Here is a 65,170-nt window from a genome sequence, read left to right as displayed (position 1 = left end):
TATTCTTAAATGTAATTAAACTGTATTCTTCGCAACAGTTGGAGCCCACTAATGCTTCCAGGCGTACTCCGCAGCAAAGTTTCGAACGTTTCGCGTGCAAATGCCTGACAACAAAACCTGCCATGTAAGCTATTACACGAGTTGAAAATTCGGTAGTTGTCAAAAAGTTTGGAACGTAACTATGAATATCTATAACATCGCAAGCTGTGGTCCAATTACTATCTACAGTATTACACAGTCGGTAAACTGCCGATGACGAATTGAGAACCGCTAGTGAAGAAACAACTCTAGATGAAACGTGAAGAATTGAAATGTGTTCAATTGGAATACAATTGCCGGTCTCATTTCCCCTTAATTCATTGTGCAGCAATAATTTTTTAAAAGCAGTTGAAAATTGTCGTCCTGTTGGATTATTGTTATGTCCACTGTGTGAACGAATATAACTAAAAAAAGTTTCCAGGTGGTCTTGACTAAATTTATATGTTGGAATATACTTCAAGAGCGAGTTGCTGCCTTCGCAAAGTTTTTCGTACGCCCTTTTCAAGCTTTTGATGCAAACTAGAAAGCCAATAAACCCAGTTTTTTTACCGGTACCAATCAAAACGCGACCATCGAATAATTAAAGATTTTTTATGTATATTGACAACTCATCGAGTTTTCTAAAAATTTCATTTTTATTAACAGGATTCAATGGTTTATTGTAATTTATGGTGTTCATATCCTTGCTGAAGTCATAGCCTTTCACATTTCTTGAGTTGAAAATATCGAAAAGGTCATTCACTTTCTGAATAAATTCAATTGTTGCTCCGCAATTTGAAAAATCTCGAATTTTCAGGTCGTCTTTATAAACTCTTAAAGCATCAGCAACAGATGGGCTAAACAATTGGGCAGCTAGTTTAACTTTCATTTTTTGTTTCATATAATTAATGTATGCAGAACGCAACTTGTTGCCCAAATGCATACCTTCGGAGTTTTGGATTTCGTGAAGCAAATCAAGAAATTTCCATTCTATCAATCCGCCGTTTCCATCCCTGAAAACTTTACCACTGCCTAGAGATTCCAAATTAATTTTAGCATATGGCATGGATCTAAAAAAACGTTAACTTCTTCTTGCGTTACAGGATGCTCGAACCACCACTCATAATCATCTACATTGGCTTTTTGATTTCTTTTCTTCGTTTTCGTCTGTGCTTCACTAATGTTAAGTATCTGATCTCTTTATCACTATTTACATCATCCTCATTGATCTTGTTAATGATCTTCAATGATTTTACCGCAGCTATATTTGCTGCTGCTTCATCGCAATTAAGAGAAACTACCTTTACGTCACAATCATGCAGAGCTACTAAACACTGATTAATTAAACCTGCAATGTGAGTAGCCGACAAACCATCAATTAAAAAATAAGCAACTGGAATTTTCCAAGACTGATTTATACAATTTACCATGAAAACCAGGGTTTCGGTGGCTAGAGTAGGAGCATCATTGTCATCAAGTGGCACAGACTCCCCTAAATTCACAAGACCCTTCCCATCTTTTTCCAAATGTTTCATAATATGCATTCCATCAAACATAAGAGAAACGAGCAATGGATAATCACAGTCTTCAGCTCTTTTTTTTATAATGTCCGATGCTTCCGAACAAATTCCAGGTTCCCCCCTCACCACCCGATACCACTTGGAAATAGTTTTAGGATGAGGAAGAGCAGAATTAAACTTACGTCGAACATATGCATACGCAGCAGGTGAGTAATAATGCAATGTTAAAGCAAAGGCACGTAATTCAGGACTATAGGTCTTTGGAACACCGTCGTGATTGAGGTTACCTACTTGTCGCTTTAATAAGTCTTTGTTGACTTTTCCGAGTGCTTCCATTTTCTTGAGCTGAGTTTCCGAAAGAAATTTCTCCTTTTTTAATTTCTCTATTACTCGTTCCATAGAAGCAATTTTTAACTCAGCTCGACGCCACTTGCGAGATACACGGTTTTTTTCTTGCTTCTCTTTTCGCAATTGGTTCTCAAAATTCTCTCGAATCCGCGTTTTTGTCGGGGAATGAAATATTCGTTCTGGAGAAACAGACGTTGCTCGATCCACGAACTTTTTTTCTTGCAAATCTGTACAGAAGATTTTATACAATGATTTCAATCTTACAATAAATTTCCGAAATTTTATCCATCATTAAATTGATCATAAACTCACCTCTGTTTGGAGAAACAGGTGCAAACTGTACAGGTTCCACAAGAACAAATTTCTTTTTTGAAGCTGCAAGATAATCTCTGTTTTAGAACAAGTAACATTCTACTACCTATGTACTGTGACGTTGCATTTTGCATGGCCGTCACAGGGTCATTCAACTTCGCGAAAATACGGCCGGATCGGCGGGATACTCTCGGAAAACAGTGACAGATTTAGGTAGTTTGTAATATAGCATTAATTTTTGTATTTTTCTCCCATTCCAACCCTCCCCATGTTCTGGAGCCCGACTACCGAGGGAATACCAGAGCCCGATGGATGCTACTGTGGAAGGCTCACGGACCCAACTGCATCGGACTAAGTAAACGTAGCCCCAAAAGACGCGCAGCTCTGGTTGCCGCAAGAAACGGACGAAGATCAGCGTCTACCATCTCGTATCGCCATGATGTCTTCCCGGGGAGCACAGTGGACGACTTTTCCGCTGCTGCATATTCCCCCAACTATCGTATCGTACCAACTCCGTGGATGCCGGATGGCAGCGTATAAGGCTGTGGGATGAACTCCACAGCAGAGCCTCCTACCATCCCGACTTCTCGGCCAGGCGCCGAACCACCCCAACAACAACCACCCTCCGGACACCGTGTTGACTCCGCGGTTAGAGTCTATTCCGGAAGTGACACCTAGTGAATAACGAGGGAAGCATCAGGGTACAGCAGGGTCCGTGCAGTCTGAAGCAGTAGCCATCCAGTTCATCCTGCGCAGTCAGCGCAGCTGAGGTGTCGCTGAAGTGATCCAAGCGACCAATCAAACATCGGAAGCTACCCCCTCCAGATATCGATATTCGGCAGGACGGATCGAAGGATCCTTCTCTTCTATGTCTGACCGTCGACCCGGCTACACGGATTCATCGATTATCGTACCGCTTCCCTAAAGCCCCCCTACAGTTTTCTTAAAGTCATTTAGTGCTTTTTTCCCCCTTTCTTTTCTGATCTATCGTTCTTCTTTTTCTTCTATCGCTGAGGTAAGCTTTACTTTCTTACTGTAAAGCCACGAATTAATCCTAAAATGTAACGTATTGGGTCAGGCCTGGTCATTTTTGGGTGTTACCACGCGGTTGTTGGCCCAGAAAGCCCTACCGTCGCATAATTCAGTATTTTGAGTCTCCTTTGCGTACGACCAGGTCGCGACGATTTTTGATTATTTGGATAATTTGGAATGTGTTAATTCGTGACTGGCTGACGCCTTTTCTTTTCCGCTCTTAGGAGCTATGATCTGAGATAATATTTGGCTTAGAAGCTTTTGCTATTTTGATTATTGTGTATTTTGCTATTTGGTATTTTGCTATTGGGTATTCTGCTATTTTGTATTTTGCTGCTTTATATTGCGTATTCCTGGCTATATTCGCTATGTGATATAGTTGCGAGGTAATTTTGAGTATTTGCCATGTGATCGATCGCGACGCATGAATTTAGAGTTACTGTCACGTTTCCGAGAGTATTGCAGGCGTAGAAGTAGCCGTGGAGAATTAGGGTAATTTTTTGAGTATTGTAATTTGTATTGGGAATTTGTAATTTGAGTAATTAATAGTTGATCTCTACGTTAAATTGTAGTTAGCGTATTTGTGCGCAGCAAGGCAGCACCTGCGGTGTTGACCTTGCTAAATCTTTGATCTCGTACTATTATATTTTCTTGCCCTCTTTTTCTATCGTATCGCCCCGAATCCCTCTGAGTCGTGCCGTAGCATAGAGTTTGCATTGTATTGAGTCTTTTGGGCCAGAGAGCCATATTTTGTGAATTTTGTATTTGGAAGCTCTGACACCTAATTGCATTAAAGCATAATATTGTTAAAACTGAACTGACTGTTGTTTGTTGAGTCGTACATTTTGTGTTACAACATGGCGCCCGAATGATTATAAAAATAAAAGAACAATTGAATAGGCAACCCTGCCCCTCTACCACAACATCTGTCGCGGAGGTGAGTTAGCCGAGCGCATCCGTCGTGAGACTCTATTGCACTTTTGAGTATTTTGGTTAATTTTGTAATTTGTTTGATTTATTGACGCAAAGTGCGTCAGGCGCCCAACGGTCTAATTTTGAGATTTGCGTGGAAAATTTAGAGTTTTGATTTTTGGGATTTTGAGATCGGAAGTGCATAGAGAAGAGCGCCGTAGGGTGCGTAGTGGACCGTTCTTTGTAAGTCCCTAAAGTTAGCACCCCCACAATGAAAAAATGTATTTTTCGTTTCACAGGAATTCGCTGCTCTTTAATTGCTAATTTGTTGCTCTATTCGCGATTTAATTGCTCCCACCCCTTAGCCGGAAACAGTGGGGGTGCCAAATGAACTTTAACCTAGCACCCCCACAGCGTAAAAAGAAGACCGGAAGTAAAAACTAGAAATCTACGACGTCAAATTTAATTGCTATTTAATTGCTCTCGAAACGTTCTATCCCCGATTTCTTTAGCCACCCCCCGAGTAGAGAAAACAACCCCCCGGACTTCAGATAACACTCAGCGAGGAAAACTCGAAATCTGAGACGTCAAATTTAATTGCTATTCAATTGCTCTCGAAACGTTCCATCCCCGATTTTTTTGAGTCACCCCCCGAATCGAGAAAACAACCCTCTCCACTTCGGATGAAACTAAGCGCGGAAAAGTCAAAATCCAAGACGTCAAATTTAATTGCTATTTAATTTCTCCTGAAATGTTATATCCCTAATTTTTTTCGTGTCACCCTCCGAGTGGAGAAGCCAACCCCCTACGAACCAGCGCATGAAAGAAGCAGGGAAAGCACCGAGGTTTTTTCTTTTCATTCCGAGGTGGATGATGTCAGTGTCATTCAAAGACTCTTGGGATCTTTTATTTGCGATATTTTTCATCTAAACGCTTAATCAAACAATGTCAAATATTTTCGTAATAATTTCAAAAGTTATAATGTTTTAATTCGAGTATTTCGATAATCATAATAATCATAGTATTCAGAAATAATAATAGTAAAAACAATAATAATCATCATTATTATAATAATAAAACTTGAAAATCCAATAACCATAATAATAATAGTAATAATAATACAGGACATTGCATTATATAATAAAATGAAGTTCCAATTTTCACAGTTAGGGGGCATAAATAATCATGTGAACGTAGGCTATTTCAGTTTTGAGCACTGTCTGTTCTTTTTCTTTCGTGTCATCATATTGAATCCACGTGTCTCCAGGTCTCCGGCAAATTGCCGTGTAATGGCCGAGTCCATCAATTGAAGACCTTGTGTTCGCTTTCGGAGCAGGTGGTTTAACACGTTAACTGCCGTGTCACCCGTATTCGGGTGACAGCAAAAGTTCTCATCAGGCCACGTCACCCGTATTCGGGTGACAGCAAAAGTTCTCATCAGGCCACGTCACCCGTATTCGGGTGACTCCTTCCAAAGGATTTCCGAACATATTTAGATAAATATATGACAGGAGATAATAATACTGTTGAATTTTTTTAAAAATCGTTTATTAACAAAATTATTTACAGTGCAAAATATTGAAGCATTCACTGCAAAGTTGCGGTTGACCAGGGCAGCTTGGACAAAAAGTAGTGGGTTTTCTGAGATTTGCTCGTGCCTTTGATCGTTCCAGTTCTTCTCTTTTATTTGCGTAACACCGCTTGCATGCGCGTCTAAGGCTTTTCCCCAAATTATTTCTCGAACGGCGATGCAATGCGTATTTCGTCGAACAGAAGGCAGTGTTAAATCTTCACTCAGTCCTAGTAACTTTGCAGCAATCAGTTCTCTGAATCGTCTAATATTTACAGTTTTCTTTGTCGCAATTTTGTAAACGACCAAAGCGTTTACAATTGACGTCCCCAGTAGAAGTTCAACACCAAGCTTCCTATACCACTTGATTCCTTTCCTCATCGTCGAAGCATAGAAAACCATTTGGTCTGAATAATCTATACCACATTTACCCTTATTATATTCGAGGACGGCCAGAGGTTTGAGTCTTGCGGATGGCTGCTGGCTTGAAGAAGCAGCATGAATGTTTTTCGTGCTTTGTGTCATGATAGGAGCGTGTTTCGTAGATAATATTCTCACGTCACGTGTGTCTCTCCATTTGAGTACCACAATCCCGTTATCATCCTCTTTAGCTACCATTTCTCCCCTTCTTAGTTTGCAATTAAGAACATCTTTTGGTATAGATTTCTTGTTATGTCTAAGTGTTCCAACTACATGAGTCTTGCGTCTTAGGCATGATATAGCTAACTCATAGCTTGTATAAAAATTGTCAATATACAATGTTCTTCCTTGATCGAAAAGTTTCTCTGCCAGTTGTAGACACACATTGTGTGCCAATCCTGTTTCTCTAATACCTTCCGCTGATTTACCAGAATACATTTTCATTGCCCATGTGTATCCTTCGCTTGAACATAATTTGAATAACTTGATTCCGTACTTGTGCGCTTTATTTGGAATGTATTGCTTGAAAATGAGTCTTCCACGCCATGGAATTAACGTTTCATCGATAACAATGTCTTCTCCAGGCGTGTAAGTTTCCTGATACTTTCCTACCAATTTGTTAAAAAATGGAAGTATTTTACCAAGCCGATCATCACGGGCAATGGACATATTATCGACAAAATGAAAATTGCACAATAATAGTTCAAATCTGTTTCGTGAAATAATTTGACGCGGTAGCCGGAAATTGTACAATTCGTTTTTGGCCCAATAATTGGCTATTGGGCTCACTTTTACAAGTCCCATCCACAACAATAATCCCAAAAATTGTTTTATTTCTTCAGGATTTGTTGGTTTCCATTTATGCATTCGTGAACCTGGAGTCAGCCTCGATTCATTTAGTTTTTGTTGTGCATATCTATTAGTTTCTAATACCAGCAAGTTTATGATTTCGTCATCGACGAACAACGTAAACACATCATACGGATTTATATCGTCAGGTAATTGCTTATTCAGACCGCCTGTTTCTTGAAAAGAAATTGATTTTTGCCGACCACTAAATTCACTCCATTCACTTTGTTGAACTGGAGCTTCCTCAGTATCATCAACGTTGCTTTCTTCTTCCACGACCAAATCTCGTAACATCTTGTCAATAGTATCTTCATAATATTCATTATCACTAAGATTGCATTTATCCGTATCCGTATCAGAATCTGATGATATGATACGATTTACTTTTCTTCTTTTTGGCAATCTGATCACTTCCTCATCGCTGCTATCCGAATTTGAGCAACTAGCGTGACTAGTCTTCCTTTCACTGCGATATGAATCACTGCACACTGACTTTTTCATCTTTCTCTTCACTATTGAAAAATTATGGGCAGAGATATTAGTTGTACTACTCAGTACACGGCAAAGATTACAACTGCTCGTGCAGAGTAATAACGTGATAAATGAGGATCGTAATAGATATCGGGCTGAGAGTACCGAAAGAAATGTAAACAGACATGCGGTAGCAGAGCACGCATCTTACAGTGGCGCCGGTGGCCTGACGGAGATTTTGTTGTAAACACGCGTGGCAGTCAACGTGTTAAAGCTCACGACGCCAATCAGGTGGTAATTTTCTGTTCCTGGGACTTCTATCTCAGTCGAAATGGTACATAATGTAATCTCTGTTCGGTCGGGATCGCCGAGGATAGGGAAAATATCAAACGCTATAAAGTGACCTGCAGAATCCGATAGTATCTTGATTAGGTCAAAATAAGCATTCAAAATTTTCAGTTCAATCAGTAAGTTAGTCGTGGATAATAAGGTGTCCGTTAAAAAACCCAATCATGAATCATGAGGCTGAATCTAGCCGCCGGAGCTAGCGGCCGCAAGCCCGATAGTGAGCGATTACCAATATTTAATAATTTTCCAAAGATCGTCCCCCGGGATTTTAATTTCTTTTCTCAGTTCGAATGCCAGTCGTGAGTATTAGGGTGGTCCTTATATGGGGTGCTTTTTTGAATTTTTACGCTCCCAAGGGTTCAAACGGATCCTTTTCAAGAAAAAAAATTCGTCCTGAAGTTTTAATGCTCTATCTCAATTTTAACATCCCGCGCACGACCGCCAAAATATTTTTTTTCGTGCTTTTCAATTTCCATTTTTTTTTCTTGAAAAGGATCCGTTTGAACCCTTGGGAGCGTAAAAATTGAAAAACACCCTATATAAGAACCACCCTAGTGAGTATGCATACGTAATTTCAACTTGACATTCGTTTGCAATAACTTCGCGCGCTCCGAGCGGCCGCTATAGCTCCAGCCGCTAGATTCAGCCTCATTCATGAATCGGGCTAGTCGCATCCCCTAACAATGATCGGAGAAAAGAAATCCAAAAAAATTTTAAGCGCAATTTGATCCTTCTATCTGAATTAGAAGGCATGCCTTAGCGTCCAAATAATTTCCCATCTGAATAACATTGAATCTTTTCATTGTTTCAATTCTAATTTTTTACGTAGCCAACAGAAGGTAGTAAAAATCATTCGATAGTTGAAATCTCCGTCGTATAAGTGGAAGTACGTAGAAAAAAATCCTGGTCGTTGCCAATCGTTTTGTATGTACTCTTTATTGACAGGATAGTTGACTGGTACCCTTACTACGGGCGCAGTGTGAAAGCATCAGAAGCAGGGCAGGGGACTTGAAGGGGGTCGGAAGAACGCCGAAACTTGTCAAAATCTACGCGGGAATTTTGATTAGGTGCACAGTTCAAGACCCGGGTCCAATTGAATATGTGCTTCTTTAGCATTCCGTCAATTTTGGCATAGTTCGACCGAAAAGTAACTTTGAAAAAGTAGTTTTCAAAACAAATCGTGTATTTCATGTATATATATACATTTGAACTGCCTGCGCAGACTTCGACCGAAAAAACTGCAAATGGCGCTGATCAATTGGTTTCTCTCAGCAGCCCCAGTCCACTAACCATTTATGCACGCCATCCGTAAAGTGCGTGTGTAAAGTTAAATTTTCGATGCGTGGAGTGTACTTTTCTTAATGCCGTGTGTAAAGTAAATAGCTAAAATTTTACTTTGGCCTTGAATAACGTTCGACCGAGTTGATTTACCAAAAAAATGAATTCGGACCTTTTTTGGAGAGCGCTCTGCAAAAAAATACCAAGAACTTTACCGTACGACGTATTGTTCGTTCGTTACAAAAATCAGAAGAAATAAAAATAATGTTGCCTGTGTTATTCTTATGGGAAATTGAAAAGTGCGATGCGCACTATATCATCATTAATATTAAAAGCTTATATTCCAACAGGCCTGTTTGAGTATCTAAACAAAACTTTTAAACTTAGTACCAAGATGAAACAAAAATTCTCTTGTTTTTTGAATCACCCTAATATATCGCGTGTCTAATGGTATAAGGTCGTATCCGCCAAAAAGGCGATTTTGGTGATAAAAGGTCGTATATTTTTTTTTTCTTTTTGCGGCGTTCACTGTATGTTTGATTATGCCATTACAGTCTGCTCGTTGAATTATTCACAACAGTATTAACAGTTTGGCGATCGGTAGGAGCGGATGTTGGTTTCTTTCTTGAAACTAGATATTATGTTTTGCGAATTTTTATTTTGTATCAAACTTTCGTTGATTACAATGGTTTGAGGTACCTATTGAATGAAAATATTAATACGGTTAAGGAAAATGTGAGTTACCTATTCCAGTAATAGTCGTTGACTCTAAACCCATGCAGCCTTGTATACCGCAAGCCTGAGGTTCCTGAATGATCAGCTTTTCCGCAATGATTTTATGAAAATTCCGGTCTGTCAATGAAGAGGGCAGCGCTTGGAAAATGGGCAAAGATTTAGGTCTTGGTGGACACCCCTTATCACAAACAGAATCTCTGACAAAGCAGGTGTTGCTCGAAAAAGATCTCTCGCTAAATCAGCTATGGTCACGTCGCACTCAACGAGACTGGAGTTGTTGGGTCGTCGAACAGCTGAGAAAATTTCTCGTAGAATCTCAGTTCTTTGACGATAAGAACCATTTGTCAATCCCTGAGATGAAATATCGAAGGCTAATTGAAAAAACTTGCTATCTCTGTAATCAACAAGTACATTTTCTTTCAGTAATCGACGATCTTTCACAGCAGCAAGAAAAATTTGCAGCAAGCTGTCAAACGCGCAAGTGTTTCTCAGTGAAATTCTCTCTTTACCGAATTTCACTGATTGCAGTGTAAGAGTGTTACCATTCTTCATTATCGGCATTTTTTTCAATTTTTCATTGAGAATAAATTCGTTGGCCGTGTAGCTCTGCTGTAGGTATCGACCTTTTTTCTTTTCCACCGGTGCTACTAACCCACGCCAATTTTCAACTTCCCTGCTCGCGAGGATAACTGGCACATGGTTAATATTTTTACAACCCGAACAAATTCTGCGCTGGCCATAACCTTCAGATTCACCTTCCATCGGTGTAGAACATAGATCCAAAGCATGAACGTATCGAGAACATATCGCGCACACGTGTGCTCCAGATGGGTGATCACCATTGTTGCAGGCTGGAAATGATGATAGTACATTTAGTGGTGCTTGGGATTCGGCTTGCACAGTTGGTATTTCTTCGGCTCCAGTTCCATCAACTCGTGAGGATGGTGTCATGACTACCTCGGACTGCGCGTCAGCAATTTTCGTTCTGCCATTAATAAAATCAGCGTGCCTTTTGATAAAATCGTCCGCCCGTATTGGTAAACTGACATTTTTCAATACCCGATTTTTTAGGTTATTGAAATCTCCTTCTACTGGGGCACTAGACGCAGAAATGCGGCCATACCCAAATCGGTTCCGATATATACACGACCATAGAGGCAACCATTTCATATCCTTCAAAAGTCTATCTGCTAATTGAGGAAAATAATGCGCATTGTCGCGATCACCCTCTGCCATTCGCACCATAGACTTGACACGGTTGTCTATTTCTTTAGCCCACTCGACCCATGAGTTTTATGTCCGAGAATCATTCTCTTCAACTGTTCCGGGGGCCTCCGATGGATGGTTATCCGCCTCTACGATAAGACTCTCTGAGTCTTTTTCGCCAGTGAATATATCGCGCAATTTCATTTTGTGAATTTCACAGAGTGTTTTCTGTCCATTCCCCGCCTCGCCTTCCGTATCGCTTTGCGCTATTATTAGTATGGATGTGAAAATCTCAGTTGCGGTATCGAGATTGCAGGTCAAAATCAACTGTCCAATAGCCATAAAAAAAATCTCTTGACTCTCGCATTGACGTCCTTCATGAATCGTGCATACATCTTAATAAAATGTGCCACATCAATCCGGATATAGCATTTAGGTAGTGCTGGAAGTTTGCATGCATCTGCATAATCGTCGATCGTAGCATAATCCGTGAATGCTCTCACTACAGCAGTTAATAATGCTTTGGAAGAGTCGCAGACTACTTCTTTGGGTGGCGGCACACCTATGTAATTGAAGTTCATTATTTCAAGCTATCAAATCAAATAACAGCAGGAAATTAATCAACTTATATAGGGAAAAAATTCACAGCGAATGAAAACAACATATCGCGTTACTAATGCCAGAAGAGCATATCCGCCATTTTTTTTTTTTTTTCGTCTGGAAATTGACGAAAACGCGTATTTCCATTGGAATCCCCCAAAAAAACCAAATTTGGTCGATACGACCTTCTGGCTTTATCTTTTCCGATTTTCTCTCAAAAATAAAGCCATAAGGTCGTATGTACTTGGACATACGACCTTATGGCTTTAATTTTCGATTTTTCCAATTTCAATTGATCCACACGTTTTTGGCGATTTCGAAGCGAATCCAGAAAAAAAAATTTTTATACGACCTTCTGGCACCTGAATCGAGTTTTTGGCGCTTACGACCTTATGGCATTAGTAACGCGATATAACTATCTCTTATATTACGTGCAAGTAGACGTCAGAGCAAAGTAGATATGCTGCATGCTGTTAAAAAATGAGAGCTTTAGCCATTTCATGTATTCTGCAATTACCAGTTTGTTACTGATTACTATAATTAATTTCTTTAGTAATCGAATAAAGAATACATAGTCCACAAAAAGAAATGTGATCTACTCACTCAAACGTTAGAAGGAAAATCGGGTGGGGTTCAAATTTCGAAAGTCCAAAACGTAAACTGGCTGAAATTTAGAATTTCGAAATCAGCGAAACGCAAAATTCATAACAGGCAATATCACGATACTCATGTAAGATTTACAAAAGATCATTATGAATACGGAAATATCACAAGCAGATTTCATGGGAAAACCAATTTGAGAATGGACAAGATCACGAAGGGCCAAATATCGAATTAGTGAAAATATCAAATAAAATATAGACTTTTTTCGTTATTATAATCTATATTCTGCTCATTCGGAGTACGAATGGTCTGAAAACACATTGACGAATTAGCGACCTGTCGGATATATAACCTTTCGACGGAACACTTATGGCCAGTTTCACCAACGTCGAAAAACTTTATTTATAGATTAAACTCTCATTCATTGAAAACAAAAGACTATTTTACATTCTATTTGCGACTTTTATTCGATGAATATCGTTATTCTATGAATAAGAAGTTATCCGACGTTGGTGAAACCGGCCGTTATTCGACTCACAATCAGTGGTCTGTCGGAAATAAAAAATTTTTGAAATTACAATTCTCGTTATTTTGGTATTCACTCATTTAAAAATTCGAGATTTTGGTCGGTTTACGTTTGAGACTTTCGAAATTTTGACCACCACCCGGAAAATCATATTTGGAACACGCGTCTACATCAATTTTTTTATTATGTTACTAACTATTCCAATACTACTAATGAGGAAGGGTATCTCAGTAGGGTGGGCCTTATTTAGGGTGTTTTTGAAATTTCCTGCAGACAAGGCGGAAGCAGTTTGCAAATAAATTGAAAAAAAAAAGTACGCGGAGCTTGGAGCCTGTAGGTCAACTCAAAATACTGCCTGCAAGGTATTTATTGTTTTCAACGACAGAATAGGCATATATTGCTTTCCCTACAGGAATACAGGTTTTTTCGTGTTAAAAAAATCACTCATTTTTTTGTAAAATACCCACGACTATAGGAAAGACGTATTACAAATTCCAGATTTTTCGAAGCACCATTAAGGCAGGAAAAAACAAATAATTCAGTGAGCCCGAATTTCCATGTAAGTTGAACGGGAAAATTCACTGCCTTGTAGTCAGTACTTTGAGTTGACTCACAAGCTCCAAGTTTCGCGTACTTTTTTTCGATATATTTGCAAACTTTTTCCGCTTTGTGCGCAGGAAATTTCGAGAACACCCTAAATAAGGACCACCCTAGTACCTCATACTATCGTAAAAGCGCATTTCCAAAATTTGAGTATTGTGTGAAATCGAGCATGAAAAACGCGTAAAACATGCTTGCGTTGTTTAAAAACAATTACTATCGGGCCGTAAAGTTGAGGCACCTGGGTTTGACACACTATAACTAAGTGAAAAAAAAAATCGGATAGCCTTCGTATGTGAATCGTTTTTAAGCTTGTTCTATACCCCGTTAGATCAGCCATAGAACATTGTTGTATGAAAATCAGGAGGAAAGTTACCGTTCAATGTATGCGAAAGAACGTAGTTTTTACACATTTTTTTCCGTTGCCTAACTCCAACTCATTGCCTTTTTTCCGAACTAGCGCCAAATTTTCAGCCATTGATGAACTTTTTACTGTTACTCGTCTCCGAGACCACCATTTGGGCTATTTTCCACTGCCCTGACCATAATTTTGTGAATTTCTCAAAAATTCAAAGAGCATTGCACTCAGGAAGCTTCAAAGATTGAGTTTGATTTTTTCTAATATTTTTCCGGGCTATTTTGGAAGAATGGCAATGAGTTGAGATGAAACTACGAAAGAGAATGTGTAAAAACTACGTATTTTTGCATACATTGAACGATAACTTGCCGCCTGATTTTCATACAATAATGGTCTATGGCTGATCTGACGGGGAATAGAACAAGCTTGAAAATGATCCGAAAGCTGTCCGATCTTTTTTCACTTAGATATAGTGTGTCAAACCCAAGTGCCTCGACTTTACGGCCCGATAGTAGGTGAATGAGAGGAATGCATATTACTAGGTGTTATTTCAGAGCACAGTTTCATTTTTATCACTTCCATTATTCGAATCGATAGTGATTGGTTTCAAAAAAATCCAGTTAACCCATTCAAAGGTGGGGAATACCCCCTTAAGGAAATTCCCTAAAGGAATGCAAGCAATAGGTGATAAAATAATCTATTTCTCTTGTTAATTAGGTGGGAAATTGAGCGCTACCTAGTGCCATTTGTAAACTTGAGCTACCGAGTGCCCCAGTTGAAAAATTTTAGTAACACATCACCGATTCGAGCAGTAGGATCAAGAAGAAGAAGATGTTGTCCTGAAATGACATTTTAATGTATTACATACATACCTGTGCGAATCCATTCCATCAGCCAAAAATGGATGGAATTCGTGTTATGACTTTCTGTGATCATTTGGGCTACAGAAAATTGACCACCCAGGCTATAAATAACCACACATTCATATAAAAATATATGATGCGATTTTGATTGATCAGGTCGACTGATTTTCTTCACTTTACTGCCAGTAGCATCTATCAAGAGACTCGGTAGAGTCTCGCGCCAAGTACATTCAAAAGAACGGGCGGACTACCGAGTATCTTGACTGCTAGGGGATAGGAAAAGCGCTGTAGGGCCGACTGTTTTATTAGGTATCTCCTAAATCAAAAGCATTTCGGGAAATTTGGATGCACTTTCGCTATATGAATCGCGGACGAGCTGTCATTTAAGTGTAATTTCAATAACGTCAGTGGTCGGAGAGCTAGGATATGATAATCTTTGTTCACCGGTGGGTCGTTTCGATCGGATTCACCACCGTCGTCATCGTACAGCCAGCTATATCCAAAACCATTCCAACATAATTCTGTAGAAGAGAAACCGCGGGTGTGGTTATTCCCTATACTGTGATTGGGCCCCAGAAAAGCGGCGCTCTGATGGCTACCGCTTGCCGCGCTGGCAGCTGATATCGGAGCCCGTCTAGTGGCAAGTCAACACAATGGCGGCACGGAATAGAAGTGACGGAATCGTCATTGCTGGGATGTGTGTTGTTGTATTTTACATGCCCTTGTGATAGCACTCTTAGTTCCATGAACGAACATAAATAATCTTGGTAATAAAACTCTGAATAGTGCGACATGTTTGTCGACTTGATCGATGATCGAAATATCGGGTGTTCACTCACCAGCTCGTCGTCCGGTTGTGAGGTTAGAAGGACAAAGCTCGTCGAATCATCGGTAATCGCTACCGACAGTGACTGCCTTATAAAATTTTCAATATATCGTAAAACAGATGTATTGATTGATGCTATGCAAGGTGATCAAGTTCGTCGAATTCGCGAAGCAATCATGTGAGTAACAAACAGCATGGGTGCGAGTCAATCATAAACTTTGAGTTACTAACGTATTCCAACGTACCCACTGTCTCGAATCAAAACAACCAGCATTTCCTCTTGTTCCACAAGCATACGGATATCGCAAAATACAGCAGTTTCTGCTCCAATGACACAAATCGAGGGTTCCTATTCCTACAGGAAAACCAACGCCGAACGATCCAACACTACTACCCGGATTTCACAAAAGGATGCTTTCTCTCCTGGCACGCCACAAACTTGGGGTTCCTTTCCAATCATACTCGGCTATAAAACCTGTAACAAAATCAGAGAGAGAAAAACTTTCCAAGATGGAGGTCTCCCGCTGATACTGTTCGTCATTACAAGTCGCAGGTGACAAAATCCAACCTACCTCTCCCAAAGTTGTATATAAGTCAATCATAACCAATGCCTCGATAATGTACCTGCTGTGCCGTATCAACGCAATTAACACTTCCTTTCCACCACAAGCATTTCAATACCGAAGGATGCAGCAGTATTTGTCCTAATACGACGAAACAATGGATCCTACTTCCACAGGTGAAATGAAGTCAACAAATTCTTTGGCTCTTTCCATGTGAAGTCACGAAAGAATTCGGTTTCTCTTCTGGGACTTTACAAACGGAAAGCTCCTCTCCAATCCTACCCGGCGAGTTATGGTCGCCGAATGTGACTCAAGTATGACGTTCATCACTCTCTCAACCCTTTGTACAAATCCGTAATGACTAACACCATCCTCTTTCCTACCAGCATACCAATATCGATGGAAGAATCGGTTCCCGTTCTAATACCGCAAACCAAGAGTTCCTGCACCCTTAAACAAACCGAAGATGAAAAATCCGGAGCTCCCTTCCACGTTACCCGAAAGAAGACAGTCTTTTTTCTGGCACTTTTTAGAACACGGGCTCCTCTACAAATGGTGAAAAAATGAGATCTTGCTCCTGAAGCGCCCATGTTGAGTCTCAATGTTCCAGTTTAAATTCAGCAAAAACATAAAACCTACCCATCAGCTACACAGTTTGCATCGAAATGTCATTACCTCATGTTCATTCTGCCACCGCAAACCGAACTCAAAGTCTAGTGACAGTTGATTTCAGTTGCCTCAAGTTCTGTTACAATCCACAAAAATTACAGCCAAGGAATAGTCCTGAAAAATAAATGAAGGAAAAAAAGAAAAAGGACGAAGCAATGCTCACGAGGGTTCATACATCATCATCAGTTCCATAGCTGATTTTTCGTTATTAAAAACGTATTACTGTCATTGAATGTTTGCCTATCTGACAATGTTGTGTTGAGATATATCTTTGTGCAACTTCTCCATCGACTCATCTCTAAAGCTACCGTAGATGGAATCGGCTGCACAGCCTACGTCATAATGTCGTTTCACTGTCAGTTCACTGTCATTTAGGAATAGCAGATCTAACGCAAAACCCGCTGACTGTTGATTTGAGACAAGCCCTATAATAGTAATAATAACAATGACAACAGCAATAATTACAGTCATACTAATATTGTAAAACAAATGTAGCTCACCTTAAACAAAGAGTGAAGAGAAATGGAAAAGAGCCCAACACAACCAAGAACAGTAGAAAACAATGCTGTCGTAAAAACGACTCATCCTTTCTTATTAGAACTCTTCAAAAGCGTTCAATGTTGATGACAGCGTTAACAAACACAGCGGAGCGTGGTTGCACGAAACGATGGCCATGATGCGATATGAGCCGGAAGCGCTGAAAATCTAGAGGAAGAGGAACGGAGCTTGTGGAAAGTCCAGTAGTGAGACAAAACATTACTGACAGGGGACCTATTCATTAACTTTTCGGTACGGTTGGACCGAGCGGTACGGTACCGAAGGCCAATCAGATCTCGGTAATTCAGCGGTAATTCAGATTTACCGAGATCTGATTGGCCTTCGGTACCGTACCGCTCGGTCTAACCGTACCGAAAAGTTAGAGAATCCCAGCGCTTACAACTAATATCGGAATGTAGCCGACATTGTTTGAAATCAGCACTGAGCGTAAATTCCCTAGTCTCCGACCAATGGCAAGTGTCTCGTTCACCGTAGGTACAGTTACGAATGAGATCTATCGGAATCCAATATATCATGGTTCGCTCTCGATGACAGCTCTAATTTCGTAGCTGAGGTTGTAGAGTGCACTTTTAGATTACGTTGTTTTCATAAAGTTTCAATAGCTTTCAGAGTTAGAGTAGCGACAGAACAACCCACACCCTATTATTCGTAACAAGTGCATCTGCATTAGTAAGGGATTAGCTATGCTAGGTCGCGTGGGTCTATTAATAATTAGGTGCGTTAGGATAAATAGGTTAGTTAGGTTAGGACGTCCTCCATCTCTAGAAATCTCACGATTTCGACAAAGGCTGCTCTAAGCGCCACAATCTGCTGCTTTACGCAATCCGATCAGTTGTTGCTCTGCAAACAACGCATTGCTGCTTTACGCACAATACAAAGAGATAGAGGACTTTGAACTAAACGATTAACCAACTCGCAATCATGGTCAGTTTGCAGATACCAGTTGTTAACGACAGGCTACTAAATGTCATTGAATCTGGCGAATGGCTGTATGATGATCATATGGATCATTTTTCAATGCTTCTGAAAGAATTTTCAGAATATGCACCTCAGGAGACGTGGCGGGTACAGATGCCAGGTACGATCAAACCTGTATCCCCTACCACCAAGCATGTGCAAATTTTGCACAGTGGCACGCACGGAGCGCAACACTGGGTTTGTAGTTACTCCGATACAAAATCGATATGCATATACGATTCTATGAATTCAAAGGTGCTCCACAAGGACCACGATATATATTTAAGGGCGTTGTTTCCCTTCTATAACTTCCACCAGAATCCTGTACAATTTCCTACAGTACAGCGACAGCCCAATGGGTCTGATTGTGGAGTATTTGCAATTGCTTTTGCCATTTCTTTTATATATGGGGAAAAACCTGATCAGGTAACATATCATGCAATCCTTATGCGGGCACATTTGTTAAAATTATTCAAAAACAATGCAATCCAACCGTTTCCATACGTGGACGGAATAAATAGCGCTTCGGCTGTCAAGGTCATCTCTTCTCCCAAACCTCAAATGCCAAGTGAAATCAATCGCTTGACAAATGAGGTTAGGCAAAATAAAAAGCTGCGGAAAGATTCGCAAAACAGCGCAAAAAAAGGACGTACTGAACAATCAGCAAAACAAGTCAACAAACCGCATGAATCGGTATTGGTAACTGTTCTTCCCGTTCTTAATCGCAATAACAATCAGTTAGTTAATGATAAGACTTGTCTCACAACACAAGATCCTTCTGTTAATAAAAATAGAGAGAAGATATCTCTTGAAAATCAAAAGAGCGCGGTTCGCCCTACACCGCATTTGGATGCTACGTCCAAAGACATAATAACATCAGGTGGGTGGTTTACTGACCTGCACATGGATCATTCTAGTCATATCGTCAAAAAATGTTCGTCATATTTACCCCAAGAAACGTGGAGAGTTCAAATGCCGGACACAATTAAGCCAGTTTCATCGAAGGTAAAGCATGTGCAAATACTGCATAGCGGTAATACAGGATTAGACGGGCACTGGGTGTGCAGTAGTTTTGACGGAAAATCACTCTGCATATACGATTCATTAAACAGAAAGACTCTTCATGAGCACCATGAGATATACTTGAAAAAACTGTTTCTTTTCTATCAGTTTCAGAGCAAACGTATCAAATTCCCTCAAGTCCAACAGCAAAGTAATAGATCCGACTGCGGAGTCTTTGCTATTGCATTCGCGATATCGCTTATTAATGGTCAGAAGCCATCAAGAAAAAATTACGATATCTCTCAGATGCGAACACATCTGCTAAAAATATTCGAAAGCAACCTTATGGAAAACTTCCCATGCATCAACAAGAAAAGAAATATTGTTTCGGTAAACACTGGTTCCTCTAGAAAACGTCAGGCACCTGGCGAAGATGTCGGGGGACAATGTGTAGAACAAAGTAAAAAGAGAACTTTATCGGACGAGATAGCACAGATCAGAAATAAAGCACCGTCAAAAAAAAATACCCATCCACCGCAAAAGGATGTGAATAATAATAATGATGACGATAATATTAAACAAGATGATGATGATAAGCCACGGAAAACGATTCAGAAAAATATACCCTCAGATAAGTCCCCAGTGGAACCAAATGATAGCAATAGATTAGGACACGTATTGTCGGTTGTAAATGATCATACTCATGATCATTACGAACAAACGCTCGTCGATGAGCGTATTTCAGACCTTGAAAAACGTAGAGAACAAAATAGAAAATGTTATCATTCGAATAATGAAAAGCTGAGGGCTCGACAGCGAGACCGTTATGTCTTGGATAAAGAAAAACGCCTTGCTAGAAAAAAAATAGATATCTGCTTGGCATTGATCATCAGCGAACTCTGAAACGTAAACGTTACATGTCCAACATTGAGAAAGAACGTGAACGGCTCCGTAAACGGTACGCTGCCCAAACAGAAAGAGAACGCGCGCGACTGAGAGCTAATTATTTACGCCGTCGCGATTCGCAGATGCAATATAATAAATTTTACTACATACGAACCAAGAAAAATGATAACGTGAGGCAAAAAATGAGTGTCGCTAGCAGAATCCTCACGAAATATCGTCTTATCCGAGCGACAAACTCGAAGGCAGTAAGGCAAACCAAAGAGAAATATGTAGCAAAGATCTTACCAAGAATAAGTGAACAATGCAAAATCGAGAGCAGGTTAAAAGCGGAATCCATAATAAATTGGTGTCTCCATGAGAGAGAATGTAACATCATTATGTTAAAAAAAAAATTACTGATCGTCCAGAAGCAGGCGCAAATTGTTTCAACGAAAGCTGCCGAATGTCCCGATCACAGTATTGAGGATAAGCTAGATGCTATATGCGGTCCATTCAAACATATTGCTTCTGGTGAACCCTATTTTGCAGAAGCTGCATACAGGAGTGTTCAATTATCAGACTCAATCATAATCAACCGAACGGGGCAAGCAGTAAATATCTTACCATTGGTCGATACAACGAAAAAATTAAAAAGCATGAAAAAAAAGTTGGCTTTGCGGTAACACGTGTAAAACTCAAGATATACATCAACTGACCAAGTACGTTAGTTTTCTGCAAATCATATTGACGTGCACGTTGAAAAATTTTCATAAATTCATTGTGCAATTGGATTGTACGGTGAAACACGTAGACGTTAAGTTGGGTCATTCACAAGTGTGTTACATGGATGACGCTATCTGCAAATCAATATTTTTACCTGTCCAGGTATTAGCACCACATTTCCCTTCGGTGCGATACATACAACGGTTAGTATGCAAATCAGTGAACTGTTTCGAGAAAATACTCACCATAGACAAAGCTCTAGACGAAGGTGACGTAACGAAACTGAAAGAAACCTCAGAATTTGCCCAACGCAAAGCAAATACGATCGCAAGTAATGTTACACAGGAATTAGATCTCAACGAAGAAAATATAAAATCCAAGTACATTATCGCGTTTAAAACATTAACAAAGCGATCTATTGATACTCCGCGGTACGTATGTGTATCCTGCGAAAAACTCTGTTTCCAAAGAGAGGTCACGAACGTTCAGAAATTCAGGAAACCTATGACTAGTCTCTTATGGGCAGAATTGATGCAACACGTCGCAGCTCGGGGTAACGATTGCGATTATGTTTGCAATTACTGTCTCCCAAAGCTTCGCCAAGACAATATGCCACCGAAATGCATATTGAATAAACTCGCTACCGAGTCGCTACCTGAAGTTATATCGTGCTTAAATGATTACGAGCGAATTTTGATTCAGAGAGCCAAGGCATTCCAAACTATTCAAAGAATGGGCACCATGGCAAAAAAAAATTTACCTCACGTAGAGATGGTGCAAAAAGTTAAGGGCAGAACATTTCATTTGCCCCTGCCCCTCGAAGAAACTTTGAAAAAAGTTTGCCGTCAAACGGATCCAATTAATCTCGAACACGAATTTTACATCCTGGTTCGTGGTATCCCAACAAAATCAAAATTGGTTCGGGAACAACTAGTCGATATGAATAAAGTGTGGGAAGCGTTAGTCTGGCTCAAAGCGAATAATCCTCAGTATTCGAAGATCGAGCTGCCAGCATCAGCTGATCTTCTGCTGGCCCATGTAAAAGAAGTGGAATTCCAAATACAAGACAATCGAGATACAAACACAGTTTCTGATCACGAAGACGATCCTTTAGTCGAAAAAAACGAGATTCACGATGAAATAGAAGCTGACGAGCGTACAGCGTTACTCACTCAGGCTTCGGCATCGGATGCGCTGTACGAACAGTTTACTATATATCCGATGTACGAAAAAAAAGAAAATAAAACGGCGACAAATCTGTATCAAATGTTGAGAATTCACGACGTGCTATTAGATAACCGTGAAAAAACACTAGACTTGCAATGTTTTCCGCACTTATATCCTTACGGTTGTAACGGACAACACGAAGATAGACCCAAACGTCTTACTCATTTCGAATTTATCAAATCGAGACTTATGTCAAAGCATTCACAATTCAGAACCGATCAACAATACCTTTTCTATCTATTGAACGATGCTAACAACAGACAACTAAGCGGTGGTATTTATCACAAATTAAATATCATTAATCCAAAGGAGCGATTTACCGCAGCAAGTTATTTGAGTAAGCTTTCCAAGGAAGAGTTGGAAGGAAATTTGAATGCTATATTTGCAAGACTGCGTAATACGGAGCAATATTGGAGTAGGCCAAGAAATGACGTATCCTGCATGATATATAATTACGGACCGGCGACATGGTTCCTCACATTAAGTCCAAGCGAATGGTTGTGGTCGGATATGACAGAATATCTACGCGAAGTCGGAGGCTCCTCCGCCGCAAAGATGTCACCTAGTCAGTTGGTGGCCTCTGATCCAGTGTCTGCATCCAGATTTATCGAAAATAAGTTCAAGGCTATGCTCGATTTCATATGTTCTCCAGATAAACCCATTGGGGAAGTAACGCATTTCTTCTGGAGGCGAGAATACCAAGGTAGAGGAACGCAGCATTTTCATTTAATGATCTGGATCAAAGACGCTCCGATTTTTGGAACGTCTTCCAATCAAGAAGTAGCAAACTTCATTCTCAAATATGGTACTTGCAGAATGCCATCTAAAAATGTTTCACCAAACCTCCATCGTCGTGTTAATACACATCAACGGCATACACATAATTCCTATTGTTTGCGAAGTAAAGCAAACAAAAATGGCAAAATTGGAAAAGTGTGTCGTTTCGGGTTTTCTAGACCAATCACGAATATTTTCGTTATGCGAGAAGTGGCCATTTCGATTGCTGGTAGACGGACGCTAAAGTCTAAAAGCCGATTGTATAACCTGCCCCGCTCCGAAAAGGAAGCCAATATCAACGACTACAACCCGGCAATTCTTACGGCCTGGGAAGGGAATATGGACATTCAGTTCATCGGAGAAAAATCTACACTCCTGAATCGGTGTGTCACCAAATACGTTGCTAAGCCTGAAAAAAGCAACTCAGACACGACTTTCGAAGACATAAATTCTACGAAATCTCTGTGTAGTCGTCTATGGAGTTTTGGTTTGCGCATGTTGAATCATAGAGAGTGTGGAGCTCTTGAAGCCGCAGATACTCTATTAGGAATCGCTTTGTATGGCACAGATCCAGAAACTACCATCAGGTGGGTTGACGTGAACATAATCAGAAATAAAAAACTAAAATCTCGTAAGGAAATCGAAGCCTTGGAGGCCGATTCCACTGAAATATTTTGTGATTCGTTAGTCGATACGCATTATCCCGCACGACCGAAGGAATTGGAAGCTACCGACCTCTACGATTTCGTACAATGGTACGACATAACTAAGGTAGAGCCCACAGGTCAAGATGTAGAATATTATACGATGGGCAAGTCGCTGTACCTTAAGAAGCGTAAGCGTCCATGCCTAGTAAATCACTACAAAAATAACGTGAATATTCAACCCGAACGTTATTTCTACGCCTTGCTGCTACTCTTTCAACCATGGAGAGATGTAGATGAACTCCGCAACGGGTGCGATACTTATGCCGAGTCATTTCAGTCAATGCAATTAGAACTTGCACAAGCACTAGAATATCACGAACGCATAACCGAGGTACAAAAAGGTATCGAATATGTGAAGGAAATGATTGACAAACAATTCGCAGATAATGCGAAAGACAATGATAATTCACAAAATAGCGACACTGTACCACTCGGCTTTGTACCTATCGAGGCTAAAGGTGCAATGAAAGAATTCAAAGACGCTGCTGAGAAAGTCGAAACTGTAGACGTTTCAGAAATGATAAGCAAGCTAAACATGGATCAGAAACGAGTTTTTGATCAGGTTATCAAAGCGGTGGGTTCAAATCAAATCCTACGTCTTTACGTCAGTGGCGAGGGAGGAACTGGTAAGAGCTTCCTCATTAAAACTATCAGATGCTGGATTAAGCAGCATGCTAGTAAAGATACTGCAATAATCGCCCCAACCGGAATAGCAGCATTCAATGTTGACGGCTTGACTGTTCATAGGCTTTTTCAATTGCCAGTTGAACACGGCCGCACTCCAAAATACAAACCGTTGTCAGACGCGGTCCTCAAAACCATACGGGACCAACTGAAAAACGTTGCCCTGATAGTGATAGACGAAGTTTCGATGATCTCGAACGTAACGTTTTTGTACATACATCTTCGATTAGTCGAAATCTTCAATACCGCAGACTGTGAAGATGGTTGGTTTGGTAATAAGCATATTCTCCTTTTCGGCGATTTGCTACAACTTCCACCAGTTCACGAGGGACCCTCGTTCACAAAATTATCGAACACCGATGTCGAAAAACTCATAGGTGCAATGGGCAGTGTGGATCTGTGGCGTAATTTATTCACATACGATGAACTGACGATCAATATGAGGCAAAAGAATGATCGAACTTATCGCGAGATACTCTCACGAATACGCCTTGGGATCGTTACTGATATGGACACGAAAATGTTGTCATCGAGGAAAATCATATTCAAAGCAACCGAGTTCAGAGACAGAATACGAGAACTTTGCAACTATATAAATAATTTACCTATCGACACAGTCTGTCTACTTCCCACGTGTCGCATGTGTGATGTTCTCAATAAAGCTATGTTGAGCGCAATTCAGACTGACGAGATACACTTATTGGCTCATGATACGGTTGATTGTCCACCGTACTTAAAAAAAAAAGTTCAGAAAATGTTGAACACGGATGACGAAGACAGTTCTCGAACTGCAGGTCTTGCAAAAATGATTATTGTGAAAATTGGCTCGAAAATAATGATTAGACGGAACATTGATGTTACGTTAGGCCTCGTCAACGGCACTATCGGTACAATAACGGCAATATCCCGAGCTGCTGATACCGGCGACGTAGAAACAGTGCAAATTGTCTTAGCTACAGGCGTCGTACATATTTTGGAGCGCGTTGATGTGAAATTAGAGGTAATGGAAGGCGCCTTTGTTATCCGAAGACAATTCCCTATTTGCCTCAGTTACGGTATTACAATTCATAAAAGTCAGGGCCTGAGTTTAAAGAATGCCGTAATCGATGCAGGTAATTCCGTATTTGCTTGTGGCCAAGTGTACGTTGCTCTTTCACGAGTAACTTCATTAGAAGGTCTGCATTTGATCAATTACGATCCATACTCTGTGTTAGCGAATGGGGCAGCCATTTTAGAATACAATAGATTGAGAAAAGAGTATCGTCCAGATCTCATACCGATGCCTCTTACGTCAGTAAGAGCACAGAAAGTAGCTGACTGCAGATGGTCGATTGCAAAAGATGTTGTCACATGTCAGGTACCAGCTGAAGAAAAAACTGCAGCTAAATTGTGGCAAATAAAAGGCTTACGAAACGTCGATCACGTTTCTTGCTACGCTAACGCAACGATCCAGTGTATATTTCACTGTAGAACATTCAGGGACCATTTATCACGTCAAAACCAAACAGACGATATTTTTTAAATGTTGATCGATTGTTATGCTAGATCAGAAGCCCCGGTAAATGTATTTCCTGTCAGGGCACTTGCGGGTGAACACTTTACTGCAAATGAGCAACAAGATGCTTCAGAATTTTTAGCCGGTTTAATTTCTCACTGCGATAATCTCAGCATAATAATTGAGCACCAGCTCACGATAAAACTGCACTGCAAAGATTGCGGTTACACTAATACTTCAATCGAACGGAGTAACATATTGTTACTGGCGCTGCCCAAATCTTGCAAAAAACCACCGAGCTTATCTGACCTAATCAATGATAATCTCTCTCACTGGAAAACGGTCGAAGGATCGTGCGGTACTTGTAAATCGAAAGAAATGAGCGTAAAAACTGACATATCATCAGCAAACAGGTGTTTAATTATTCAGCTAATGCTATTTTCAGTAGAGAATGGAAAAGTCACGAAAATGAATGGTTACGGTATAAAAGCAGTACCTACAGAGAAAATCATGATCTGCACTAAAGGTTGCTGCATAAAAAAAAAAAAAAAAAACTGAATTAAATTAAATTAAATTAAAAATAAAAATATAAAAACTTGGAGGCAGTGGGACTTGGCGAGCTTTTTCGGAAAAAAAAATTCGGAATTCTAGTATGGCAATATAACATTAGCTCGCCAAGTCCCACTGCCTCCAAGTTTTTATTTTTTTATTTTTAATTTAATTTAATTTAATTCAGTTTTTTTTTTTTTTTTTTTAATTCTTCGAATTGATCTTAATTGATTCATTCTCTAATTCTATATTTTTACACTTGGTATTATTGTTCGTTGTATGTTCATTCCAGTCTTCTCTAGTACTTCTGTGCATGATGTAAAGTCACATGTACTTGGCACAATAATTGATTTGGATCCTTTTTTTCGAATTATTAATGAATTTTTCCTTTTTTGTCATTAAAGATATTTGAGTAGTAGTTATTCTTTAACATTTAATGTACTTGGCGAACTTTTTTGCACCGTAGTATAGATATGCAGGATGGTTCGCGGCTAGAATACGCCCGACAAACATGCAACTGGTGGTTGGTCCAATAATGAGCAAAAAATGGGTTTAATCCCAAACTATGGATCATGTTATTCATTGATCCTAATTGCATGATGGCTAGAGCTTTCACCGGGTCTCGGTCAAGGTGTTGAGAGCTAGCGTATTCGTTCCTGGCCGTATTTAACACAGATGTCTTGTACAAATGTGGCGCTTCAGGATCACCTGGCAGCATAAGCTCGTTCGCTCTTTTTGCGCGGTAAACGGAAGCTGATTTTCCGTCTAGTATTTTCGCGATCTCTTGTCGGTCCGGAGCTCGTAGGTAAGTTTTTCCACATATGCCGTGGCCGCTTCCTGCTGTAACCGTGCAAGTCACCGTTATGAAATCATCTTCATCATTAAAATCAGCAAATTTGCAATTTATGACCGAACCACATTTGCATTTGCCGTTCATATAACCGGATCTCGCATCAGTGGTGATTTTATGATTTTTGAAATTCCAACCGCATTTGAGTCGTTCACTGTCCCAAATTCTCTCTGTTATGAGCTTTTGCCATTTGCCAGGCTGCGGTATGTTACACTCACGCGTATATGCTTTGCGCCTATCTAGCTCAGTACGCTTGTAAGTTCGGTTTGTCAATAAACCTTCATACTCCGATCTGGATAAAGAGATTACAAAACTGTTCTTGTCGGTTACCGAAGAATCGTGTGATATTTCTCCTAGATCGCTCTGACCACCAATTGTATCGTTCGACTCGTTATAGTCAATTTCAGTGCCGTTTCTGCCAAGTTTGTCCCTAATTTCGTACTTGTTACACGTCACAAAGGTGTATAAAGAATTTGGCAAAATAACATTATCCAATTCCCGAGAAATTGTCTTCCACACTTGATGAGTTTTTGTCACAATCGTATCATTTGCTAAAAGCACCTCTTCCTTGTGATTGATTACGGAATCTATAATAGCGTCTTGATTTATCTTGCGAGGTCTTCCACGTATAGGCCCCATTGCAAAAAAAATAAAATCAACCAGCTCCGACAAAAATCAACTCAAGACTAACGTTACGGAGGCAGTTATAACTTCGTCGGAATAGTAGAAGATCCCGAAAAATGCGATTGAAACTGTGGACTAAGAAGCTTCACTGATATAAAAGACGCCGCCGTCCGCTCACTGTCAGAAGCTGGTAACATAGTTGCGTTGTAGACCGGGCGAAACGGCACCTCAAATGCGATATCAGACAAGAAAAATATACGTATAAATATTATACTGTGTAAAAAAAAACGACAATTTTTTTTTTTTTTTTGGGCCGTTGCAACTTATATACACGGTAACCGTTACCGTGCTGCATAGGAATATTTACTTGACATTTCTCTCCGTGTACCTTCGAAAATCAGCGGAATCAAGTATATAAGACAGTCGAGCATCCAGCTTGAAATGTAATAAATGATTCCGTAATTTAATAGATTCGATGAATTTGAACATATAATATGCCCCCCCCCCCCCCCCCCCCCCAATATTCTTTGCATATGAAGCGAACAAGTATCGGGTCCTGCAGCGCTCCCGCGTACACGGTGACGCGTGACGTATCGCGCGGATCAATCATTTAAATATAATTTCCATCTTAATTACATTTTAAAGCTCATAGATTTTGTGGATAATGAATCGAGGAACTCGCTTATATTTTTTCAAGATTTTCGAAGGTGTGAGTCATCGCGAAGTTCACGTTTGAAAAATATAATTGTTTATAACAAATGGAAAATTGTTCATTCCATGAATTTAGAATTATCAACATGAAAGTGCGATTCAAGAGCTTCAATATAAGTCTTGACCGATGTCTGTCCGACAAAGGGAACCAGAGATATTAACGTTTGAAGAAGAGGCGCGATCCCGATTTTTGTGGTTTTTCAGAAAATTCAACCCCTTCTAGCTTCTAAGCTCTTTGAGTGGAAAAGAAATGTTTCATTCATTTATTTTATCCAAAGAATGTGTGAAGAAAATTACAACGATTTTGAAGAATATGCGGTCAAAAAAGTGTCCCGCTTGACGTGAAATGACTCATATGGGGGTCAACCGATCTTGAATCCAAGTTTTTGGGGAAAAATCACTTCATAAAATATGCTGAAAACAATCAAAAACTGTACAAAATGACAGAAAATTTACGTGCTAAATAGCAAATAAATTTGACGTCTCAGATTTTGAGTTTTCCTCGCTGAGTGTTATCTGAAGTCCGGGGGGTTGTTTTCTCTACTCGGGGGGTGGCTAAAAAAAATCGGGGATAGAAGATTGCGAGAGCAATTATATAGCAATTAAATTTGACGTCGTAGATTTCTAGTTTTTACTTCCGGTCTTCTTTTTACGCTGTGGGGGTGCTAGGTTAAAGTTCATTTGGCACCCCCACTGTTTCCGGCTAAGGGGTGGGAGCAATTAAATCGCGAATAGAGCAACAAATTAGAAATTAAAGAGCAGCGAATTCCTGTGAAACGAAAAATACATTTTTTCATTGTGGGGGTGCTAACTTTAGGGACTTGTTCTTTGTATTCTTTCGGGGAGCGGAAGCGGCGTTACAATACATACAGAGCGGACAACGTGAAATTGCGCACCCAGATTTTGTGCGCAAGCGTGAATCAAAACGACAGCCGAATTCATCAGCTGCTAGCGTGTTGTACCAACAGCCTCAGATTTCAGCTGTAGCTGTCAAATTGTCGATCACCAATACAGCTGAGATCGCCGTATTTAAATATGACTGAGGTATGTTGTGTCAGGTGAATAATGCGACACAAAACCAAACACAGATAAGTAGGGTGGCATAGCATCAAATAAAATTGATCAATTGAATGAGAGATTAATTAAATGTCGACAGAAATACACTCATCGAAAAGTTCAGGTTAGGTCCTTGTATTTGACAGCTAAATCTGAAAGCGGAGTGTTGTTGGACATTCTGCGAAACAAATGCCGACGTTCGCGCATGTGCAAATGGGGTGCGCAATTTCACGTTGTCCGCTCTGTATGTAATATACACATCAAGGAAATTGTAAATGTAAAACACCACATTCATTTTCTTCACCAGATTTCATTACTTCCTCATCCTCCTGTGTTTTACAATATTTTGATGTAGATGCATTAGCATTGGGTGATGGAGATCTCTTCGAAGTGCTTGGTTTACTCTTATTGTCAGCGATAAGTTTTTCTAAATTAATTTGTAACTCATTGTTACTTTCTGGCGGTATTTCATGGAAAACCTAAAGAGTTATTGAATTACTTTGAATTGCATTTTTCGATCATTGATTCCAATACTTCATACATTTATGAAAGCAAAGAATATAAACACTACAATCATTTACTTGCATTTACCATCACGTTTGGAATAAATAAAAAAATTATGTCAGGCCACTCTCAGAGATATTTGTGACAATTTTACTCACAAATGGAACCGCACTTTCTCGCAGCCTCACTACGCATAAACTGTTGTCGAAATCTTTTTCAAAAAAATGATCTGAACAGACTCGATGGTCATCTGTTACTTCGTATTGGTTCAAGTGTAGTGCTGTAGCCCATTGCTGCCTTCTTTGTTTGTCTTTTGGAAAACTGTTACACAATGATGCTATTGATTAGACTAACGATGTAGTAATTTACATCGTTATTAGACTATTGCAAACGCAAATTACGAAACGTCGAGTATTTCCTAACCTCAAATTTATGTCACTATATAGATATTTTACGCATCCATAATCACTAAGAACTTACCGATGATAAGTCACTTTTTTTCTTGTTTTTCGCCACTTTTTTCACTAAATCTCCGTGCATTTTTGCAATTTTTCAGAATACATTTTTCGTGTAAACCCATTTTCTACGTATTTAACAAGTATGCCAGCATGGATACTACACGGAACTGATATTTGATTTAGCACAACAAAACTCGCCAACGAATCATCAAGCGTCCACCGGAGTAGTGGGAGGCTCATGCGCAGTTCACGTCACCCCCCTTACTTACGCGTTGCCAGATGAGGGGCTTTGTGCTCCGTCAGTATATTTTATACGTCCATGGTTCATGGTACTGTATGTGGGCCTGTCTGAAGACAATATGGCCGTCCGAAAAGCGTAGAGTTGTCGGATATTTGCTAGTTTCAAGTATTCAAGCGTATTTTAGACTTTTGCAATAAAGTGAGAGGTGCATTCTCTTTTATTAACTGATAGCATGGTGCGCTGAGTAGTCAAAGTGGTGAGCAAGTGACTACACTAGTGTCTAATTGGTGTAAATAGAGATGACGGGTCCCCACGCTGAGAAATCATCACGACGCACCTCGCATTTTATAAAATTCAATTTCATAGTTTTTTTACTTTGAAACCTGGTTTTTCCGACTAGCGCATCTTCCTAGCAATTAATAAAAGAGAATGCACCGCTCACTTTTTCGAATGAGTCGAAAATACGCCTAAATAGTTGAAACTACGAAATCTCGCATAGAAAATGATGCATATGGGCCATTCCACGTGAACCGGATCAGTCACCTCTCAGATATTTTTTTAATTTGGCTTGTCGATTGTCCATGGGGAGTTAGATTTTTGTGAGGAAGGATTTTTGAATTAGTGCAAATTTCGATTTATTATAAACAATCGAAAAATTGAGAGGCAGTTTCTTCGAAAAATCATAACTTCGTCAAAAATGATGTTGGATTCAATTTTTTTTTTAGAATTTACGCGGATAAAGCCATAGATTTGGAAAAAAAATAAATGGTGCCGGAAAAGTTTATTTGTCGTTTGTTTATTTGACAATGAATTCTTAAATGATTTTGAAAACACTGACGGATAGCACCGAAAAATTTAAAAAAAATTCTGACATATACTTTGAACTATACTACAGCCTGTGAAATAATTTCAAAGATGCGTTCGGCTTCGTTTCCGAGAAAAAAATCATCAAAGTTGGCGGCGCGCGTAAATTCGAGCTCGTCGACGCCTATGCGCGTGATGACGCGCGTCGAGCGACAGAGACCCTATCTACTCTCTACGGACGCTACTTGGTGTACGCTCGACCGCGGTATTCACGAGTCGTTTTCGCGATGATAGACACCGTTAAAAAATCTGAAAAAAATTCCATAGCTTTCCCATAACACGGCAAAGCGATAGAGTAAGTTCCAGAGATGTGTTATTCCTCGTTTTCGAGATATTATTGTGTCTTAATATGTCCAAGTAGCGAGCGCAGAGTGCCATATGCGTCCTGATATCTCGAAAACGAGAAATAACACATTTCTGGAACTCACTCTATCGCTTTGCCGTGTTATGGGAAAGCTATGGAAGCTATACAACTATATGTAGTTCAAAGTATATGTCAGCATTTTTTTCAAATTTTTCGGTGCTATCCGTCAGTGTTTTAAAAATCATTTAAAAATTCATTGTCAAAGAAACAAATGATAAATAAACTTTTTCGGCACCATTTATTTTTTTCCAAATCTATGGCCTTATCCGCGTAAATTCTAAAAAAAAAATTGAATCCAACATAATTTTTGACGAAGTTATGATTTTTTGAAGAAACCGCCTCTCAATTTTTCGATTGTTCATAATAAATCGAAATTTGCACTAATTCAAAAATCCTTCAGCACAAAAATCTAACTCCCCATGGTCAATCGACAAGCCAAATTGAAAAAATATCTGAGAGGTGACTGATCCGGTTCACGTGGAATGGCCCATATGTAACCTAAAAATATGTTACTATTTCAGTGTGCTTGTTTATAAACACTTATAAAGCATAAATAATCATTATTCAGTTAGCTCAAATATTTTGTTCTGAAAAATTTTAATACTTTAAATAACAAACTTTTAACAAATGATAATAATTCGTCATTATAATCACTTCTTAGCTTTTTGTAAAAATCCACTCAAAAATTTTATTTTTTCTTTACGTATCAAGAGATACAATTTACACATGGAATAACAAATTGTCTATTCTAAATTACCGGGTAAAAATATGGATCAAACAACAGATTCTGAAGACGAAACTGAGACTGGTGTCTCTGATCTTGACGAAATGTCTGACGCTGAATCGGAATATAGTCACCACGACTCCAATACTGAACAATCAGAAAGGGATTCTGATGACACAGATGACAACAATAATAGCCCACAGAAGAATGAAATGAATAATAAACAATTTGTGTTTGGGAAAGATAAAGGTACTAAGTGGCACCATGATCTGCCTAATCAAAAAGTTCGTACCAAACGACAGAATATTGTTATACGTCTACTTGGAGTTGAAAAATGCGCCAAGGGTGCGAAAACGTCTCTGGATTGCTGGAATCTATTTATACCTAATGAAACAATTGAGCAAATTGTTCATTATACGAACATTTTTTTGGAAAGTGTACGTTTATCAAAAAAACGTAAAACAGAAACTCAATCGGCATCCGTGGATGAAATACGGACTAGGATTGGATTATTGTACCTGATAGGCGTACATAAAGCTTCGCGATTAAACTTGAAAGAGTTAGGGGCAACTGATGGTTCGGCTCCGGATTGTTTCCGTGCGGTGATGTCAAGGACACGATTCTACAATCTCTTGTCAGCATTGAAGTTTGACAATATTAATAATCGTGATGAGCGAAAGAAATTAGATAATTTGGCGCCTATCCGAGAATTTTCGGAAGATTTTATTGAACGATGCCAAGAAAATTATACACCAGGCGCTTTCTTAACTATTAATGAAATGCTGCAAGCTTTTCGAGGTTGTTGTAAGTTTCGGCAATATATTGCCAATAAACCGGCAAGATATGGTATAAAAATTTACTTCATAACTGATTCAAAAAAATTTTACACCCACAATATGGAAATTTACTGCGGTAAACAACCATCAGGACCTTGATGTTGTTAAACTTCTGACCTCCAATATTGAAAACTGGCAGAAATGTCACCTGCGACAATTACTTCACATCTGTACCTCTTGCAAATTATTTGTTGGTAAATAACATAACTCTTGTTGGAACCATACGAAAGAATAAACGTGAAATTCCAAGAGAAATGACTGAAATTAAAACTCGGCCTATTTACAGAAGTAAATTTTTATTTACGGATACGAGTACGTTAGTGTCATACGTACCCAAAAAATCGAAGAACGTTCTGATGTACTCTACTCTACACAACTCGACAAAAATTGATGAAGAAACTGGGGAAAAATTGAAGCCAGAAATCGTAACTTTCTTGTAAAAGTCGACTGCCCCGAACCGCTCGTTCCGAGAGACTTTTGGTGAGGGTCACCTCGGAGGAACTATCCGCGACGTCGCTCACAATGACTCCCGATCTTCAAAAACTGTATAACTTATTGAGGCTGATTACGGCAGCTCGTGTCGAAACCTAGCCCCTGAAAATGGGCGCCACTAACAATAAGAGAAAATGATATGCAGCTCTTAGTCTGCTATCCGACTAGCCAGTAGTGCGACGAGAATACGAGAGGTGAAACTAAAAAAACGCACAGGGAGTTGGTCCTTGCTGGGTACTGGACCCTCACAATCCTGAGTGCTGAGTTCTACGTGAAATGATCAGGTCAGACATGCGACGTACCTGGGCCAGGTATTGGAAAAGAAATTAACAAATTAGCCGTCTTTCCACGATAGAAACTATAAGCGAATACTTCATTTTAAGCGACGTTATCGGTGATGAGAATGGACGTAATACAAAGTTTTGGCGAATTTAATACAAAAATGTGACGGGTTCTGAAACGTTGGAACAATTCTCGGACACAACACGGACACTTACGTTATTCCACTATCGTCGGGAGGAATCGGGTCCAAAGACCGATTTTACAAGACGTTGACGTGCAGCAGGACGTGTGCAATGCGGTAAGACGGAGACGAAGACGAAGACGAAGACGATGACGATGACGTTGACGGCGATGATGACGGTGACGAGGACTTCAGCTTCTCCTCTCTAATCCTTCATATCACCCTCCGGACAAGCCACCGGGTGCGTGAAGATTAGACGGAAAAAGAACGGCAATCGTGCTTCCTTAGATTCTAATTCACTCGTCCTCCTTATTCAGATCGTTCGCCGACGGTAGGGCAACGGAAGTATATCTTCTTCAGGGTCACTATAAATCCTTTCGGTCCTTTTCGACTCGTCCCTGAATTCTTACTGTCTCCTCGATCCCTCGATCATGTTCGTAATTTTTCACGCATGCGTACCGCCGGATTTTGGTGTCGATCCTCCGACCATAGATATATTGAACTAGATCGGACAAGTTGCGAAAAGTGAGAGTCATAGGGTATTAAGTCGCAAAATAAGAGTGCCAGCCCAGAGCGCCCTCTGCGTTTCATGGTAAAACAGACCCTTCATCGACCTCTGAGAGATTATCGGTCAACCGCACGAACGATCTGTAGATCCAATCTTCAAATTCATCCTTATAGACGGTGACGCGCGACAAGTATAACACGCTCGTCCGGACTATCGGTATTACGGTGCAGCAGATGAGCTTCTCTCATCACTAGGATGATTTCAGTGCAAATGGATATTATGATAATTTGTTCACATTTGAATACAAAAATCTGAAATACAATATTTTCTGTAAGGAGAATTATTCTTGTTCGGTTGAAAAAAATTTCAGTATAGTTCGCAATATTACGGCTTTGGAAAAAAGTAGTATTTCATGTTCGCTAACACAAACTATCGGTCGAAAAAAAAAAAAAAAACTGAATATAACTGTTATTCTCGTTGGGGCTTGCGAGTAGGAGTTTGTTCGTTGTTCAGCTTTTTGTGAACTTGTTAATATGTCACGATGGAAAGATTTTCGAGTACAGAAAAAATTTAGAAAAAAAAAAACCAAAATCAAAATCCAAAGATGCCGAGGAAAGGAGAATTAATTGAAAATCAATTGGGAAATAATGATTTCTAAGTGAGAAGAAAACTTGTAACAAGTTTTTCAAAGAAATTAGATTGTTCAATTAATTTTCACTGGAACTTAATTCTATCATTAACGTGTTGTCATTTTCTTCGATTCATTTTCTTTAGTTAGTTTATTTTCTACCGACCGACTTAGGGTCGTTTGCATTTGTATCCAAACGAACCTAAGTCGAAATTTCTTATGTCCAAACGAACCCTAGGCAAATTTTCTCCGTAGAAACGGATTCTGTCTAAACGATTTCTATCCAAACTAACCTCACTCGCACCAGCAACCAGGCTTTAGCTCGCCGCGCATCAAAGCGACGACACTCGCTTCCCAGCAAATTATCACTTTTGCACCTCGCTCTTTTTTCGTCCTTCTAGTCCTATAGTCTAGTCAACAAGTGCCTTTTGGTCAAATTTCAGTTAGCCTTCGCCGAATTCAATGTAAAGGTGATTTTTGGATCCAGAATGAGCTCGAGAAACTTCAGAAATCGCATGACAACGCGGTTGAAAAAATTACAAAAGTAATAAACAATTTAATGGAAAAAAAAGTAGGGTTCGGTTTTTTGCGGATATCTCGAAAACTATTGCGGCTATCTGAAATTTGATCTGAAAAAGATTCAAAAAGAGCAGAAAACACACTAAAAAAAAGTCCAACCTCCCTGAACTGCACCACGAATATTTATGATTTTAATTGAGCTATGAAAAAGTGACCGATGACGCCTGATTCGGCTCCCACGCGCGATGCTCGTTTGGGAGACAAGAGCAAAAAAAAAATTTATTCAACAGTTTATATATGAATATTGAGGGATAAAAAAATTTAGGTACTTGCTGGACACTTTAATAAACAATAATCAGTTGGAAAAAAATTAGAACCAGAATTACTCATTAACTGTTGATACGGCAAGTAATAATACGATAGTAGTAATTTTGGTAACAAAGGTAAGAAACTCGAAGAGAACGAAAAAATTCAAGATCCATAAATTTTTTAAATTAAAAAAAAACTGGAATTTTTTTTGTTCAGAAACCCACACACAGTTGTTATTGTATCATATTTAGTAATAAAAAAAAATCTCGCTCGAAAATTCATTTGTTTATAACAAATTGTTTATGCGAAAAACATTTTGAAAATAACTGAGAAATTTTTTTCCTTTAGAATGTCAAATAACAATTGAAATTATGATTTAAACAAGAAAATGTTTTCTTAAAAAAAAAATGTCACTCCTTTTTTTATATTTTTAATTTTTCTCCATAGCTTCAAGAAGTGGAAGGAATTTGAAACTTTCGGTTTGTTAATTATCCGAGTTTTTTTGTTATTTGCCTATTGAGAAAGAGTTTTCAATTTACAAAAGCATATTACATTGAAAAATGATGAATAAATTTTTTTTCCAACTGATTATTGTTTAATAGAGTGTCCAGTACGTACTTGAATTTTTTCATTCCTTAATATTCATATATAAACTGTTGGATACATTTTTTTCGCATATGCCTCTGAAACAATCATCGCGCGCGGGAGCCGAATCAGGCGTCATCGGTCATTTTCTCATAGCTCAATTAAAGTTATGAATATTCGCGGTACAGTTCAGGAAGGTTGGACTTTTTTTTAGTATGTTTTCTGCTCTTCATGAACCTTCTTTCAAATTCGGGATATCTGCAATAGTTTCCGAGATATCCGCAAAAAACCAAACGTGGTATATTGGAACAAAATTCATTCGAAGAACAAGCTATTTGCTTTTAATCGTGTCAATAACTATATTTTGTTAAATTTCATTATTATAAATCTCATTGATTATCGATCCGTTTTTTTTTTATTTCTTTTTTTACGAAAAGAAGTTCATATTGTATTGTCATCCAGTTATGAGGAGTGTTTGAAGTTTCAAATATCTAGCTCATTGGGAAGTTGGTTTAAAATCGATTGCAAAATTTTTACTGAACAGACAAACAGATGGACAAGAAAGCGGGTTAATAAAAACTTGATAAAGAGGAACGCTTCGTTACAGAGTCGTATCACCAATTGAAACAAAATAGATTCCACAAAAGCTCTATACAGAATGAAATTATTTCTTACCAGGTAGAATCTGATGTGAAATGTAAAAATAATTTTTCTGAGATAATTTTTTGAACAAATTTATGAGAGTAAAAAAAAAAGTTCTTTAAACAAATTTAAAGAAAAAAAAAAAAAGCACTTCACCGTTTTTGTGGATGCGATACGATAATTTGAAATATCATTCTCTTTTTAATTCCAACACGTTATTTTCGTGGTCAATGGTGATCCGGCAACGCTGCGCATAAAGTTATCTCGAGTATATTGTAGAATCAAAAGTAGGAATTATATATATATATAAGTATATATTATATATACTCGGTGCAACATTGCCAGATCACAGGTTTTGTTTCAGTGTTCTAAGATTGATACACTATGATCAGATATTAGATCTTACAATCATCCTCGGTGTACAATGCATCGTAAGCTGTATACATAGGCAATACAGAATACATATGGGTACGTATGTGGCAAAAAAAAATTTCTCTGAACCTTGTGAGAATATTCATCTGAGATTTGTGTAAAAATTTTAGATTTTTGAAAATTATTGATTCTAATTTCAGCAGTTCAAAGATAGGCAAGGATGTCATATTTCGGAACAATGAAAAAAAATCTCGATACACCTTTTTTTTTTACCAAATTTTCCGTACTTTTTGAAAAAATTGATTTTGACTTTCCATGGCCTTTAAAATGACCCTCTCGGTCATTTCAAGTGCCAAAATTCCTCGTTCAGAAATTTATAGAATTCTAAACTTTCTAATATCTTCTCTTTGTCTTCTGCGATTTTTCTTCAGAAGTTTTAGTTTTTGCGTGTAAAATTAATTTTGTATATTATAATTGCAAAATGATGATTATGAAAAAAATGTTTTGTACGAATGCTGCTTAGCTTTTCTTGTAGATTACGAATCTGCAATACAAAATATGGATTTCCGCTCGGAAAACCAAGTGACCCTCAAAACCCCCATACAATCCAGCTAAATTTCAATATCCATGGTATTATTGAATTTTCTTTCCATGATTCTGCAATTTTTGTTTCAAAAATTTTCCAAAATAATTCTCAGTTTTTGAGAAAACACCTTGTAACACTTTGAAAAATATATCCTGTTTATATGGAGGGTACAATCCACTATGCCGTGCATTCGTGCATTTTTGGATTTTGTGTTCTGCTTGTTGAGACATTACTGCAATAATTTATCACGGGTAAAACAGCCATGTATAACTATATCTAATATATCACGTTAAAAATTTATGGATACCGTGTATAACATGGCTCATGTCGCTTGGTCACATATCTGTCGGTCAAGTCGAACAGTTTCATAAAATTATCATATCGACCTGTTAAGCAAATCATGGGGTTTTAGGTAATTCTGTGAGTAAAACAGTGGCCTCAAGCTAAATCCTCAATTTGGGTTTTTTCGCCGAGCGCGCCGCCTACATTTAAACCCATACACTAGAATCCGCCATGATCTTGTCCGATCTAGTTCAATATATCTATGCTCCGACGCATATGAAAAGAGACAGTCGGTACGCAAGGTGAGAGACCGCTATATTTACTTTTATTGCTGATGAGTTCGTGTCCGAATTATGAAGGTGTCAACATTTCGTTGTAGTGGTATCGCACTGTGACGTTCAGTTTTACTGTCACATTCTATAACCGTACTAAAGCTGGTGTGGATGTTGTAAACCAGCTGCAGGGTAAGTACGATGTTGCTCGGGACACACGACGCTGGCCGATGGTAATTTTTTATGGTCTTCTCAACATTGCTGGTATTAATTCGAAAATTATTTATGAAAAAAACACTGGTAATAAAATACCTCGGCGAGAATTTTTGAAACAACTTTACTCTCAGCTAGTCCACCCACACTTAGTGAATCGTCTTCAATTACCGAATCTATCACTCGAACTGCGATCGATAATAATAAAAACTGGGGAAATTAAGTCACCAATGAATCCTCAACATTCAGAACGTGGATTGTGTTATCAATGCCCTAGAAGAGCGAATAGTTATACAACTAAAAGTTATACATCGTGTAATGCTCCAATTTGCAATAAGCACACAATTCGTTATTGCTGTGATTGCCAGTTGAATCTTGTTTCAAGATACGACTTGTAATACTACAATCGATCTGTGATAGTTTAAAAATTAATCTTGTCTTTATTGCCAAAAATTAGTAATTAGTCAATGATCAAATTATATTATCGTTGACCAAACATTGATATAATGTTTTATAATATTTTACTACTAAACTAAACTGTTGTAATTATTATGTTAATTAGATTGATCATAAGTATATTATTATCCCAAATAATAGTGGTTCTGTGACGTTAATTTAATTAAAGGAAAAAATATTTCTGGTTAATTATTAAAAAGCAAAGTGGTTTTTTATTTAAATAAGTTAATTTTAGTCATGTGAAAGGTTTCATTACGTGCAATGATTGCAGATTAATCATCACAAATATTTTCAAAATATGTACTTTTAATTTGTCAAGTTTAACTTCAATAAATTATTTGTTTAAATGAATTATTTCATATTTATTGCACCATCGTCCGAAATTTGATATTCTTTAGTTTGAATAATATGACTATTTAATTTTTAGTATTTAAATAAATAATATTTGATATTGTATTTTACTTGATATATAACCTAAAATTATTTAAAGTTCGCTCTTGGCGCTTGCGCAATAGGCGTGAGATTTTCTCTCATCACGATAGCAATGACTGTGGTACGGGAGGCGTATGTTCTGAAGGGTTGGAATAACTCACAAATAACTTCATATACATATGGGCCATTCCACGTGAACCGGATCAGTCACCTCTCAGATATTTTTTTAATTTGGCATGTCGATTGTCCATGGGGAGTTAGATTTTTGTGCCAAAGGATTTTTGAATTAGTGCAAATTTCGATTTATTATGAACAATCGAAAAATTGAGAGGCGGTTTCTTTAAAAAATCATAACTTCGTCAAAAATGATGTTAGATTCAATTTTTTTTTTTAAATTTACGCGGATGAGGCTATAGATTTATGAAAAAAATAAATGGTGCCGAAAAAGTTTATTTATCATTTGTTTATTTGACAATGAATTTTTAAATGATTTTTAAAACACTGATGGATAGCACCGAAAAATTAAAAAAAAATGCTGACATATACTTTGAACTATACTACAGCCTGTAAATTAATTTCAGAGATGCGTTCGGCTTTGTTTTCGAGTAAAAAATCATCGAAGTTGGCGGCGCGCATAAATTCGAGCTCGTCGACGCCTATGCGCGTGATGACGCGCGTCGAGCGACAGAGACCCTATCTACTCTCTACGGACGCTACTTGGTGTACGCTCGACCGCGGTATTCACGAGTCATTTTCGCGATGATAGACACCGTTAAAAAATCTGGAAAAAATTCCATAGCTTCCCCATAACACGGCAAAGCCATAGAGTAAGTTTCAGAGATGTGTTATTTCTCGTTTTCGAGATATAGGGACGCATATGGCACTCCGCGCTTGCTACTTGGACATATTAAGCCACAATAATATCTCAAAAACGAGAAAAAAAACATCTCTGGAATTTACTCTATGGCTTTGCCGTATTATGGGGAAGCTATGGAATTTTTTCCAGATTTTTTAACGGTGTCGATCATCGCAAAAATGACTCGTGAATACCGCCGCCGAGTGTCTACCAAGTAGCGAGCATGGAAAGTCCCAATGCGTCCGGATATCTCGGAAACGAGAAATAACACATCTCTGAAACTTACTCTATGGCTTTGCCGTGTTATGGGGAAGCTATGGAATTCTTTTCAGATTTTTAAACGGTGTCGATCATCGCAAAAATGACTCGTGAATTCCGCCGCCGAGTGTCTACCAAGTAGCGAGCATGGAAAGTCCCAATGCGTCCGGATATCTCGGAAACGAGAAATAACACATCTCTGAAACTTACTCTATGGCTTTGCCGTGTTATGGGGAAGCTATGGAATTTTTTCCAGATTTTTTAACGGTGTCTATCATCGCGAAAATGACTCGTGAATACCGCCGCCGAGTGTCTACCAAGTAGCGAGCGCGGAGTCCCAATGCGTCCCTATATCTCGGAAACGAGAAATAACACATCTCTGAAACTTACTTTATGGCTTTGCCGTGTTATGGGGAAGCTATGGAATTTTTTCCAGATTTTTTAACGGTGTCTATCATCGCAAAAATGACTCGTGAATTCCGCCGCCGAGTGTCTACCAAGTAGCGAGCATGGAAAGTCCCAATGCGTCCCTATATCTCGGAAACGAGAAATAACACATCTCTGAAACTTACTCTATGGCTTTGCCGTGTTATGGGGAAGCTATGGAATTCTTTTCAGATTTTTAAACGGTGTCGATCATCGCAAAAATGACTCGTGAATTCCGCCGCCGAGTGTCTACCAAGTAGCGAGCATGGAAAGTCCCAATGCGTCCCTATATCTCGGAAACGAGAAATAACACATCTCTGAAACTTACTCTATGGCTTTGCCGTGTTATGGGGAAGCTATGGAATTCTTTTCAGATTTTTAAACGGTGTCGATCATCGCAAAAATGACTCGTGAATTCCGCCGCCGAGTGTCTACCAAGTAGCGAGCATGGAAAGTCCCAATGCGTCCGGATATCTCGGAAACGAGAAATAACACATCTCTGAAACTTACTCTATGGCTTTGCCGTGTTATGGGGAAGCTATGGAATTCTTTTCAGATTTTTAAACGGTGTCGATCATCGCAAAAATGACTCGTGAATTCCGCCGCCGAGTGTCTACCAAGTAGCGAGCATGGAAAGTCCCAATGCGTCCCTATATCTCGGAAACGAGAAATAACACATCTCTGAAACTTACTCTATGGCTTTGCCGTGTTATGGGGAAGCTATGGAATTTTTTCCAGATTTTTTAACGGTGTCTATCATCGCAAAAATGACTCGTGAATTCCGCCGCCGAGTGTCTACCAAGTAGCGAGCATGGAAAGTCCCAATGCGTCCCTATATCTCGGAAACGAGAAATAACACATCTCTGAAACTTACTCTATGGCTTTGCCGTGTTATGGGGAAGCTATGGAATTTTTTCCAGATTTTTTAACGGTGTCTATCATCGCGAAAATGACTCGTGAATACCGCCGCCGAGTGTCTACCAAGTAGCGAGCATGGAAAGTCCCAATGCGTCCGGATATCTCGGAAACGAGAAATAACACATCTCTGAAACTTACTCTATGGCTTTGCCGTGTTATGGGGAAGCTATGGAATTTTTTCCAGATTTTTTAACGGTGTCTATCATCGCGAAAATGACTCGTGAATACCGCCGCCGAGTGTCTACCAAGTAGCGAGCGCGGAGTCCCAATGCGTCCCTATATCTCGGAAACGAGAAATAACACATCTCTGAAACTTACTTTATGGCTTTGCCGTGTTATGGGGAAGCTATGGAATTTTTTCCAGATTTTTTAACGGTGTCTATCATCGCAAAAATGACTCGTGAATTCCGCCGCCGAGTGTCTACCAAGTAGCGAGCATGGAAAGTCCCAATGCGTCCCTATATCTCGGAAACGAGAAATAACACATCTCTGAAACTTACTCTATGGCTTTGCCGTGTTATGGGGAAGCTATGGAATTTTTTCCAGATTTTTGAACGGTGTCGATCATCGCAAAAATGACTCGTGAATTCCGTCGCCGAGTGTCTACCAAGTAGCGAGCGCGGAGTCCCAATGCGTCCCTATATCTCGAAAACGAAAAATAACACATCTCTGAAACTTACTCTATGGCTTTGCCGTGTTATGGGGAAGCTATGGAATTTTTTTCAGATTTTTTAACGGTGTCTATCATCGCGAAAACGACTCGTGAATACCGCGGTCGAGCGTACACCAAGTAGCGTCCGTAGAGAGTAGATAGGGTCTCTGTCGCTCGACGCGCGTCATCACGCGCATAGGCGTCGACGAGCTCGAATTTATGCGCGCCGCCAACTTCGATGATTTTTTACTCGAAAACAAAGCCGAACGCATCTCTGAAATTAATTTACAGGCTGTAGTATAGTTCAAAGTATATGTCAGCATTTTTTTTTAATTTTTCGGTGCTATCCATCAGTGTTTTAAAAATCATTTAAAAATTCATTGTCAAATAAACAAATGATAAATAAACTTTTTCGGCATCATTTATTTTTTTCATAAATCTATAGCCTCATCCGCGTAAATTTCAAAAAAAAAATTAAATCTAACATCATTTTTGACGAAGTTATGATTTTTTAAAGAAACCGCCTCTCAATTTTTCGATTGTTCATAATAAATCGAAATTTGCACTAATTCAAAAATCCTTTGGCACAAAAATCTAACTCCCCATGGACAATCGACATGCCAAATTAAAAAAATATCTGAGAGGTGACTGATCCGGTTCACGTGGAATGGCCCATATATGTAAATGAAGCCCGCTCCGGCGCTTCATTTAAATTGAATTTGCCGCGCACGAATCCCGAAAACCGCGCTAGTTGACAGGACACGAGGAAGGCGCGTGGCTAGAGAGAGAAGGAGGTTAGGACGACGAACGCACGAAACTCTAACCTGTCAAAGAAGAGAATTATTAATTAGTTGATAGGAAAAGAGTTGAGGGGAATAACAGCTTTAATTGTTGTTTCTCTTTTCAGGTAGGATTAGTATTTAGTTAAAGTCTAGAATCCAAAGTAAAAGCATGAACATAGTATTTAAATAAAGTAAACTCTTTTCAGAGCAACGCAACTGAGTTTTGTTACTTTCACCACATTCCTTCAACCGTTTATCACAGACATTATATATTTTTATATCTAAATTACTTATCCAATTTTTCTTCAAAAGATGATTTCAAATCAATCAATTGACCCTGGCACGAAAAACTGGCCCGAAAACGATTTTCTGCTGCCCGAAATTGATAGCCATTCGTCATTGGTTGATAAACCAGAGAACACCTCGACAGAGGAATTCAACGAATTTCTTGCAGGGGACAACACTTTGTGAGTTGATTGTGACTAACATAATTATTATTTTTTTCTTTTTTCTGAATTTTTCATCTACTTTAGTTTGTACAATTTTCAACTGAAACTTATCTGGTGTTGAGTATAACTGATCTGCTTAATTAGATACGTTTTCTTACAGATGCATTGTCGGATACGTTGATTCCATTATTGGAACTAAAACTGTCGGCCGTGAACGCAGTTTGAATCTATTCAAATTTACTATGAACAATGCAGATAGCTGTGGAGTTACTGTTCCAATTTGGGAGGATCAAATTAGTAAATATACATCACTCGTCAAATTTTGTGAAGTAATTCCTATAACATGTTGTTTTTTTTCTCAACAAATAATTAACATCAAATCAATAATTTATTAAATTTTCCGGCAGATAATTCAAATGATGATTGTCAAATCATTACCTCTGGATCGTCTGTATGATAAACGTGAGGAAGGATTTGTAAATTCTGATTTATCCGTACAACGTAACACGGTTCTTAATTTTTTCGGCCTGGCAAGCGAACCTTTTATTTGGCCCGAAAAATTGATGCAATCAAACTAAGATATGCTGGAGCATACTCCGGATTGAAATGTACTGAACAAGTGAGCATAAATACATCTTGACATCATTTCAAAATTCAACTTTCATTCTAATAATTGATTTTCGAGCTGTCCAAGAATATCCGTCCGTTGAGTTTTTCCAAGTAACAACTGGAAGCGGTAGTTAAAGTTTCGCCAGTGCAGCAATAACTGACGGCTGCTACAATTCGCGGTTGCAAATTGCAAATTAATGGATACCTAAAAAAAGATAAATATATGCATATTAAATGCCTTGATTCAAATCCATCTATCATATTTTTTCATCCTCAACTCTGTCTATTTATAGATGAATCCACTCACCTGCAAATCAAGAATATGTCCGAGATCAAAATTTTATTTACCGAGAAAACTCGAGGAATTTCAGAACTGAGTAAAGGTTTTTGTGCTCCGTCAGTCATTTTGCCAGAAGCCACAAATGATCAAGCGACATCTTGTCTAACAATCTAAATTTTACGATTTTAAGATTCTTCGCAAATTTGATTTTTATCTTTTCCGTTGATTGATTCTTTTCCTGTTTGGTATTGTTTGAGTTAACTACGATGCCTGATATGATTAATCGTATTTTTCATTATGTAATGAAAAACTTCAAAACTTCATGAAATATGTTTTACGATTTATTCTTTATAATCATTGTCAAATAAAAGAACTGCTCATAATATCCAACTAACATATTTTTACACAGCAATCAGCGAATATTTTTGGGCTCGATGATACCATGGTCTCATAATCGGGCATACCTATTACAACTACAAACCTCTTGTTGGCTTTTTTGCAAACTTAAATGGCACTTTCCTTTCGCAAATTTAGAATGATCGTTTTCACCTTACGTAAAAAATAAATCAAATTGATCTTATACCAACAAATATTCACATCATTGGAGAAAACACTACCCAGATAGCAAGCATGTCCAAAGGATATCTCTGAGACGTCTTTACGCAACGTCCGAGCGCGTCGAAGTTACGACTTCATTAAAGTTGTCTCTGCAGAAAGACGTTTCTTACACGACGCGCGCAAGACGTCTTGGAAAAGACGACGCTGTAAAAGACGCGGGAAAGCGTTCAGTCTTTAGTACGTTGGGACGCCGGGTAGATCGCGCCTCGTGCGACTCTACTGTCATGCTATTGTTTGACGACGGTTTTGCGAGTAACTATAGTCACACGAGTGCGGCCTGGAAATCCCGGAATCCCGGGATCTCTCTTTCCTTCCTCGCTGTGAATGTGAAACCACGCGGCACACCGTGCTTACAATACATGTATTATAAATGCAATTCATGATAATAAGGTAAGAACTTATTTCGTTATTAATAATAGGGAGGGCATTAATTGTGGTGCATGTATGTATTACGTTTTTTATTTATTCGAAACTCGTAGAAACCTAGAAATTTCGAAATCTGTCGTATAACCTCACTTAGAAGACGCCATCCCAGTCTCCGAATTTATGGTGAAGCGCTCGAAGCATCTTATTATCATTTTGTCAATACATATAAGTAAACAGAGGCAGACGATACTTCGGGCGCTCCGAGTGAAATTAGAGAAATACCCTGTGCCAGAGCTTTCTGTGCCGTAACCACGTCGAATTATTTCAGTGTCGACGAATTCGTTGAACCGACGCTCCTTTTTTCTCTGGCTGTGAACGAGGAGCCGCCTCGAGCAATGCAGCTCACTGTGCTATAAAAAGAGAAGAAACACAATCATAAGGTAAGTTAATGCAATCTATGCACAATAATAGGGAGCTCCATTCGTTTTACTGCATACAATAGGGTGTTTTAGAAAAAACTTTTTTTTTCTATTTTGAAATAGGCTCAAAAGTTTTGTTTGGACTCAAAAAGATGCCTGTTAAAATTTTAGCTCTCAATATTAATATTTACATGTCCCTTATCGCACTCTTTCATTTTCCCTAAGATTAACATAGGAAAAATGTTGTTTGTTGTTTTCGAATTTCATCGGATTTCGAATCATGAAATTTACCGTAAATTCAACTTTGACTCGAATAACTTTCGAACCTGTGAACTTATCAAAAAATGATGGGAGACTTTTTATGTAGAGCGTTCAATTCTCCGTAAAAGTATGTCTTTGTCAAATCTGTACATTAATTTGTTGGCGAGTAACAAAATTCAAAAGCAACAAACATTTTTCCTATGATAATCTTATGGAAAATGAAAAAGTGCGAGGAGGGACATGTGAATATTAATATTGAGAGCTGAAATTTTAACTGGCAACTGGCAACTATTTTGCTCCTACCGACGTCTAGAGTTCGATTTTAGACCCGCAAACGCGGGACAACAGTTCCACTTTTATTCCCTCATAGTTGACAAGTGCACATGCGGGAGTGAGGTAATAAAAGTGGAACTTATGTCCCGCGCTTGCGGGTCTAAAATCGAACTTAAGGCTGTCCCAGCGACCCCCACCACCGCTTATTTTTCCATAGTTGTGTGGCGTCCGTGTGAACGCAATCGCATATTTCAAATCACTCCTCGATAAAACAACAGATCACTCTGAAACTGCTTGGGACAACTCATTGAAGTGTGGTGAAGGGGGCTCTGGTCAGGTACAAACGAACAAAATTAGTTTGAATTAGTAATTGATTTATTTTTGCGAGGCTGCGGATCAGCTGTCACTTAACCAATTTGAAGCACACGGACGCGAACCACAATTACACGAAAAACGCACAATTTACGGAAAAGGCACCGAATAACGGACCAGAACCCCCTGCATGCTAATCCTGTCGACCGTTTGGAAAAATTACAACGCAGATTATTGCTATTTGGCGACTTAAAACCGAATATGGGAGCCGAAACACAAATCGTGAGCGCGGCCATGTTTTTCTAGCCCGCGTCACTGAAAGTCGCGTAGGAACAGTTCACGACTTTGCCGCAACGTTTTGAGCGACATCAGCGCTACACAGTCGAGCTCAACAGCAGGGGTGCTCAAATAAGATTTCTCGCTCGTCAAGCGTGCTCTAAGAACCGAATCCCATCCTTATCGGCACATAACTATTATACATGGGGCTATCCACGTCAACTTGACACGGCTCCAGACCTCATATCTCAGATTTCGTTTTTAATTTTACATGTTACCATCCTACCTCTGGAGAGCTCCGAATTTTTTGTGCTGAGTTTTCAAATCATCACCTCCGGAGCTATGAATGTTTTCGAACAAAAGGTGTTTATTTGAAATTCAGCAAAAAATCACAAATAGTCTGTGGAGAATATAGACACCCTCCCACTCACAGAAACATTGGCGGAATTTGGCTCATATTTGTTTTCTATTCATACAAAATTTTATTTCGAAGAATGCTTTTCTGATGACATTTATGCTCTTGAAAATCTTTCGTACTTACACCATTCCGGTATTTCGAAATAACAATTGCTTCAAATTGAGAAAAATACGTCAGAGAAATTCCCGAAGATGTTGATCAAGATACAAACAAGCGGCTACCGGCCGCCGATGTGCCAGCCCTTCAACCTCCCGGTTTTACGCCAATTGACAAAAAATAAAAATATTCTCATCCCATTCGAATTTCAGGAGTTCAACGTGAAACTCGAAATGAGCGACCTTCGCGTACGACATCACATCCAAATTTGGATCGTCAGACATTTTGAACCATGGTAATGCCCAGATGTTGAATATTGGGCTTATTTGCGTTGCGTTCAGATGAAAACTGGAGTTCGTTATTTCAGGGATTTCACATATTTTCAGGATAGTTATGCAACAACTTATTATTTTTTAAATTTTTTATTTTTTACTACGGGCCGACACGTGACCGTTTACTGCTCGCCGTAGTAATAATTATGGTAAACGGCCACGTGCCGGCTGTATACAAAAACACCCCCGCCCCGCGGGGGGTTGCCGCCTTGCGGGGGGTTGGCTCCGCGCCCCCGCCCCTGTACCCTGTGGGCTGAGGTGGGCAGCCGGCCCCTCGCCGCCCTCCTACCCCGACCGCCGTTCTGCCCGCGCGCGGGCGCTGCTGCTGTTGTTGTTGCTGGTGCTGTTGTTGTTGTTGTTGCTGCTCTGGCCGCCGCTGTCGGCCCTTCAGCAGCTGCAGGGGCCACGGGCGCAGCCTTGTCGCGGTGGTAGAACATGCGGTGCCGCGCCCGCCTGGCAGCTCTACCACCGCCACGGCTACGTCGCGGCCCCTGCCCGGGAGCACCGCTACTTTCGCTGATGTCAGACTCCTATGAAACAAAAACTGAATTATTAGCATAAAAAGCATAGTCTCATCAAATCTAACTACGAGCATTTGTAGACTGTGAAGCACATTGATAGTAAAATAATGTCTAAACCCACGCAATATTCAGAACAATCACGTTCCAAGTATCGTTATCAAGGAGTATTATTAGGGTTTTCAACTCTCCCAATGATTTCCTTTCACTATTATCGATCAGCTTCATAAATCCTTTTACGATAATCCTCACACCGAAAACCGCTTTTAATTCTAAGATCTGTTGTATGTATACAGGGTGAATCCTTCAACTCTGTCAACCCGTCAGGGGTATGTTGGGGCTGCTCAGACAAGCATTTTGAGGTAACACACTTATGGTCGGAAACTCCTCCTAACGGCTGTGGAGGGCTTTGGAGTTTTGTTTTTTAAATTTAAAAAAAAATTTTTTTTTGTTTTTAATTTTTTCTTTATGGTACCCAGTTTCCCTCGCGTGACGATTAACTGCAGAGAAAACTTGCCTGTGGGGAAAAGGTCGGTTTGGGAACCGTTCACGATACCAGCGTTGCGCAGCGAGTGAATTCGAATCATTGGCGCGGTACGCATAATGCACATCTGTTAGCTCGACCCAAGTAAGGCGGTTCATAATTACTCGACTTGTCATTGTACCGATGAGACACTAAGAAGTACGTTTTTTAGCGCAGAACAAACCATGACGTTCGAATCCGAGCGAAAGTAGGAGCAACCCCTGGGTACCAGAAAAAAAAAATAAATGAATAAATAAATTTTAAAAAAATCTTCAAAGCCCTCCACAGCCGTTAGGAGGAGTTTCCGACCATAAGTGTGTTACCTCAAAATGCTTGTCTGAGCAGCCCCAACATACCCCTGACGGGTTGACAGAGTTGAAGGATTCACCCTGTATATTGTTGCATTTATAAAATGTCAAACAGGTAGCCAGTTTTGATTTTTACGAGAAAAAGCTCAAGTCTACTTCCGGTAACGGTCCACCCTACTTTTGGTCACCAAAAATCTGAAAATTATTGTTTCTACATTTCCTTTGACATTGTTTGTTTATTTTTACGGCAGATCGATTGAAAAAAAAAAGAAATACAATTCTAAAAGTCAAATATTTCGAATAGTTTTTCGAATTTTTAAATAGCAAGAAACCTTATTTCTATAGAAAGCTTTATGTTCTCATTTTTTAATGTGTGAAGGTATTTCCATCTCAAAGTACATAAAATGAACACTGTTTAAAAAAGAATCTATATTGATTCACTTATGAAAGATTTCACGTCATAATCTTATCTTATTAACAAGAGAGAGACAGAGAGTATTCTTCCAATGACAAAAAGTAATTCCAATATTTATTTTTCGTGGTCGTCCTTTTTTTTTTATCAGTCCCCCGTGAAAAAGAATAACTGAATAAAAACCATGGTAATTCTTCGATACATGGGGAAGCCAACTTTCAAATCATTACCATACTTTCGAACTGGTTTTGTTTTTATTCTTCTTTTTCAATTTTCCACAGAATTTTTTCGTTTTCATACATACACCTCGGGAGAGGCCAGTGATTCCCACGTATGATGCCGCGCTCGCTGCGCTTGCGCGGCAAGCTCCGCACTCGTTGGGAATCACCCATTTCTCTCACTCGATGTACAATGTATTATTTTCCCACAAATAGAATGTAAAGAATAATAATACATCATGTGATTGATAAATTTCGGTACTTAAGTATGCGGAATATGCGCGTCGTAGCTAACCATTTTCTAGCTTTTTGCAGCGAGAAAAGATTACCAGTAAAAATCACCGATTGGGGAAATTTAGCCCGAGTTGTTCGTCTCTGAACGAAGTATCTTTGGCATTTATTTAAAAACAATAATAAATGACTATTCATATCACGCGTGCCTATCCATAAATATCCAACACATTTTCAAAATTGGTTGCAAGGATTTCAATGCCCTTCGGAGAGTGTGAACACTCATGGAAAAAATGTATGTACCTGATGAAAATTGGTGAGGGGAAATCATTGGTCGACTTCACGCAAAACCCCTTATACATATGTAATACGTAGTTCAATTTTTCCTATAAACTCACACTCGCACTCCTGGTGAGGCCCCCGCCACGGCCCCTGCCGCCCCCGCCGCCTCCGCTGCACCCAGACGCCCCATTAGCTTCCATATCTGAAATTTTATTTCATGTCATAATCAATGATTTTGCGACATCACCTTGGACCAACAATCATAAAAACCGAACCACGGCAAATCATGCTGTACAAATATCGACGCTGATCAGGGACCTCATTGGAATATCATTACAAAAATCTGAAACATTTACATTCCTTCTCTTTCTTTTCACGCCGTAACGTGCCGATATTATTCTAAATTTCTTTCATTTTCTATAGCTACAGCTCCAGATAGGTACTACTATATGGGCAATTCCACGTCAGACCGGACAGATTTAGCGCTTTTTTGACCTCATATTTTTCAAATCAGACGGAACTTTTTTCTCGTATTATATACTGAAAAAGAGCCGATACGTGTTTCAGCATTCGTCCGAAATATTTTTCTTACGAAAGTTGGAAAATATTTAATTTTGATACAAAATAACGCCCGGTAAGCTTCAAAAATTATTATCTCCGGTTCTATCTGTTGTATAAAGATGATTGATAGCGCATTTTAAAGGTGAAGGAATAAGCTTTCAGTAAAAATTTTATTCATCCGGAAATCATTGAAAATTCTAATTGTTTTTAACAAATGAAATGATTTTTCTGATGTGACTGCCCTGACATGCACGCACTAAAAGCGCTCAGCAAACATTATATCCGACCGCAATAAGATAAGAAAATAAATAAATTATAATTGCGTAAATCAAATGTAAAAACAGTATTATTTACTCACCAGACATAATGTTTTCTTCTTAAGGATGTTTGGGAGGTAAATCTAAAATGCTACGAGACAAACGAAAATCTAACAGTTTGTTCTTCATTTAATGCTAAAACCCCTGTAAAAATTTCAAACTGTTTCACTAAGCCGTTAAATAGTTATTGCAATTTTAAAAAAATGTAATTTTACATGTAATCCAATGGAGATTCGTTGACAAAACAGGTTAAATTCAATTTTACTAGTAAAAAAAAAGCTACCATATATTCCAAACTTTCATAATAAGTAAAGTAAACTTTGAAGAACTCACTTTGCATCGGTTTATTTGAATTCACTAAATTGTTTGCAAGAAAAAAATTAAAAACAGACCAAAAACTTGGGTATTATTTGATAAATTCATTAGTGTACAAGAAAGTGCGGCAACACTGTAGTCAGCCGAGAGTTATAGTCATATATATTTTACAAGCACTTATAGGTAATGGTACAGTTGGTTACATAAAAAGAGAGCAATATACAATAACCTTCTTCGTCGCACCGATGACTCCATGGTACGTAGAACAAATTGGGATGTCATGTGTCAAATTATTTATTAAAATTATATTTAAAAAATTTATTTCGTAATTCATAAAAACAATACTTTTATTCTAAATCTTTATATAAAATTTATATTAAACATATAACAGTCTTTTAAGTTAAAATAAATTCCAACAGTAAGAATATAATGCGATAATTTTTATAAAAATAACTTATAAGTAAATCACTTAGTTTCATATACATTTTTTAATTAATAAAATTAAAGTACGACATGAGTAAAACATAAAAAAATTAAATTTTAAGGTTGTTTATTGATAAACCAGTCTGAAATCTTATTGATTGATGATGAACGTATTCCAGCTACGCCTTTTATTTTCAGCTTTTCTTTAATTTGTTGATGTAGACCATTCTTACCAGACTGGTCATAGATTGTTTGCAAAATTTCCATCGTGTAGCCGACCAATGCCAATTTAGTACGAATTGCAGTACCTACAGTGCTTTGCAGAGGTAGTAATGTTGCCAAATGTTGACTAGCTGCGGCTTGATTTTTCCAATATCCAACTTTCTCTTCATAACTTCGAGCACTTCCTATTAAAATTGCACTTGTTATATTTAATTTGTAAATAATTTTACTCAGAATATCACAATCATATATGGCATTATGTGCTCCTGCAGAGTTAATTTTTAGTAGATTAGATAACTCGCCAATACTGCAACCTCCTTTGCCTCGCTTATTTGTAGTTTTTCTAACAACTTCTAATGTGTCTATAAAACCACAAAGAACCTGAGAATAATCGTCGATTAGAGAATATTTGGAGATCATTCTAATCAATCTTGGCCCATCAAACGATAAGTTGTGAGCAGCAAGATAGCCCTTTTTACCAATAGATTTTAGCCACTCTAATAGATTGACCAAAGCTAATCTTATTGGTACAGAATTAACTTTGATGCCGTGATACATTAAATCTCCATGACAATTAATTAAACCATTCGCTGCAGTAGCACTCGCTGCAATTTGTTGAGTTGGTGTCACGTATGTATTAAATTTATCGTTATCATATTTGGCAGCGATTTGCAGTATATCCCAGTTTTTGTCCAAGCCAGAAGTTTCTAAATCAAAAAACACAACTGGATTTTCATTTGGATCATTGACAAAATCTGGGCAGGTAACTTGTTCTTCTGTTTGAATTGCAGGTTCACTTAAAAGTGCGCAATTGCTTTCATAAGTAACACCTTCTACATTTTCTTTCCGGTATCGTAGTGCAGCTCGATTTCTTTTCAGTTCATTTCTCTTCTTTTTGAATGATACTGATTTAATCAGTTGACGTCTTCTTTGTAAATATTTTTCTGATTTTTAAACATGACGTGAGTGATGTTTTCCTGGGGACAAGCTTACAGTTTTTAGTATCTCTTGAGTGTATTTTTCTCCCAAATTCTTTTGTCCCACAGCACAAGCATACCGAAAATCTGCTGAAGCGGTAGTACTATAACACCTTGATTTCGGATGTTTACTCATCATTGTAGCATTCAAGCTTTCATTTGAATTACTAGAAGCTCCACTTGAAAATTTTTTAGCGTTTTCAGCTAGTTTCTCAAAAATATTTTTTAAATCTGTGAACAAGTTTTTGTCCTCAAAACCTCCAGGGATCACTTTGTGATCATAATTCTCCTTATCACGAATAAAACCACACCAGTTACCGCATTTACTATGGTCATTGAAAGTATGATAAGGTATGCAACGGATAGCTTCAGCCATAGCTTGACTATTTCCTCGATTTTGGGCTACAGCATACATGAAACATCGATGTAGATAATTTATACGATCTTTCGTCAATTCTCCATGATTTCTTTGGATTGAATATAATTGTTTTTTGACTCCTCCAGATGTGTGATTGACATCAGATTGTTTTATAATCGGATGTTTACTGGTCGATCGACAAATAGATATCGTGGAACCATAGATATATTAAACATATCTATGGTGGAACTATCGTCATCTCCTATTAGTACTCCAACTTCTACTTTGTTAATTCTCAAAACATCGCTTTCTACAACAATTTTTTTGGCAACTTGAGGCTCCATAGCCTTTGCAGAACCATAAAAGTTTTTTCGACAGTCATGATCTGGAGGATTATTTGATGAGTCGCATTTTCTACACTTACGATTACAAGTAGAATAGTCTAACACAAGTCCACTAAAATGACCAATAATTGCTCCGAAGCCATTCAAACTATTATAATTCCGTCCTGTACCTCGAGTACTCCAGCCCATATCGTAGAAAACTAAAATTCTGACGATGTCATTAAATGACACTGGTGCTTTTGATGATGCTTCAAATTCTAGTGAATTATTTGTAGATTGTTGACTCGAAGGTACGAAGAAATCGGGTTGTATTTCTTCTGGCCTGAATAAAAAGAAATGTTAATAATCAAACTAAAAATTTTAAATAAAACATGTAATGTTTTTTAAAAATATTTATTAAGATAATTCGACAAGTTGTAGTTTGTGTATGAAGATTACATTCATATGATTGTGCAGTTCACAAAATCGTCGAAATTTCTTGGATTCCTTTTCTTTTATGATATAGCTTTGTTTCACGGATTTATTCAATTTTTACATTATTACTGTGAATTTAAAGTTTTTAATAGTATAATTAAAACTTCTTTGAAATACTATTGTTTTCAGTATTTGAATAGAATAATTCACTGTCAGAGAAGCCTAGACGTAGCCTTACATATTTAACCATTAAATTGTTGTATACAATAGATTACAATTTGAATATTTACAATTTTCGTGGCCGAATATTCTATTGCAACTTTAAAAAAATTATAATGTAAAAAGTAAAATATATGGGCTATTCCACGTGAACAGGATCAGTCACCTCTCGGATATTTTTTTAAATTGGCATGTCGATTGTCCATGGAGAGTTAGATTTTTGTGCCAAAGGATTTTTGAATTAGTGCAAATTTCGATTTATTATGAACAATCGAAAAATTGAGAGGCGGTTTCTTCAAAAAATCATAACTTCGTCAAAAATGATGTTGAATTCAGTTCCAGAAATGTGTTATTCCTAGTTTTCGAGATATTTTCGTCTCTTAATATGTCCTAATATCTCAAAATATGTCATGTCCCAATGCGTCCTAATATCTCGAAAACGAGAAATACCACATCTGGGCAATTCCACGTCAGACCGGACGGATTTAGCGATTTTTTGACCGCCTATTTTTTAAATCGAACGAAACTTTTTTCGCGTATTATATACGCAAAAAGAGCCGATATGTATTCCGGCATTCGTCCGAAATATTTTTTTTTTTAAAGTTACAACATATTCAATTTTGATGCAAAATGAGCGCACGGTAAGCTTTAAGAATTAATATCTCCGGTTCTATTTGTCGTAAGAAAATGATTGACAGCGCATTTTGAAGGTGAAAGAATAAGCTTCCATAAAAAATTTTATTCACCCGGAAATCATTGCAAATTATAATTGTTATTAACAAATGAAATGTTCAATGATTTTTTCCTATGAAAAGAGCCATTTTTAAAATTCTGAAAAAAATATGTCCAGATACCTCATTTAATTCTGAATAGAGAAATTTTTTTTTTTTCATGGAGGTTTGATGGAGTCTATTTTTTATTGAATTATTTATCGGTTGCTGCGTCGCGTTAGGCGCGATCCCATCATATTTCACCCTCAGCAAATGGTTTCGAAGTGGTGGGGGCACTACGCTCCGAGTCGCGCGCGGTGCGATCGCACGCAAAACTACGCAGCAACCGATAAATAATTCAATAAAAAATAGACTCCATCAAACCTCCATGAAAAAAAAAAAAATTTCTCTATTCAGAATTAAATGAGGTATCTGGACATATTTTTTTCAGAATTTAAAAAATGGCTCTTTCCATAGGAAAAAATCATTGAACATTTCATCTGTTAATAACAATTATAATTCGCAATGATTTCCGGGTGAATAAAATTTTTTATGGAAGCTTATTCTTTCACCTTCAAAATGCGCTGTCAATCATCTTGTTGCGACAAATAGAACCGGAGATATTAATTCTTGAAGCTTACCGTGCGCTCATCTTGCATCAAAATTGAATATGTTGTAACTTTTGAAAAAAAAATATTTCGGACGAATGCCGGAATACGTATCGGCTCTTTTTGCGTATACAATATGCGAAAAAAGTTTCGTTCGATTTAAAAAATAGGCGGTCATTTTTTGTCCGGTCTGACGTGGAATGTCCCATCTCTGAACCTTACTCTATCGCTTTGCCGTGTTATGGGGAAGCTATGGAATTTTTTTCAGATTTTTTAACGGTGTCGATCACTCGAAAACGAAGCCGAACGCATCTCTAAAATTAATTTTGATGTAAAAGAATCTCGATAATTACAATAATTTAGCAATGCTCTCCACTTGCTCCTAAGTTAATTTTCTTTCCTTAGCTGCTGCATCCATACAACTGGATTTTGCCACTTTTTCAGCTGCTAATCTAATTTCTGTCTCGTATTTTTTATATGTTTTAAAGTCAAGACATGGAATGTTTAAACAAGCACACATTTTGGAAAGGTGTGACCATCCTGATCCAGTACGTAAAGCACCTAAAAAAAATATTTACAATAAATTAAATATACTAATAATAATAAATATTTTTGGAAAAATATACATACCTAAAACTGCTTTATAATTTGTATCGAAACGAATGCTACGTTTATCTTGTGATACGCGTTGTTTGCTCGTGGATACTTGATTAATAAATAATCAAAAAGTTATGGCATCGTACGGACAATTGTGAACTGAATTCTAGACGTGTCTCTTTCTCTATGTATTGCAAAGACAAAGCTTGCTTACAAGAGATACACCACATCTGTTCACCCAAGGTCTTTAAATCCACAATTCGTCTACCATCCATAAATATTGACTCTTCATCAGCTCGATCCTCTTGACAAGTCTCTTTTTGTTCACTGTTGACTCCATCCTCATCTTCTTTTGAGGTTACTTTAGTTTCCTTTCTATTTATACCGCTTTGTTGTTGAGCAAGCCGTTTTTCATATATTTTTTTTGTCACTATTTTCCCTTTCCAGCGAAATGTCGCGGCTTTGGAAGCATTTAACATTATTAATTGCGTTCGGGATTGTCGCAATCAAACAAATTCTACGATGCTTTACCAGTAACTGCTCAGATTGATACCCAAAGATTTTCCTCTCTTATTCATATAAGAGAAAGACATACTAAAGCTACCAACGTATCAACTACACAGTGTTGTCACGTTTTCAGTATATTTTACAGTAATGAATTATTAATTTTATAATAATTTTTTACTCACAATTATTTTCAATAAATGCTGTTCTATTGTTTTAATTTTTATTTGAGTATACAAAAAATTTTTACGATCGTAATCAGTAAAAATTCAAATGAAATATTTTTGTGTTAAGAAGTTGAAATCAGGGCATATTCACTGCTAAAAGTTAATTCAATTTTTTTTATATTATTGTATTTTTCTTTTTTTGTTGTGATTTTTTTGTCGAATTTTTGATTTTCTGGTAAACCTTATGCATTTCTCTTACTCTGTTACTACTAATTTACTTAATAGTGTGCAATATAACGTAATTATTCACTTCTTGTTTTTATTTTTGTACTTTTGTCTCCGATTGTACCTCCCAAACATCCTTAATATATTTTTTTTTTCTCCACTCACTCACATGTGCTCCCTTTGAGCTCTGAGCTTCGAATGACTCGTACGAGCCGCTGCAGCATCGAAACGCATGCGCGCGAAGCAATGCGAAGCCTAGTGGGTAAAAGCTCTATGATCACATGGCATACTCAAAACTCGCGGCAGCGAGTCGCCACATTCGTACTACCCTCCCAAAAACATCTCCACACGACCACACTGAGTTAGGATACTAAGAATGTATCCGATGTTTTTAGCATGAAATAGAATTGGCGAAGTCGATCCAGCGAGATTCGAGGTGTGGATCGACCATTTGTTTCTTAGTTCGCTACGCTGTGAACAGTGTAGCTGTCAACAATTATAAAGTTTATTTAATTTGTTCGAGCTTCGTAATTCAGTTTTTCACGATACCACTGTTGTGCTGAGCCGTATTCAAGCGTCGCCATAATGAATAGACAACAGGTGAAAAACGATCAGCCGATTACGAAGAAGCGTCGTCTCAGCTGCCGCCGACTTTCGCAAGCGAAATCCGCTCGCAACAGGTACAGATTTGATGTAATTTCCGGTACAGTAGCACTTCGTAATTCTCGAATGTTACATTATCCAGTTTTCACACAAGAATCGTAATTCACTTATTGCCATACCAGGCATACCGCAATGCCGGATTTTTCACTAACTCACACAAAAATAGAGCCCTATCAGATCGCGATATAGTAATTACGGGCAAAAGATCCGACCTATAGAACCTGGCTGCTCATGTCTAAATTGAGGGTTACATGGCTTCACTCAACCAAACGCAGATCATTACGTCTGATATTATTTTCATGAATTTCCGACGTAAGACTTCCAACTGGTTGATAAAATCGGTCCTTATAGCCTAATCGAAGTCAATTCGGGAAAAATGCCGGCGGAAAAAGTCGGATCAAAACCAAATCTGGCCTGATAAAATCCGAGCTAGAAATATCACAAACTTCAGCGTCTTCAGCGTTTGGCGTTCCTAAATCAGAATTCGTGGAATAAATTTGATAATTTTCTTAGAATGGCCCTAGGACTATATATATAAGCACAGTGAATCGGCACCAGGAAACCTAATGATACTTGGAGGATACGTAGGTACTAACAAAGTACTAAGATCCTGAAAGTTTCACATCAGTAGCTCAATTGTTTTGCGCGAAAACAAACATATGTAAAAAACAGAACAAAAAAAGTTTTTTCGGGATTGAGTAGACCGATTGATCTGAAAATCTTATATGCTTTAGGGGCTATTGAAAGCTATTGAAAATGAGGAGCTACATGGCTTTATGAAATTCTTGCGAACAAAATTGTTTGTATCTAAATTTTTTTCTTACCATGATACAATTTTGGCACAATTATGAAAGTATGTTGGTTTCCGAGCTATATGCTATCATGAAACATGTATTTTTTCAAACTTTGAACAAATGTATGCCGTAGTGGAAATAAACAAAACCCATTTTCTTCAACGCATTCTTAGATAATTCGTAACTATTTAAAATAATATTTTTTGTATAAAACAACGAAAAATTTTTCCTCACAGAAGGAAATTGAAACAGTTAAAAAGAAGCATTCAAATATACAAATATATTAATTATTCTAAGAATCTTTTTTCTATTAAAATGGTCGATTAGAAACTTTTCGTAAACTTACCCGCTTTAAAGTTTGCACACACTTGCCAAAATTTCTAGCCATACTCAAAGTTAGATAGTTCAATAAAAACGAAAAGTAATTAGGACCCGGACGATAATTGAAAATATTCAAGAAATTTTTTGACCTTCAAAAAATTAAAAACCCAATTATAAATAATAAAGCAGAGAAGTTTATCTAACTAATATTTTGTCCCCAGTCTCATCATTTGCGACTTGAGTCACTCGTGCTCATCATAGTTCCGACTCGAGAGGTAATACATTTTTTTTTTGTTCACGAAAATTCTGAAAAAATTTGAACTCTTGTAGTGTAAACTCGTGCAACATTTTGCTCCCTTGGCATTTTCTTCGAGTTAACTTTACCGGGATCCCTCTGACGGAACAACTTGACCCATGTGAAGTTAGCCCCCCAAACGTCAGAAATTTTTTTGAATAAATCACACGGATTGCCCATGATTGCCCTATCTTTTTTTCTGTTTGCCTCGTTTTATTCAAAGTTATCGCGCATTGAAATTTGAGGGGGGGGGGGGGGGGCTGCCTGCGTGAAGTTGGACCCCCCACCCAAGAGTATCGGATTTTGCGGAGTTTTCAGAGTTATTTGTTACACATAAAAAATCAATTCGATTTCGGCATCGTATACCATTTTGAAGATTTCGGAAAAATTCCCGAGAAATCGTTATGCGAATTCAGAATTTTTCAGACCATTTGAATCATGGGTGGAATTTTCTACGATTTTTGCAGAGTTGCGAGATTTGTTTCCAATTTTTCTACCAACGATTTGGGTTATGTTTTCAGGGGGTCATATCAAGATCTATAGCTGATGTTACTCACTCATTCATCTCACTCTGAAACTGAGTCAATTTGTTTGTCGTGAACCTGACTTTTGTAGTGCGAATCTGACTGGGTTTTACCGGTTTTTCTGGAGTTCTTGTTCGAAATTTCAGATAAAAAAAATCCATTTTCCGCAAGGTTCGCCATTTGCGAAAATTATGAGTAAATTGTTCAACGTGTTGTTGCTGATACGAATATTCTGAGATCTCACCGATCATGTGTGAAATTTTTGCCATTCGTAGACGGAATTTGCGTTTCCGATAACATTTGGAAATCGGAACATCTCTGGAGAACCCGAATTCGATCCATAATTCAAAGAGTCTCTAAAGTGTCCATATTGGTGACAACATATTTGTATAATTTTATCGACAATTTGAAAAATAGCGACCATCGCGGAAAATTGATGTTCACATGTAGTGAATATCAGAAAATCTGCGAAAAATCTGCAAAAATCCCACCTATAATATAAGCGACCCCCAAAATACGTCTCGGAGAAAAGATTTCTCGAGACTTTCTCTAGAATTGGAAAAAATGGTGTACTTAGTGTCGTGTCGAGATTTCGGGAAAAATGATTTCAAACAATTGGGTGCTCCAAAAGAGTTTCTTTGAGAAATGAAATCGGTACAATTTGTGTTGAAAAGTAGAACTGAAGACAAGCGATTTTACGTGGCATCATAGTCCGATACCATCTATGGCCTATGACATGGCCCCCTCAGAACTTGTAACTTCCAAATTCAGGCCGAGTCACGGTTAGAAGAAATAAATAAAAGGAAACACAAATTCTGTCAACAATCGTGTCAACTTCGGCTCATGATCTAGAAAGTATCCAGAATTTTGTCTCGGCGAGAAAATTGTGCCAGAATTTTTTTTTTTTGACAATGACATACCTCGCAAAAATTGGATTTCGTGATTTGAATTATGATGAACATCTTCACAACAATGGAAAAATGGAGTAAAAAGTGCATCAGCAATACAGTACATAATCCATGCATGGGTTTACGGTGTACAAATAAACGTAGTATCAAATTTTGCATGCAATAGAGTGGCTTTTTACAAGAATCTGCGGTACAACCCGGGTGTTCAAAAGACTCTGAACATTTTTTGTCAGCTCTCTTGGGATCGGCCACAGTGAGAAACGAAGATGGGTTGAAACCAAAATGGACCGGGAGGCCGTTGAATTAGGGGGCATGGGTTCAAGATTTTACTAATTTTGCTGAGAATGAAAGCGCGGGAGATGTTTTAAATCCTATCAAAAAAAAATTCAAAAAATTATGAAATAATGAAAACGTTTTCGAAATAATAGGATTAGCTATAAATATAAATGATATAGAGACTTGAATACGAAGTCCGTGGACAATAAATGATTCTTTATTTTCTGTTTGAACCAAAACCCTAATACTTGAATCCAAAACTTAATTGATTTATTCTATTCCAATTTTAATACTTGAGGAAAGTTTGGAAAAATTCTTACGTTCATCATTTGGGGCAAGGGGGTTCACGATATTCTTAGTTTTTCCATGTTTTTCTCATACTGGGGAGTCTCAAATAATTGACAACTTGCTTATCAGGGTAATTTCCGCAGACGGCAAAGAATTACAGAGGTCGACGGGCAGGCCACGAAGTTGGTACATAGTGAGGTCCAACAGGGTCTGGAGATGGACAATGGAGCAGTTGCCATCAAGCCGCTCTGTGACGACAGTAGTCAAGAAGCAAGAACGGACGTCCGCAGAGAGGATACTGCGGGAATGAAAAGAGAGAGAGAGATCGTCAGAGGTACGTTTCATCAAGGGGATCTCAGATTTTCGCAAGGCACTCGGGGGAAACAATGCACTGCGAATGCAGCAGCCGCACTAGCTATGTGCAATATAAAAGATCCACGTTTGTGGGATTCCGCGGATGTGGATGCGGTTCTCACGATCGGAGATGATCTTTACGCTAAAAGCATAAAGGCCCGAAACGATGTGAATCCAGAAGAGAGGAACACAGACTTCTTGACAGCTACGGAGCTGTGTACGGAGATTGAAGTAAGTGGGGAAGATCGCCTCATACATGTTTCCGGTCTTGGCTCTGTGGACATTTACATCAGGACTTTTCCGAAGATGGCTTTCCGGATTTGAGAACCCGATTGGTGCAGTTTTTGTCCAAAGGGAAATCGGGAATCCTCACCAGTAATCTGATATCCGTGGCCGTATTCAGAACGGAAAATGGTGTGTGGATGTTCGATTCCCATAGTAGAAGGTCGACAGGACATGTCGCACCTGATGGTAGGGCGTGCTTGACAAACTTTCCGGATGCGGAATCGCTTTGTGACCTGCTCATGGAGAACATCCCACCTGGTAGACTGGACGATCCTTACGGCAATCAGTACAATTTGACCGCAATCGAAGTGGTCCGCCGGTGCGAGGACGAACAGCCTTCCAGAGACACGACCGAGAAACTCGATGTTGAACTCGACCAGGCCGAATCGTCGACCTGCGTGCTCCCGGACATTCATCTCAGGGAACAGCACAGCAAGGAACAACCACTCGACGGAGGCGAGTTCGACGACGGAATTGCCCACATAGTCGAGGAAGAACGACTCGTCGAAGAACACGCTGGTGGAGAATCACCGTGAGTCAGACGAGGAATTGCAGGATGGTGTCCCAATGGCTAGAGGAATTTATTCTTTCGAGCATGTGTGGACGGAACTGCATGATGCGTTCGATGAACATTGCAGGGGAGTCGAATGTTCGATCCGAAATCTTCGTTTCATCAAATGTAAATCATCTGGCCTCAAAACGGTGCTGCACTTCCGCTGTTCAATGTGTCATTTTGAGAAGGTAATATCGAGCGAGCCGGAAGGTGACCGCATCTTAGACATCAACGAATCGGCTGTATTAGGCAGTATATGTTCTGGAATAGGATACGCTTAGCTACAGCAGATGCTAGGTGCGATGGACTTGAAATGTATGGCCGAAACGACATTTCAACGGCATCATGATTCCGTTTACGCCGGTCTGATCGAAGCCGCGGAGTCGGAAATGAAACAAGCTGGCGAGGAAGAACGGAGACTGGCCATCGAAAGGGGAGATGTGATCAACGGCATTCCCCACATCGCTGTGGTGACCGATGGCAGTTGGATGAAGAGATTGTATAAATTAGGAAAATACGATTCATCCTCTGGCTTGGGAGCGATCGTCGGACTTCACACGCAGAAGGTACTGTATGTCGGAACCCGTAATAAGTCGTGCGCGATTTGCGATCCGGCATTTCAGAAGGGCGTAGCTCCTAGAGAACACACGTGCTATAAAAATTGGGGTAGAAACGACAGTTCAACTGGTATGGAATCCGATGCGATCCTAGAAGGATTCAAAAGCAGCATCGAACAGCATAGGCTGATCTACTCCACTCTAATAGCGGACGGGGATAGTAGCGTCTACAAAAAGATTACGGACTATGAGCCGTATCGAGCACACGGCGTGCATGTAGGAAAGATTGAATGCGCTAACCATCTCATAAGAAACGTGGGAACCAAACTGAAAGAGTTTGAGAGAAAAAAAGGAGTTCCGGGAACAATACGCAACCTTATAAAGAATAGCATACCGAGGTTCAACGCCGGAATCCGAACAGCGATACGGCACCGAAAAAATCAAGACGTATCGGTTTCTGAAAAAATCAGGCTTCTCCGAATGGATATCGCAAATATTCCAAGCCACGTTTTCGGAGAGCACGCGAAATGCGCGTCTATTGCGTATTTTTGCGATGGAAGACCGAAACCGAATGAGCAGAACTTTGTACCGCTACTGAGGAATCTGGGGCTTATGAGAGAAATCGAAGATTCGGTAGCTCGCCTCGGCCGCAACGCCAAGAGCTTGATCCGCAATGTAAATAACAATACTGTGGAATCGTTCAACGGCGTAGTGGCTAAATTCATTGGTGCTAAACGCATCCACTACGGAAAAAGAAACTCTTACAATGCTCGCGCCCTCGGTGCGGCCGTGCAATATAATAGTAAGAAGGTCTTGACAGTCTACAGAGACGTGAATGATAAGATAGCGTCTGGAGTAGCAACTGAAGTCAAGAAAAAGAGCGAAAAAAAGGGAAAGTTGCGAAAAATTAAATTGGATCAGTCCAAAGAGAACAATGTTCCCCGACAGTGGACACCGAGACGCCAAACGGTCGACAAAGACTATGGCCCTCGCGCTCAGCAACCAGGTTTGAGTCCGGAAGATTACGCTGCCGAACTCGACCGGCATTTGACGGGGTTGAAGGAGTTTCAGAGAGATTTGGAGAATTTAGAAAGAAATACCGTCGAACAGTCAGAT

The 65,170-nt window shown here is 38.7% G+C and overlaps 5 protein-coding genes across 5 annotated transcripts; 2 read left to right on the top strand and 3 right to left on the bottom strand.

Moving 5' to 3' along the window:
- Positions 1-1,040: 1,040 nt before the first annotated feature.
- On the bottom strand, positions 1,041-2,681 carry LOC125501938. Its single transcript, XM_048659126.1, has 2 exons — positions 1,830-2,681; positions 1,041-1,676 (listed from the first exon to the last, which is right to left on the bottom strand). Exons 1-2 carry the CDS (start codon positions 1,935-1,937, stop codon positions 1,149-1,151), a joined length of 636 nt encoding a protein of 211 aa, XP_048515083.1. The 5' UTR covers positions 1,938-2,681; the 3' UTR covers positions 1,041-1,148.
- Positions 2,682-5,509: 2,828 nt separating this feature from the next.
- On the bottom strand, positions 5,510-7,482 carry LOC125501891 (piggyBac transposable element-derived protein 4-like). The gene is made up of 2 exons (XM_048659015.1): positions 6,470-7,482; positions 5,510-6,388 (listed from the first exon to the last, which is right to left on the bottom strand). Exons 1-2 carry the CDS (start codon positions 7,480-7,482, stop codon positions 5,635-5,637), a joined length of 1,767 nt encoding a protein of 588 aa, XP_048514972.1. The 3' UTR covers positions 5,510-5,634.
- Positions 7,483-22,534: 15,052 nt separating this feature from the next.
- LOC125501890 lies at positions 22,535-26,166 on the top strand. The gene is made up of 4 exons (XM_048659014.1): positions 22,535-25,259; positions 25,362-25,599; positions 25,693-26,006; positions 26,072-26,166. Exons 1-4 carry the CDS (start codon positions 22,535-22,537, stop codon positions 26,164-26,166), a joined length of 3,372 nt encoding a protein of 1,123 aa, XP_048514971.1.
- An 18,220-nt stretch (positions 26,167-44,386) lies between these two features.
- LOC125501889 lies at positions 44,387-45,101 on the top strand. The gene is made up of 3 exons (XM_048659013.1): positions 44,387-44,541; positions 44,684-44,852; positions 44,931-45,101. The coding sequence occupies exons 1-3, from the start codon at positions 44,387-44,389 to the stop codon at positions 45,099-45,101; spliced, it is 495 nt and encodes a 164-aa protein (XP_048514970.1).
- A 7,907-nt stretch (positions 45,102-53,008) lies between these two features.
- LOC125501888 lies at positions 53,009-56,787 on the bottom strand. The gene is made up of 4 exons (XM_048659011.1): positions 56,777-56,787; positions 54,683-55,114; positions 54,107-54,635; positions 53,009-54,004 (listed from the first exon to the last, which is right to left on the bottom strand). The coding sequence occupies exons 1-4, from the start codon at positions 56,785-56,787 to the stop codon at positions 53,009-53,011; spliced, it is 1,968 nt and encodes a 655-aa protein (XP_048514968.1).
- Positions 56,788-65,170: the final 8,383 nt, after the last annotated feature.

This window comes from Athalia rosae, chromosome 7, assembly GCF_917208135.1.
Source record: "Athalia rosae chromosome 7, iyAthRosa1.1, whole genome shotgun sequence".
Classification (NCBI taxonomy): domain Eukaryota; kingdom Metazoa; phylum Arthropoda; class Insecta; order Hymenoptera; family Athaliidae; genus Athalia; species Athalia rosae.
This window is presented reverse-complemented; position numbering and strand designations above follow the sequence as displayed.

What these genes read in the sequence shown, in the direction of transcription:
- LOC125501888 (XM_048659011.1), bottom strand. An exon ending in GATAGTTCCACCATAGATAT is followed by an intron (nt 54,636 to 54,682) that starts GTTTAATATATC and finishes TCGATCGACCAG; the next exon opens with TAAACATCCGATTATAAAAC. An exon ending in CTCAAGAGATACTAAAAACT is followed by an intron (nt 54,005 to 54,106) that starts GTAAGCTTGTCC and finishes TCATTCAAAAAG; the next exon opens with AAGAGAAATGAACTGAAAAG.
- LOC125501938 (XM_048659126.1), bottom strand. Translation starts at nt 1,937, where the DNA reads ATGGAACGAGTAATAGAGAAATTAAAAAAGGAGAAATTTCTTTCGGAA. An exon ending in AAGACTTATTAAAGCGACAA is followed by an intron (nt 1,677 to 1,829) that starts GTAGGTAACCTC and finishes ACTATTTCCAAG; the next exon opens with TGGTATCGGGTGGTGAGGGG.
- LOC125501890 (XM_048659014.1), top strand. Translation starts at nt 22,535, where the DNA reads ATGTCACCTAGTCAGTTGGTGGCCTCTGATCCAGTGTCTGCATCCAGA. An exon ending in GAATGCCGTAATCGATGCAG is followed by an intron (nt 25,260 to 25,361) that starts GTAATTCCGTAT and finishes ACTCTGTGTTAG; the next exon opens with CGAATGGGGCAGCCATTTTA. An exon ending in CGAAGGATCGTGCGGTACTT is followed by an intron (nt 26,007 to 26,071) that starts GTAAATCGAAAG and finishes TTAATTATTCAG; the next exon opens with CTAATGCTATTTTCAGTAGA.
- LOC125501891 (XM_048659015.1), bottom strand. Translation starts at nt 7,482, where the DNA reads ATGAAAAAGTCAGTGTGCAGTGATTCATATCGCAGTGAAAGGAAGACT. An exon ending in TTCGATCAAGGAAGAACATT is followed by an intron (nt 6,389 to 6,469) that starts GTATATTGACAA and finishes TGGAACACTTAG; the next exon opens with ACATAACAAGAAATCTATAC.
- LOC125501889 (XM_048659013.1), top strand. Translation starts at nt 44,387, where the DNA reads ATGATTTCAAATCAATCAATTGACCCTGGCACGAAAAACTGGCCCGAA. An exon ending in CTTGCAGGGGACAACACTTT is followed by an intron (nt 44,542 to 44,683) that starts GTGAGTTGATTG and finishes GTTTTCTTACAG; the next exon opens with ATGCATTGTCGGATACGTTG. An exon ending in CACTCGTCAAATTTTGTGAA is followed by an intron (nt 44,853 to 44,930) that starts GTAATTCCTATA and finishes ATTTTCCGGCAG; the next exon opens with ATAATTCAAATGATGATTGT.